This window comes from Pangasianodon hypophthalmus, chromosome 3 (assembly GCF_027358585.1).
Source record: "Pangasianodon hypophthalmus isolate fPanHyp1 chromosome 3, fPanHyp1.pri, whole genome shotgun sequence".
Classification (NCBI taxonomy): Eukaryota; Metazoa; Chordata; class Actinopteri; order Siluriformes; family Pangasiidae; genus Pangasianodon; species Pangasianodon hypophthalmus.
This window is the reverse complement of record NC_069712.1, coordinates 19758820-19830908: the sequence shown is the minus strand read 5'-3', so window position 1 is coordinate 19830908 and position 72089 is coordinate 19758820. Positions and strand designations below refer to the sequence as shown.

Here is a 72089-nt window from a genome sequence, read left to right as displayed (position 1 = left end):
ACCAGGCAGACTGTGGCGTGGTAATGAACTGGAGAGACTCACAGAGGGTATACTTCACAAGGTGAGTATGGAATGAGAGTCCTTTTATACTGTGGTCTGTAATTGTGAACAGGTATGTGTAATGAGTAAGATGGTGAACTGGATGTCGTAGTCTGTAGCTGCCATGTTTATAGCCCACGTAGTACTCTGGATAGTTTAGTTGAACGCCATTTCTGATGTTGACATGACACTTTTGTTCAGAAGCAGGAACCATTTATCGGGTAATTCTGATTTGTACAAACTTGATTTTTTTAGGTTAATTGTAAAGGGATTTGTTGTCAGTTTTTCTCTTTTTACTCCGTATGAAATTATTTCCCCTCTGAAGAACTGCTTTAAGAGTCTCCCAGAGAACTGATGGGGAAACAGGATCTCACAGGTTTGAATTTAAAAAGTTATTGATTGAAGTTATTAGCTTACAAAATGCCTTTTCTGCTAAAGTACCAGGGGTCTATACATCCCGACTGGTTCATTAACATTCTATGGCCTTTTTAGTGAGTGTGAATGATTTGAGATTAGAGCAATCTAGATCTGGGTCCATACACAAATGTGGTCCCTACTCAAAAGCAAGTGGTATGTCTTAAGATTGGGCAATGTGGGTAAACCCCACATTATGACAGTTAGGGACATAAACATTCATTAATATTATTGGTGTATATACAACAGTAATCCAGCTATTATATAGTGGCCTTGTAGATCTGCTATTTAGCTATAAACTGAATTAGTTTATGTATTCATGTAGGGTTCCTCCTGCTTTTTCATTAAATTTTGATTGAAAAATCTGTCCTACCCATGGTTTCTTTAATGTGAGGTGATCTGAATTATGTAAATGTGTTCCCTGAAGGAATGCTACATCAGTTTTCAAAATTTTAATGGTGACAGAAAATCGTAGTTTGCTTAACTGAGTAACTCTTTCCCTTTATGTTCTATGACATAAGCCTAATGGCTGGCCATCCAGCCCCCTCCCATCACCTGATCTACCAGTCAGAACTGTATTGTAGAATAAACCTTAGCAGAGTGTCCATAAAATGTGTGACATATTAAACCTCCACTGTTCTCAAGGCTCACTGAGTTTAGTATCAGCATACATAAAAAAAACATAAAATGAAGAAATACAGACATACATTACCCAAAAAAGGTGACTGCTAACATCACTGTTTCCATTTTCCTATGTTTGCCTCCCCAACGGAGGCAAGCGGCAGGACTCCATCATAACCCTCTCTGTAGTGCATCCTTCGCTAATTTTTTTTTACTCCAGAGAGTCCCCAGAAGCATGAATTATTTACACTCCACAGTGAACAAACCCAAGTATTTATATATTCGCTTTAATACTAAAAAGTGACTAAAGTATCCTTCTAATTTGGAAAAATGTTAACTAAGTAACTACACTAAAGTGTACTTAGCAAACATGGCTAACAAAAAGAATGTTTCTAGATGGATTATTAGCATCATCCATATTTTAATCAAGATGTTTAATTAATTTGTTTTTTTTAAAGACCAGCTATAACACTGTACAAAAACACAAATGGATATATTTAACATAAATTATCAATATCCAGTCCAACTTAACAAATCTTACATCTTAACTGTCCATCCTTAATAAAGGCAAGTTAGCTCACTCCTTCCATAATGTCACACTGTATAATCAATTTTGGCCAGAGGTAACAGACTTAATGCTGTCATGTTGTCTTTTAGGCATTCATGCTATTTATCCAGCAGTCTTAGCATACTTACAGAAAACTCCTCACTATTTTTATCTCCTCTTTCTAGCGTACCAGCATAGCTGATCCTGGGTTTCCTTTTTTAAAACGAATGCTCCTTTTCCCCAGTCACATAAATGCTAACTATGAAAGCTTTTACTTATATAGCCTCTCAATCAGAATTAGGACAGTGGAATTGCCTCTTAATGTAATTTCAAAGGTCAAATAAATCCATGCGTTTAATTTTCTCAGAATACCTTAATAGTGCAAACACTTTCCTTATCTTTTCAGTTGCTTCTTCTCTACTGTTCTTCGCCCCCTCACCTACTTTCCATTCCTTTCCATCCACTCATGTCTGCACATTCCCTGTCTCAAGAGCATAGTTCTATGACTGTTTATATTGCTCTAATCTAATAATTTAATATCATAACATTGTAATAAAATGATAACAACATAATAATAGGAATAGGGCTGAGACTGAAATGCATGTAAACTGTAGGGTGAGGTTGATTATTTTGACCTGTCTCTGTTTATGCACAGCTCTTGAACACTTTCCATAATTGAACATTTATCAAGTATTAGCAGGTTATATCAGTTATATCATTGCTTTCAATTAGTATTTAAAGCTTTAGTGTGTTTCAGTGTCTCCCACTATCAGTATTTCACCCTGTATTTCTGTTGTATGAATGTGTACATGTAATATACGTGACTTTCTGATATTTCTCAGACCTGTATGAATCCCTTACATTGAACCTCATCTCACACCATATTCAGACAAATAAAACAATGAGAGATGGACCAACAGAGAATTACAGCAGTTATAATGTGACTTTTTGTAGTGCCTCACCCTGCATCTGCACCCTCCTCGGTAAATGGATATTTTGATTGCTTTGGCAATAAATGGGCCTCTATGGTCCACAGTGATGCAAATCACCAGTCAGAGGTAGTAACTTGTTGTGAGATACACAGCAGCTTGGTTCATTAACTACAAAGGATTTTCAGAAGTCAGGGGTTGTTGCTTTGCAGCAAAAAAAACCCCAAGAATACCACACAATAAGATCAGTTTGGTTTTATATTATTAGACATAAACTTTGTATGATGTGTTACAATGTGAACACAGCTTTACACATCTTGTCAGGCATGAGACATCAATCATTTCAGTACAACATCAAGTATTTTAAGACACTTTACCTTTTATGTGAAATTGGAAATTTCATGGCCATGACTTTTCAAAAGTGTTGTAGGTCTTGTTGTTCTTATGTAACACTGTATGTGTAAATGGATAGTGATTGACTCAATTCTCTACACACAGACTAAGGCAAATTCTAAGATGTCAAGAGGAAACACTCCACTGAAAAAATTGTATTAGTGTAGGCTTTGGTTATTGGTCTAGGCAAAACTGAAAAAGTTCCATTACTCTTAGAAAGAATCTACATAACATTTCTAGAAATATTGTGTGTGAGGAGCTTGTGGGCCTTAATGTCATGGAAGTGCAAATTTTACAGTAATTTACTGGCAACAGTTAGTTAGTTAGTGAGCTAGTTGGGGTTGCACAGTTGTTACAGCATTGAGTTACAGATCAGAAGGTCGTGTGTTTAAATCGCAGCACCGCTAAACTGCTATGGTTGGGTCCTTCAGCAAGACCCTTAACTTTCAGCTCAGTTGTATCTTGCATCAATTCACTTCATCAAAGTCACTTTTTTAAAGCATCATTCATGTATATACTATATACTATGTTATACTATTTAACATATTGCAGTACTTTACTGTAAATATGTTGTACAGTTGTTTTTTTACAGTACTTTACTGGCAACCCAGTTATATTAAACCTGACAGTTTTAAAGATTTACAAATTATTGTGATGACATGATGTATCAAGGGGGAATAGTAAACATGTGGCCTGGGGAAATAAATTGGTAGCAATTATAATGTTATTGTAGGGATTTACAGACATGCTATTGCAATGGTATGGACAGTGCAGTTACAATCCAAGCGCATCATGCAGTATATCATAAATGCCGTGTACAATTTTAAATTCATATGAAGATTCTAACATTGGTGCTGTTTTTGGGTTTAGCTCAGTCAGATATTATTAGTTATGTTGCACCACTATTATACAGGCTACAAAAAAACAACATACAGAAAGAACATCAGTGTCTAAGACATTTAGTAGTGGCAAGGAGTGAGAGCACAGATGAGAGTGCTGTATGCTTGTGTTTGAAGTTGTCTTTCCTCAAGGCAATGTGGTATGGTTCACTAAATAATGTACATGAACACACACACACACAAATATCTCAGAATAAAAGTATTGTGGTAGCACAAACATGTTTTAAATGTGAACTATCAACTAAGACAAACTAAGAAGCAAATGATGGATGGTTGGAACCATCTGCTGATGAATTGTAAACAATGTTCTATAGTTCTGTGGTTTTCATTTTATTCTACTTCATATGCAAACAAAAGCAAATAGCCTGAGGGTGTGGTGTTTGTATGTGAGAAATAGGGTGAGCAAGAGAGAAGGAGAGAAAGTAGAGCTGGTGAGAGGAGGCATAAATAACCTTGATTATAAGAGTAATTTCTCATCAATCAGACCGTTTTCCTCCAAAGAATAAAAAAGACATACATTTGTTTGTGCATCTGATTATAGACATGGGAGAAAAGAACGGAGCCAAAAAGAGGACATTTGTGGAGGGAGAGGTGCCGAGAGAAAATGAAAGTGTAGAGGAGGAATGTTCTCTGTCATTGTCCTCTTTTTAAAATAAGATGAGTCTTAACTGAGTGCCATGTTGTCAGGCATGGTAGCCTGATGGATGTGTTATGTGTGTGTGTGTTAGTTAACCAATGCATCTTTGTAAACACCATAATCAAACTAGGAAGCTCTCTCTCTCTCTCTCTTTCTCTCTCTCTCTTTCTCTTTGGTAATATTTGTTACATTTTGGACTGAAAATTCTAAGCTTTATGGAACAAATGTTTTCCAATCTGTCAGATAGAAGCTGTATTTTTCCTTGACCAACAGATTGGGAAAAAGAGGATTCTGGGAAACAAAGTAATCTACTAAATAACAGGGCACCATACTGACATGAACAAATTCTTCACAATACACAGTGCAAATGGTTTTTACATGTAATGAGTACTTGTCTACTTCATACAATGGCTAAAATTTCAAAAGAAGCCATAAAACCTGCATAGCTGTATTGAGTGAAAAGCTCTTTATTTGAAGGATTTAATGAAATACAACCTACCCACACCCTGGCCTTTAAAAGTGCTCCAGACAGACGCACCATGTGATCAAGTTCTCTGCTCAAATCTGTTACATTTTTGTGATGCACAGTATGCTGAATGGTTTGTTTGCCTGTCAATGATATTCTGTTAATATAGAGTCACAGTTGCAAATGCGTATCAATTTGTATGGCCTAAAACAAAAAAGGAAGATTGGTGCATCATTATCATTCTATTAGTTGACCAAATTAGTTCAACAACAACAACAACAAAAAAAAAACAACTTCATACAGGTAAAAGGTCTTTAATTAACCACAGTATTAGCTTGAAATGTAATATCTTAACAGATTTGTTGGGCAAATAGTATAATTGTATACAAGCTTTTCATTTTGATTCCTCTTTCATAATGCATGTTTTCTGTCAATACACTTTGTGAAGGATATACTGTATCAGTACTGCATATCAATACCAAAATTTGTCAGCAGCAGCCTTTCTTAATCAGTGGTCAATACTTCACTGCTAATGTGGCTTCAGCCACCAATCCATATTTTAGAGGCTCCTTCAGTGACCAGTACATAGATAATATGGCTTCCATGCTCTACCAGTTGAATAATCCTCCTACTTTAAAGAAGGTCACTATCATAAAGAAATACTGTTGTATTCAATACACAGCTCTATATTGAGTTATTTGTCAATATAACACTTTATGAGGGTTAAGGACAAAGAATTCTCTAGCAGTTAACACATCTCCCTCATCTGAACAATCCCTCATCTGACATATTACGGAATGAAATGTTATGACAAGAGTTCATTTCTCATGAGATGGAAGAATGTAGCAGTTCCAAACCCATGAGAAAATAAAAGTTTATGTTACAAGCAATATATTTTTTCTGAAAAAAAAAAAAATATATGTGTGTGTGTGTGTGTGTGTACTTTTAGAGCCTGTGAAAATGGAAAAAATGGCTGTAATTCCTAAACAGTCAATGCAATATTTCTGATAAACCCCTTGAATTAAAGCTGAAAGTCTACACTTCAATCACATCTTGATTGCTTCATTATAAAAATCCAGTGTGGTGGTGTACAGAGGCAAAATTACGAAACTTATGTCACTGTCCAAATATTTATGGACCTGGCTGTATATATATACATATATACACTGCGTATATATAATGTTATGCCCTGCTATTCTTGAATGAAGTATTCTTCTGTGCAACATAAGTGAGACAGGACTAATGGTTCCTATGCAGAACTGCAATATGTGGCATGTGGAATTTCTTCTGTATGTCCTTGATCTCCTCTGGACTTTTAATTTCAGTGTTTCTTTTTTACTTCCCGTGTGCCAATAAAATATTTTAGAACTGTAAACCTGACTTTATCTCCACATTCAACAGTCTGATGGAGGGATTTAGTTTTAAAATCTCTTTAAAATATTTTAAAGTCTCAAAAGTTGACATAACTTAAAAGTAAACCATCTGTGTCTAATGTTAAATAAGAAACAAGCACACATGACCATGAAGCCTTTAAAAATCCAACATGAAACTGCATCATTTGACGCCATTAAACTACATTATATATCAGATAAAACCATCCCTTGTGTGTCCATAGACTCTCTTTGGTTCAAGTCTATATTTCACAGCAAGCATATGTTTCAGCAGGCTATAGCCACATAATCTGAGGCTCCACATCGAGAGTATGCTGTCTCTGGAGTTTCGAGTGTTATTTCAGCCCTTCCTTTTTTGGGATAATGCACCAGATTTACTAATCAAGATCATTCAATTGTTCAAAGCAGTTACTCCCAGGTGTGTCAGATTAGATCTATGGAGGATATTAGTGCCAGGTGTGTGAGATTGTCATGGACAAATTCAACCAAAGGTTTAAAAATTCAGTTTGAAAATTCCCTTTTCCAGGCAGAGAAGGACTGCTTTATGTGATACCTCTGTTTGGTTTATTACTTTGCACTTACCTATGTAGTGATACTGTCATGCCCACCATGGGCAATTCCTCCCCAGACCACCAGAGGGCACCCTCACTCATTTTTTGAGTTTCTTCTTTTGCTGTCTGCTCCATTTCCTCCCTTGATTGTGTTCACCTCTTTTGTATTTCCTCAATTAGTTTCCTATTTAAAGCCTGAGGTTTCCCTTGTTAGTTATGGAGTGCTGTGTGTTTGTGAATTGTTGATACGGTTGCCGGGATGCTACATTATATTTTCACCATGAGTGGTTTTTGTTTTCATGTTTTCTTTGCTTTGCTTTGCTTTGCCTAGCCTAGCCTTAGTCTAGTTCTTTGTTTTAGTTGTTCCAGTTTTTGGGTCATTTTCCAGTCTCCACTTGTTTTCGTTGTTTTGTTAAATAAAAGATTCTGCAATTGCATCCGACTCCCAAGATCCCATGACAGATACAGAGTGAATGGTATCTTACTCAATGCCATTCTAATTTAAAATTGCATTTGTTTTAAAATTACATGCACCTATAGGTAATATAAATAATTGAAACTCTGCTCACTCAACCGTGTGTTTTTCCTGAGCAACCTCCTCTACTGTAATTGTAGTAATTAGGCAGCATGTAGCTGATTGCATATAGATCTTTTTTTATACAGCAAAAATAACTGAGTACAAACAGATTAGATTTAAAATACACATAATTATAATCTAATAACCCTGGTTCATGTCAAAGCTGCTTTATCTGTTTTGCATGAACAATCAGGGAAGAAAATATGAAATAAATTAACATCATAAACCAAAAGAAAAATAAGTCAGAGCTAAATGTAGCATAGACAGAGATACACATGTGAGATAAAGAAAGAAAGGAAAACAAACGAGAAGGTGAGTGAGAACAGTTTGGAGGAGCTATAACTCACAGGCTGGGGTTTATTATGCTAAATGTTTGCACATGTGTAAAAATTGACCTTTGAACATAATTATTTGAAAGCGACAGCATTATATTCATATGATTTGTAATTAACAACATAACATCCCCCCCCCGGTCGAATGGTGTATGATTAAGCAATATTGCATGAGCAACAGTGCTGTTGTACTGAATATCAGCACCACTGTGATTACCTGCGGCCTTGTGCCTATGACCGAATCACAGCCGTGCTGATATTCAGTACAATGGCAAGTACACTGCGAGTGTACTTTTATACAACAGTTCTATAAACATATAATATAGAGTAACTGACATTCCAGATACAGTAAGCTCAAATATTTAGTATATTCAATTCAATTTTATTTGTATAGCGCTTTTAACAATGGACATTGTCACAAAGCAGCTTTACAGAAATAAATGGATTATATGTATATGTTATTATAAGTATATAAGTATATGTTTGCGCCATGAACAAAAAAATAGTTCCCAAAGAAGCCACAGCTGGATAGAGCATTGCATGTTGCCATGCAACACACAGACTGACTGTACTAAGTGTGGTAATGGTTTCAATTTAACAAACTATTGAAATTAGAATAATTAGAAACTAGAATTGAATTTTTATATAGTGAATAAGCGGAGTGATGCAAACAGTGAAACGTATCAGTGCTGTTATACTAAATATCAGCACTCTTGGCACTGCTTGTCCAATCAAATTAGTGGACCGTAACAAACAGTTTTAAAAATAATACAACTGTTGAAATTACAGAAGCATTTGTGTTCGCTATCAAAGATATATTCTCACGCTACTACAAATGGTCATGGTCTAAGAGTACTATCAAGCTAAATCCTATTATAGAGAAGTGAGTACAACAACAAAAACAGGACGGGTTGTTTATTTGTTTGTTTGTTTGTTTTAGTGCTCATTTAAATGCTGAGTGAAGTGACAGATCTTGGTTTAAAGACACTCAGTGGCTGTTCAGACAGCCAGAGGAAGTTCATACCACCACCTGGGTGCCAGTACAAGAAGAATCTTGATGCATGTCTCCCTTGTACGAGGAGGGATTTTGGGTCGAGTTGAGCCATGCTATAGGCCCAAAGGAGTGTGTTGCAGAGTGTGGTTTGATGAGTGCCTTCAGGCAGGTAGGGCTAATACCAGGAACTTGTTTCATCAATGTACTACATGTGACCATAAATGAATAAATATATGGCATGTTGTTCTTCAATAAATAAATTAACTTATAAAAATACAAATCATACATAATATAACTATAAATATCATAAATAGTAAATGATGGCAAAGAAAGTCACACCACACCAGAGCTTTTCTTATAACAGCAAGTTCTGCAGTATTTTATTCCTTACATACTGTGTAACTACAGGTATATTACTTTTGGATTTAATACTAAATGATCTGTTGTACAGCTGGAAACAGGATTAAATAACTGGTAAATGTCTACACTTGATGTTATCTTTCAGTATTTACAACAGAGAGTACAATGCCAAGGTGAGTGGATGAACAATATATACAGTATATGCAGTCACTGGTGCTTGCAACAGACTAAATACACATTTATTTATCTAAATACACATTTATTTTATGAATGTGAACCTGACCAGGGAAAGCAGTGGGAAATGAATTAATGAATGAACATTAGTGTTATTTTACACATATTAATATACATATTAATAATTTGAATTTGCAAATCTCATTGGTCAGAAGGTATGCATTATATTTGTATAACTGCAAGGCTCGGGCAGAAGTTCAGCTGTAATTTGAATGAATGCTCATTCTATTATATTATTATTTCTATAGTAACAGGGATAGGGACTTGTATGGTAGATGCTCTACATAATCTAAGACTAATAATAAACAGGTTTTAAAAAGTGTTGTTGTTTAACAAAAAAAAGTTTGTTGATGTAATTATTTTTGTTAAGTTAGAAAGCACAGTCACCGTGCTTTGCAAAGTTTCCCAGCACAAGAATCTTCAGGACAGAGGAGTTTATGCTTTCCAATTTCTCTGTAAAATGACAAGCTGTAGTTTTGGGGATATTTTCTTTTTTTTTTTTTTTTTTTCTTTAGAGAGAGAGGGAGGAGTGAACTAACTTGTCTTGCTAACTTTCCACAACATTAAATCTTAACCATAAACGATGTTCATTAATAAATGAATCGTTGGCAAATTGCTGTGGTGTAAGTGCAATAACACACACCAGACAGTGCGGTTATATGAAAATAATCCGCTTTGTGTATGCTGCATCACACCATCCCAGCGTGGATTAATTTTCTATAACCACCCAGTCTGTCATGTATTATTCCTTACTTTTACTTGTGACCAAAGCTGTACACCAAGGAAAGGGCTTGGAACTGGCAGGAATCAATTGGTATACTTTCTATTCCAGTATTCTTTGTCAATTTCTCAATTGTCCAAAGTCCAAACTTGCTAATGTCAAAAGAGTGTGATTTATTAGGTTCAGACCATGCATTTCAAATACTGTACTGATATCCATATATAGCTACACCCAAAGTGATGATGTATATTACTGTGGCTGCATCTACATTACATCAGCTAGTGCCACCTCCACTTCCAACTTTCACAGTTTCTCTCAACATGACAGTGAAATCTGTGTGGCTACGGGTTTAGTTTTCTCTCCAACGTTTGTATCTGAGGACAGTTTCCTTCTCTGCAGTATACACAGAGAGAACGAGAGGGAGGGAGGGCAAAACATTGTTTTTCACTCTGTGCACTATTTGAAGTGATTGATAGTGCCTTCGATGAAAATATTTATGGAGCGAACGTGACGGTGAAAGCAACTGTTTATTTGCAACAATTCACTTCTGACATACTATCTTTGCTAACAGCCACACACACACACACACACTAACTATACTGGCTCATGAAAAATATAGATATATTTCTGCAAAATAAAATAAAGGAATATTCATTACTGTATTAGTTACCACATATGTTCAGCAGCACTTGAAGTGAAGGTTACAAAATGTAGACATTAGATATCTTTTGGGAGCTGTATTCACTCGTTTAAGCACATGGAAATTGTGTTGCATAAGTGGTTGGTGATATAGGTATAAATTTGAAGTGATGTTTAGAGAATCTGAATAATTGAAAATCATCTTTCATAATGAGGGTCAGGAGATTAATTCAGACTGTGTGCTCAGACATTCCAGCACAGAACAGATACTCACATAACGGTCTAGTTTTTTTTCTTTTTACTCTTTTCAGCTCCTTCTGTTTGCGAGCTAATTGATCCTATGAGCCATATTCAGATGACTGATTTTCTAAGCTGATTTTCAGAAAACATCTTTGGAACAATTATCATATGACCTTGAGTGTATGCTTGTAGATCGTGTGCATTCATTAGGTTCATCCAAGTGCCTTTAGAAAAGCCATTGGCTTCTGCTATTCAGCTTCCTGAACTAAGTGTGCAAAACCTGCAGTGGAATTACAGAATGAAACCCTGCTCTTATGTGATCATTATTTGCTGTGATGCAGCATGAAGTACACTATGCACTCTCTGTCTGGAAATTGGAATCAACCCTGATTCCAGCCAGACTTTAGTTTTTGTTTCGTTCAGTGTTAGTGATGTTTATTGTCCACTTTATGTCTATGTACAAGTGCTTAGCACAGTAGATCACAAATGAAGAGCCTACACACACACACACACACAAATACCTCAAGAGAACCATGTAAAATTCAATTTTCGCTCCAGCAGGTTGATTTATGACATGCGAGTCGTTGGTTGCCATGGGAATGTGTTGAAATATCAGCAGTACCCAGTGTCTGACCAAAGTGCTGAAAATAATGGAGCCACTGAACCAAGAGCCTGTGCGTGTGTGTGTGTGTGTGTGAAAGCATGCCTTTGCTAAAAGTGAGCACTAGACTCTCTGTTTTATCATTCGTTCATTAACTGTTATAAAGTGTGTGAGTGTGCTATTGTGTGTAACCATGTCATTCAGCATGCAGATTTCAAATCTGTATTAAATTTTAAGTATTTACGACTCAGCCATTGTTTTTGAGAAATATTCATGAGAAAACCAATAAAAACACATAGAGACATGCATGCAACCAGAGAAAATATTACAGTTACTACAAGGATTCACAGCTTGCCCTAATGGCACAGCGCACTAGATATGTTAAGTCATAAATAATAGAACATATTTGATGTAGTGTTTTTTTTTCTGCAGGAAAAAAACTTGGTCCCCAGCATGATCAGAGATTTTTGTACCGTGGTCCTTAAGTGCAAAACATATTAGCAAACCAAAGACCCAACAGCAAATCAGAAAAAAGAAAACAACAAAACCAAAAACACAACAGCAAAATAAAAACACAACAAGAAACTCAGAAACGCAAGAATATTAACTTAAAACAGAAAAGATCGGTCCTGTTGAACATGACATGCTCATCACTGATTGGCTACTGCTCACTATAATAACATAACTTTTGCATTAAATCGTTTTGCTAGGCTAGACTGAATAAGTGCGACTCTTTTCCATTGTGAAAGTCTTATGCCATGATATAAATAATCTTCCAGTGTTCTCCTGTTGCTGTTGGAGTTACTTCCTGACTGAAATGCAGATGTGTGCATCATGCAGACACTCTTGCAGTAATGACCGTGATCTAAGAGCCAACAGGTGGGAAAGCTTTAGCACTACCTCTTAAGGCCATTTAAGCTTACATCTATTTAAAGTCATGTCCTCCTATTAGCCCAAACATTCCTGAACCCTGTGGTCATTCCCTACATCCTCTTTAATCTGCCTAATTCCTCTCATCCTCTGCCCCCACCCCCTTTCTCTCTTTCTCTCTCTTTTTCTGCCTGCAGACAGTGTGGTGTTTGGAAGTACAAATCATAGTGAGTAGATGGCAGAGAGATGACACTGAGTGAGGACTGCAGCCCAGAGCACATGGATTGACCTGTGATAGATTACTTCCTTGCCCTGCTGGTTATTACAGGACATGAAGCAAATTCATTACAAGCCCAATTTCTGATAGAAGCGATATTCAGTGATACATAGTGTGGCTATAAGACACTAAAACCTCACCATGTGCATCACTGACTGAGAGATACGGTGCTGAGGATAATAGCTTTGGGAGAAGATAGTCCATGTCCTCAACTCCCTTCTTTTTTCCTGTCTTACTTCCGTGTAGAATAGTTCCCCCAGGTCTCATTGTGTGTGAGCGTGTGTGTGTTCCTAGCTCTAGACGTCATTCAGTGATATGTTCCTGCACTGCAGAACACACCCGCTATATAAGCTCTGATTGGCTAGAGAACAGAGTGGATGCCATGACGATGAACACTTGACTGGCTGAGTGCTCTCACTCATTTCCCCTGGTTACAAGATAGGACTTCGACGAGATCACTGCTGCAAAGCCTGACAAACCTTTTCCATTAAGCAACACATACATGCACACACAAACACATGTACTCACACACAGAGAGTGAGAGAGAGAGAGAGAGAGAGAGAGAAATCAGGGTTCAAGTGCATGCACCTAATCCTTTTTTAGCAGATCTTTAACCTGTGTTAACAACTCTAAAATTGCAATAAGGCATCATTAATTGTTTGTGGAGTTCTTCTGGTGCCTAGTAAACAGCAAATATTTTGACATTAATTAGAAACTACGCTGTTAAACAGATAGTTGCGGGCACTGGAGCAAAGAAATACATGCAGTAGCATCTACCGTATTGAAGTCTGAGAAAAAAGATCACTTGAATTGCAGAAAGAAAAAAATTTTAGGTGAAAAATTACCTTTGCTACAGATGCATTGTTTTGATAACAACCTTATTCTACAAAAGAGCTACAGGCTTCAACCTTGAAACCTTTATTAGATAATTTGCAAACTTTTTTATTGTTGTAGTGACTGTGACCATAAAACAGCACAAGCACTTGGCAGTTTAAGCAGAAGAGGGCAGTTTAAGCAGAAGGCTTGTCAAATTACAAGCTCTTACCTGTTTGTCAGCCGAAACTATAAAATATGTTCATGTCCTCCTAGAAAAAAAAAAGCAAGAAAAAGGTAAACATTTTTTGACCTTAGGATTTCATGTTCACACTGTTCTTAAAGGGTACTGCCTAATTTGCCCCAAGTGCTTTTTGTAGCCTGTACCATTTCCTAATGTTTTGTTTTTCAGTTTTGGTATAAGGCAAGCATGAACCATAATTAGCACTCGAATCACTGAGCATCATCAGCATTAAAAAAACCTACCATTACACATTGAACAGCAAGGGAATACCAGGTAACATCCACATGAATGCTAGGACCCGAGGTTTCCCAGCAGAACATTGTCCAGAGCATCCCACTGCCTCCACCAGCTTGCCTTCTACCCATAGTGCATCCTAGTGCCATCTCTTCCCCAGGTAAGTGACCTTCCACTTGATGTAAAAGAAAACGTGATTCATCAGACCAGGCCTTCTTCCATTGCTCCATGGTCCAGTTCTGATGCTCATGTGCCCATTGTAGGAACTTTTGGCGGTGGACAGGGGTCAGCATGGGCACTCTGACTGGTCTGCAGCTACGCAGCCCCAAGCTGCGATGCAATGTGAGTTCTGATACCTTTCTATCATGGCCAACATTAACTTTTTCAGCAATTTGTTCTACAGTAGCTCTTTTGTGGGATCAGACCAGACGGGCTAGCCTTCGCTCCCCAAGTGCATCAATAAGCCTTGGGCGCCCATGACCCTGTTGCCGGTTCACTGGTGGTCCTTCCTTGGACCACTTTTGGTAGGTATTAACCACTGCATACTGGAAACACCCCACAAGGCCTGCCATTTTGGAGATGCTCTGACGCAGTCATATAGTTATCAGAATTTGGCCCTTGTCAAAGTCGCTCAGATCATTAAACACTTGCCCATTTTTCCTGCTTCCAACACATCAACTTTGAGAACTGACTGTTTACTTGCTGCCTAGTATATCCCACCCCTTGACAGGTGCCACTGTAACAAGATAATCAATGTTATTCACTTCACCTGTCAGTAGTTTTAATGTCATGGCTGATCGATGAGATCCTGGGAACAAGGACCATGTGTGTACTTGAAGGCACCTCAGAATTTTAAATTTGCTCTTTAAAGGTAGGCCACATGGCACATCATTATTTCTGAAGGTGACAGGTCAGAAAATCAATGAGAATATATCGTTGTAAAGGGGAATAGTTGTTTGCTATTAACATCTACCCTGGTCGTATATCTAAAAAAAGTTCAAGTTTCACACACACCATTTGATTTCTCTAAGAGAGGCCCTGCACTTTGACTCATCTCTACTTCTGATGTGTTATACAGACACTATTGCAGTTCTAATAATAAAGAGCAGGATATAATTAACTTTCTTTCCCTCTTGCATCAACATGCTATAGTATTCCATACACTGGTAGTTTTTACATGATATTCACGTATCATCCTACATCAGCAGAGAAGTTTTAGTCTTTCGCAGACTGGGGTTTGGGGATTAACTTTCTGATCTGTGTGTGCCTGTTTGTGTGTGTGTGTGTGTATCAAGGTTAGGAATGTCAGGAGCGCTCAGGGCAAGTCTCTTGTAGCTGGTCATGCATTATACATACAAATACATTTTTAGAGCTTTTACTCTCACAATGTGGTGTGTGTGTCAGAGAGAGAGAGAGAGAGAGAGAGAGAGAAAGAGAGAGAGAATGAGAGAGAATGAATGAAAACAGTTTGTTCAGATTTAAAGATTAATCCTTTTAAATAAGAAGCCTGCTCATGTGGCGCTTACTGAATCATTTCAAAAGACACCCAACCTCCATAAACAAACAGTGTACCAAGAAAGTACTTTGACCTCATAGGCATGGCTATAACACTTCTTTCTCTATTTTTAATCTTAATTGTCCACTGTGACTCTCAGACAGCACAATAATAAACTGTTCATAGTTTAATCATAACAGAGTGTAAGCAGAAGAAAAGATTGGGTCTGGTTATAGTACTATGTTATGTAATATATTGTATTTCACATGTGAAGGTGCCCTAATGCATATTCATTAGATGGCATTTGGGTATCCTGACATCTTCAGTTCTCAAATGATGCCTAGTTTAAGGACGGTGTACATGAAGGCTTCCACACTTCAGGCTGAAACAAATTTAAAGATCACAGCTGTTATTATTAATATTAATTATATCAATTTCATTCTAAATTCACTTCATGCTAAAGTCACACGGACCTGGTAGGATTCACACAGGCATGGTTTCAATAGAGCAAGCATCTCACACGGAATATTTCTTTGATGAGAGACTTTATTTTCATGAAAGCCTTACACTTTAGAAAAGCTTTCATGCCACCTCATGCTGTAAGACTAAGTGCTTTATCAATAAATGAGAGCAGATCAGATGAGATCAATCTGATGAATCGTCAGAAAAGTATGAGTACTCTTTTATTTGTTCTTGACTGGCTCCAATAACTGTGCTAAAGATAAATTGAATTAAAAGCTGCTGGATGTAAGGTTTTGGAATTTGCCTTTGCAGAAGAATATCTAATAAATTGGTTTGTGCTGTGCCCTGCTCCACTCCATCTCATGCGCCAGGTCAGTGCACATTCAGAGAGAATTCAAGGTTGCTTCCCAAATGCACATTAAGTAGTATGCTTAAATAGCCATTACCCCAATAGTGTACTGAAAAACTCTTTAGTAATGTAATATGCAGTTTGGAACATGGTCCACATATTACCATCTCTGTGGATATACAGTACTTATCTGATTCCGTTTCCTCAATATTACAGAAGAATTATGAGAGGAACTTTATTGTGCATATCCATGTGACTCACAGTTACTGAGTACCAGGTGTAAGAGCAAAACCTCTTTGTTACTCCACTGTCACCATGCTGTTGTGTAGGGTTGCATCTATCTGTATAGGTGTACAGAAGTATGGCACTTTCTCTTCCCTGATTGGCTGCTAATTCTGACCCAACATCCCTGAGACATCCTTAATATTACTATTACAGGATTGTCAGGGTGACTCCCAGCAGATCAGGAACATCATATTATAATGTTTTGTCCCCTACACTGCAACAATTGCTATATTAGCGAGTGGAAATATCTTAAATATATTAAATCTAGTATATCTTATTCTAAGACTACAATAAAACAAATATAACATTACAAAACTTTAAAAAAAATTTTTAAAGTTTTTTATTTTCTAATTTTTACTCATTTCAGGCTTGAAAAAGTCTTGTTCTATTGGCAAATTGTGCTAATTTTAGGCATTTATTTCTAGAAATAAGCAAAATTATCTTAAAACACCTGAAAAAAGGCCAACGTAAATAATATGTAAAATAATAAACTAATGTACTAGAATGGTCTGGACTCAATATATAGGCTTCTCATTTTTAAAAACTTTTATTCTCCATCAAACAGATATAAACCTTATGCCAGAGGAGAACTGAGGGAGCATGGAAATGTCTGCAAACTCTCACATTCTCAGAAGAGCCTCTGCTTTATTATATCTTCTGTCATAGCTTTAGAAGATCAGTTTCACCTCCTTGAGTTCAACTACTTTAGCATTTCTACCAACTCTAAGAGTGCAGTTTGAGACATTTCACCTGCCAACCATCACAGCATATATTAAGAAAAAACAGCATGTATAATAATAGGAATGTGTATCAAATGGTGTTTTATTGTCAACATTTTAAAGGTTCGTTCTGAGGCTCTAGACAAGAAAAGTGGAAGCACATTATTTAATTTAGATGATATTATTTAGGTTTAAACTGATGCTTACCTGGAAGCAAAATGAGTCAGTTTAATGTATAGTTCTGGTTGGATGATAGTGAGTGAGGGCTCAGTATTTCATTACAAATGTATGAAATGCTAATCATATTCTGTTGTAATACCCCTACTACACACTTGATTTACTGCTACATGGGAACTGCACTTGTGAGTTTGACTGAAAGTTTTTTCAAATGCTCAGGGAATTGCATCATATTTCAATCAATTTAAAATTCACAGTTGCTGTTTCAGAGTGCATTCCAGGGCTATTACTGCTCTTGTGAAGAGGCTACTTTATTTGGTAAAGTACAACTACCCAAAATACAAAGCACATAATTTTATATGGTAAGGGGTGTGCGTGTGTGTGAGAGACTGGGAACATGCATGGTCTCTCAGGCAGAGGACTGTGACCTGCACAAAATGGAAAAGCATCAAAAACTCAGAAAAGCCATTTAGAAGCAATCTATCTCACAGCAGGCTTCCACACTCACGTACACACACAAAGGGACATGGAAATAAACAAGTACACACCAGCGCTGTCTCTAGACCCAAACTCAAGAGGCTGTAGACTCGTTTTTTTTAATCAGAATGTGTTTTGGCCACTTAACAGATCAGCAGTAATTACAAAACAGCCATTCATTTATTGTAGCCCAAAACAAATATTTTTCTCAGTGTAAACCCTTTATAACATGTCCGCTCATAAAGTACAAATATCATAGATAGATACATTTACCTGGTGCTTTTATCCAAAGGTACTTACCATCTCTTACAAAATGGGTACTATAGTTCTAGTGGTGGCTCATCCATAGGGGTTGGTGGAGAAGAGCCCCACCATTTATATCAGCAAATGTTAATTTTCATAAAGTCCTCATTCACAACTCCATACACTGTAAATTCAGATGAAATACTAATTACCTCTTTTTAGTGACCCATCATTTAAAAAATGTCTCTATTTGACAGATGTCTGGATATTGTGCAATCATAAGTCAGTGTGTTCACTACTGCCCCCATTTAGCATCTATAGAGTTATTATTGCACCTAGTGGTCATAAATGGGAACTGCAACAAGCACTATTAGAGGTCTATTGGTACAAGAATTATGCTGCCCCCTGCTTGGGGGAGGAGCAGTGGCCAGACAGTTAATGACAGGGTTGACAAATTGGGCTATAATCATCTCTATTGTAAAAGATATTGCAAAGATTGGGAAAAAAGGGATTATGAAATGGATCATGTCCATATATCAGAAATATGTGTGAAATACATGTCTCCTTTAAAGTTTTATGCTAGTTTCAGGGTTTTTTTTTGTTTGTGTTTTTTTGATTGTTTTGTTTTTGTTTTGTTTTTTTGTATGGTTTTTGAGATGTAGTTGGGCTGGAAATTTTGTTGAAATCTGTCAACTCTGGTTAGTGATATTACCTCAAATACAGCTGAACAAAGGAACATCAAGAATTGCTCAAAACAAGCTGCTAGACTCTCTGCTGGATGACTGAATGTTGTCAACTCTGCGTGCTGTCAGCTCTGCCAAACCAAAACCAAAACTCTGCAAAACCAAAATCTATGGTCATGAGCTGTTATTGTATAATTTATTTAAATATGTTGAAATGACTGTAATTCCTGCCTGCTGTGACTATGTTTTAACAAATTAACAAAGAATATGGCCTCTCCTCTGTGAAAAATATTTTTATTTCATATTTCCCCGCTTGGTTACGAGGTGTTAACTGAATTGAAAGAAACAAGAAATTCCAATTCCTTTTTTTTTTTTTTTGGAAATAGTAGCCATCCAGCAAAGAGCAGCCATTCTTTTGCATCACTTAAATGAAACAGGCCACAGAAAGACTTGAATGAAACAGGCCACAGAAACAGGCCACAGAAAAACTTCTCATACTTTCTGGCCTCTCCCCTCCATACCAGAATTAGGTATCACCTTGTATTCAGAGCAAATACATTCTCTCTCTCTCTTTCTTTCTCTCTCTCTCGCTCTCTCTCTCTCTCACACACACACACTTACTTTATGATGAATGTTCTTTTGTAGCATTGATTTACTTATTTGTTTGTTTTGTATTGTGCATGGCAAATTTGAGTGCCTCAATCTGACAACACTCACAGTCTCAGCTCCAATACAGTCGTAATAAAAAAAGAGCCTTGAGCTCCCAGTGTGAATGTGACAGTGCAGTTAAAGTTGAAACACAATAATAGAATAAAAAGCAATCATTTCATTACAAAAAAGACAACTTTTGTCTCATTCTCTGGGGATAAGAAGATTATTTTAGTCTGATGAGGTCTTAACAATGCTGTTCATTTTTCTGTTTTTTTTTTTTTTTGGTTTTTTTTGTAACTCCTCTTTGCACTCTTACCTAGGTTAATTAGTCTAATGTCACTTTATTTTTCAACTGTAAATCAGAGATTCTATCACCACTGCAAACACAGGCTTTAAAACACTTGCCATAACAGGCATTGTGCTGTGTAACCAGTGTCTCAGAGCGGCGGACAGGGGCATGATAGATGTAGTACCTGACCTGGATGTACTCTCTTCTAGAGCACTGAGAGCAGCTGCGTGCTCACCTACTCACATCTTACAGAGCTTTGCTTTGTGTACAAACCAATCAGATTAAGCACTTTAATGCAGATGGTGCTTGCAGGTGTGACACTCTTTATGTGCAATCATAATGAGAATGAAAGATTCACCTGTTACAGCTGGCAATGTGCGTCACAAATGTTCTACATGTGGGAAAGAGTGATACTGATATGTGCAGAACTGTTTCTGCAACTGGATCTGCAGTGGGAGTTATCCTCACTCCAGTTCAGTCTCTCTGTCATGCAGGACCCCAACCTGCTTTTGTCTCGTGCTAATTTAATGCCTACATACAAAATAGGATTGCCTTTTACTGTTTGAGTACTATTTGAATCTTTATGTATATATGCAAAAAAAAAAAAAAAAAACCTCTCCAAATTCCACATTTGACTGTTTAAGATTAGTTTTTTTCTAAATCTTTTTATGATGTAGGAAAAAATTGATAACACTTCAGTATGGTGGTTTTATATATAGACATTAACTGAAAGATGATGATATGAGTGAATATAGCAGTTATTTGTCATCAACAGCTTACTTTTGCATTTTCATACACTATATGGCTAAACATTTGTGGATACCTGACCATCACACCCATATGTAGCCCTACCCCCAAACTGTTGCACAAAGTTGGAAGCACACAATTGTGTTGGATGTCTTTGTATGCTGCAGTGTTACAACTTCACTGGAACTACAGAGTCCAAACCTGTTCCAACACAACAATGTCCCTGTGTAAAAAGCGAGCTCCCTGAAGACATAGTTTGTTAAGGTTGGAGTGGAAGAACTCGAGTGGCCTGCACAGAGCCCTGACCTCAACCCCACTGAACACCTCTGGGATGAACTGGAATGCTGACTCAGCGCCAGGGCTCCTGACCTGACATCAGTGCCTGAACTCACTAATGCTCTTGTGGCTGAATGGGTAAAATTCCCCACAGCCAGACAAAATCTAGTGGAAGCCTTCCCAGAAGAGTGGAAGTTATTATAACAGTAAAGGGGGACTAAAGCTGGAATGGAATGTTCAAAAAGCCCATATGGGTGTGATGGTCAGGTGTCCACAAACTTTTGGCAATATATTTTACTTCTTTTTTTTTGTAGATGTTATCTGCTTCTCCTTAATAACAACTCTTTATGAAATTACAGGCCATATCAAGTATTTACAGTGACCCTATTATAAATTTAAAATATTAATATTTATAGTTGTTTAAGAAATACTCATATTTACACACTGTTTACACACAATTTTTTCTTTTATGGTAATGTCTTCTTGTATAGCTTAAAGTTGTCAGGTATTTTTAGTGTTTTTTTTTTTTTTTTTTTTAGTGAGTCTGACGGTTTTCATATTTCAATCATTTTACCTGAACAACCACCCAGTACTTTTCACTGTAAAAGAAAAGAAAAGAGCTTTGTACTGAACAATTAAGAGCAGTCATTTATGTGTTGATCCTGAGATCAGGCTACTGTCTGTGTGGTGTTTTGCATGTTCTCCCCATGTCTGTGTGGGATTCCACCTGGTTCTCCGGTTTCCTCCCACTGTCCAAAACCCAGATTGGTTACATTAAACTTACTGGAGTTAACTAAATTTGTAGCACACTTTTCACATTGCATTGTATAGCACTACTGCTAGTGTTAATGTACTGCTTCTGTCTGTAGCAGTATAAAATTATAGGCTGATTAATATTTGAATGTATTCAAATACTGAATATTTTAAGTAAAATAAAATTTGACCACTCTAATACCCATACTCTCTCTCTCTGCAGAGTTAATGGATTGAACCTTGAAACCTTTTTTCTCCTCTGACCTACATTATGCAATGTTTTAATCTAGATCTGGAATCTAGGTTTAACACACCTGCAGGTTGGACATACCAAAGCATAAACAACACACATACACACAGTACTGTGTTATGCATTAAGAACAGAGATAGGTTTGGTAGCTCAGAGTAAGAAATGCACCAGAAGATGAGAAAGTTTAGCTGCAGTGATTGGATTAGCTTCCCTGCCACGGTGTGTGTGTATGTGTGTGTGTCTGTGTGTATTGCAAAGTACAATGCTGTATAGACATGCAGTATATATAGGGCAAATATAATTCAGTGATGAACTGTACTGCCTCATATCTCCCTCTCTGTTACACACATCCTTAATATAGAAATGCAATAGTTTATTAGCAATGCAGAGGCATATAGCACAATTTCTGAATCATAGAAATGTAAGGGTGAGAAAACATGCACATCTTTTGCATGTCCCAAGACATCCCAACTTGAACATGACTCATAATTCCATAATTTTTTCTGGGCAAAGCTGAATTCCGTTGCAGCAACATTTTACAGTCACGATAATATCCAGTCAGCCAACACTGTGATACAACGGGTATGGAAGTATTAAGTGCACAATTCTCATTTAAGTGTCCACGGTATTTTTCATACTCAGAATCAAGACTTTCGATTGCAGAACACTGGTGGGGTCAGTGGGAATTTGGGATCTGCTGAATACAGCATTCACACTAAAATATATTGTACTAAGCTGAACATCTTACAAACAAGCAGTGTAGAGAGCGAGAGGGTTATCTTTCCAAATATCTCACATTTAATAGTTTTGTGAATTTGTTGTACCACAATTTTATGGGTCATGACTCAAGTGCACTGGACTTTTCTTCAAAGTTACAACAGCTGAAATTTCTGTTCAGGTTATCTATGTAACATTAAGTGACAGTCATGAACACTGGCACTATTATTCTTATGGTGACAAAAAAGATAAAGAAGTGCTGTAGAAGAGGAATGCATTACTATACACTGGAGTACGTGAGCCCATAAGCCTAATCATGGTTAATTTGGTTAATTGATTCATAATCATGAATGCTTTCACTCTGGAAAACCTGACATGCTCACATGTAATACTTGTACATATCAACACATATGAAAACAGAAACTCTCCCTGCTTGTATGACAATGATGAGAAAGTGTTGTGAGGTTTAATCACATGCAACTGTGACAAATATCTGTGCTTGGGGCATCGCATAAGAAATGAATTTGATGTACTGGATAATGGGATAATTTGGATGTTAAGTGCTAAAGCGTAGGCATGCTTAAGGAATATTTAGCATGATAATGAATACCTTCTAATGGTCTGCTATCAGCCACAGGAAGCACAGGGAAGAGTTTCAGACTGGAAAAAAATGGAAAAGGCATATTACCTTAAGCAGCACATCCGTGATATCTAGTTAATTGACAAAAACTAGTTTAATCAGAAAGAACAGGACGTGTGAGCCATGCTAAAGGAGTATTCCAACTGAAAAATCCTCATCTTTGCTGAGGGGGGAAAGGTGATTTGAGCACATGCAAGCTTTACAAGAAAATGCTTTAATTATACTTTGTTCATATTAGGAGAATGTTCTGCTCAGGTTATATATTACTCTTAGAAATGGACTGGGTTAGGTCACAAGCTGAGTTAAATTTTCTAACATTTTTTTGCATATCTTCCTATCACACATACAGTTTAGTGAATTTCTTCTGTAATTTCTATGACTCATGATGCAGACACACTGGAAAAAATAAGTTACAGCACCTGAAACTATTCAGTTTATTTTAAACTGTAAATTATATAAAAGAATTGAATGCTTTAGCTGTACTTGAAGTGACTGGGTTCAATTAAGATCACAGAAAAGTATGTAAAACCTAGTAGTATTAATGATAGTGAGAGTTAAGCTAGCCTTATGATCAGTGGTTAAATGTCTGCTGAAGCAGACATGGTAAGAATTGAAGATGGCCTTCAGTTTCATCTGTGTTCGAACTGAAGTATGGAATCTGAGGTGGGTGTCTTACACAAGCACTCATTTTGTGCATACGTGAGAGGCTCAGTGCTACAGACTGATTTTATTTTGGTTTTTTTTCTGAAAAAAGCAGTCCGTACCATGACCTAAACTGCTCTGTCTCACTTATATTGGATGAATCAATTCTTGGCATAATTCCAGACTCTATTTTATGTGAGTTTAATCCAAAATAATACAGTGTTAATTTATAGATCACGCAAACTTTCTAAACAATAAAGGAACTACTATGTTGTATAATCAGGAGTCCTGGGTTACAGTAAAATCCAAAAGCAGATCTTATTTTATTCCAAGGCTGACAAGCTCAGGAAATGATTTTTTTCTGACCACAAACTTATGAAATTGATTAACAAAATGGAATATTTACACAGTGTTACATATGTGACAATTTTTTGATTAGCTTGCCTCTGTGAAACCTTCTATCCAGGTTGCCCAGGTAAACTGTCAAAGCTCTGCGTAGCCTACTTTGAGTCATGCTGTGAAGTGAAATCTTCAAATGACACTGAAGAATGATGCCCATTTTTTAAAACTCCCAGTGAGCCATCATATCCTATCTGTCTGAAGATTGACTGAACCAGTAGACTGAGGGCCAAATAGAGGACAGAAGTAGGCAGGCACAAAAGCATGTTTACTAAGAAAAGACTGGTCCAAGCACAGATTAATCCAACCCATTAGATTAGACTACAAAAACAGATTTGAAATTTTGAAATAATACACTTGAAGACCACTCACATCAGGATGGAAATGTTCTCTCATATAAGTCAGAATAACTTTGTATTTGCAGTTAACCCAAGGAATAAAACACAGCAGAGTCATGTAACGTGTCCTGATGCAAATTTGTGGGCCATTACCACCCCGAAATTGACCATTTTCAAATAACAGCATGTCCTGATATGTTTTGGTTCCCATATACCACAGCAATTTGCCAGCAATTACAAGTTTTAATTTATTAATTAATGACACATCATTCTTTTTAAATGTTTATAGTTTTAGGTTTAATGTTGTGGAAAGTTGGTGAGATAAATTAGTTCCTGCTATCACTTATGCTAAAGCAGCTATAAACAGTCAATCTCTCACCAACCTTTTTTCTCTCTCTTGAATTTAAGATTTTTTTTTAAATGCAGCTTGTTTATTTACCAAAAACCAGAAAGCACAATGTTAAATAAACACTACTTACATACTTACTATGCATCACTATATCACTGACTATATGTCTTGTCTTTGCTAAATAATAAATTGTTTTTAATCCATTTACTTTTAGGCTTAGATTATGTGGAGTGTCCACCATACAAGTACCTATGAGTGAGTTATTGCTATAGAAATGATAATGTATTAGAACAAGTGCATTAAAATAAACTTGTGATTTGAATTACAGCTGGACCTACTGTCAAAACCCGACCCAGTTCTCCTGGAGACTTTGACTGTCACATTTGCTTCTGTTTCTTCAGGTAATACCATTATGTTTTCTTGTATGTTTCTCTGTAATGTTTACTTTTTTGCAAAATAAATGTTTGTAACTCTAAAATTCTACTGATACAGTACCAATACAGAAGACATAAAATCATTTGTGTAACAGAATTAGGGTATATACACTGTACTTGAAAAGTACCAACTCGGACAGTACAACTCAATTACATCACAAATGCCTGATATGATTTTGGTATTAAATGAAGTCAGTGGTGTGTAACATTATAAAAAGACGTTGCAGCTCAGCTATGTACCACTTAATCTTAAGAGAGCTTAAATCAGTGCTCTCTGCTTTATGGTGTTCAAATTGTCCACCCTGATATCTATGCAGTAATTGCACAGAAATTATTATATAAATAAAATTGTGCGGAGAAGGAGAGACATGTTTGCATGTTAACTAAGTGTCCATGTGTGAGGAAATGAGAAATTCTTATTCATTTTAATTCTCTGTGGCATGTAGTCTCCAGTGAGCACACACACTTGATGCATATTAATCACATATATAAAAGTAGCCTCTGCTAATTTCAAGTGATTTCAAGTGTGCGTGTGTTCAACAGCACAGTGGTACAAATGCACTAATGACTCACTCTAGTGTACTTGCATTGAGACAGAATGCAAAACGCATATTGACGCTTATTGACACTGCATTTTTTTTTAAACTGGTTTTTATTGTATAAGGAACATATTGTTCTCTGCTCAGTCCATCACCATGAGTGCATCTAATAATATACACTGTGTTTAAATGTATTTCTCTATATATCTCTATTTCATGACTGAACAAATCAGTGACATGTGAGGAGAATAAATTTGGTTTGAAAGCAGAGCTACCTGAGTTGTAATGTAATAAAGAAACAATAAGCCCTGATTGAGGTAATTGGATTGGGAAATGAAGCTGTGGAGAGAAGTGAGATTCTGCATGGCACCTGTTTGATAAGAGGAGTGTGATAGTGGGAAGTGAGGAAAGGAGTAGAATAGAAGCAGGTGATCAAGCAGCTGTCAAGAGCTGCTCACATTTGTATTAAAGAGCAGAGCAAAAGATCAGTTACATCACATCACTCTGCCACAGAGTCACCGATCACGACAGCAATGATGTTTGCGCGGCAATTCGTGGCAAGCTTATCCTTTTTCAGCATTCACACCTCGTTTCTGATTCACACCTCAGTTCACCACCCACCAACATGCAAACACACTCACACACACACACACACACACACACACATAATAAAAACACTCTATCACTGACACATATATCATTGCTACTTATAAATCTGATTGGAAACTAGTAAGGTATACATCCTTAACATTTATTCTGAACCTGCCTCTCTCTCTCTTTCTCTCTCTCTCTCTCGTTCTCTCAGACACCTCTCATCCAGTAACATCATGCTCTGTTGCCAGGTTTTGTTTCAAGTTTTCTTTCCACTCCTGATAGCTGTGACATGCTTTACTGAGCCCAAACCCTGCTGCAGCAAGCTAGCACTTCCTGTATGTGTGTTTACGAATCCAAGTCTATCCTGAACAAACACACTGCAGGCTTCAAAACACATCTGAGGCATTTCATTCTCATTTCATCTTCATTAGACTGGTGGCATGTAGCATAGCATAGAAAAGAAAAGGCGACTGGGCATCCAGCATGCTTTTTGTGAAGACGGAGTGGACTCTGATGTTAAAATGCAGTCGGGAAACAATCATGTGGGAATATTTGTTGCAATAGCTACAAACATAACTACAAAAATAACTACTACAAAATAATTAAATTACACTTTCTTTAAAAAAACACTTCCTTAACAGCTATAATTGCTGCGCACCCTTTCTTCATACAAAGTCAGTTTTTCCAGCTTTTTCTCAGATGTTCTGCAGTGCCTTTTGTACAATTTCCCACACGTTTGTGCAGCTGATTAGGCACCTCACTCAAAACTTTTGATCCAATTCCTCCCTGTGCAGTTCAAGTGGGTTAAGGTTGGACGACTGCCCAAGTCATTCCATTACAGACAGAACTGCCTCTTTCCTCTCCAAGTATGCCCTGTGCAGCTTTGAGGTATGTCTAGGATTGTTCAAAATCAAATATTACTCATGAAATTTAACAGAGGCAAGCTATCTCAAAACTGTTAAAATCTAATATTTGCTGTTATATATTTATATACTGTACATTCTGCTGCACTACTCTCCACATTTCATCCTTAAAGGTCTTATTAAAAAAAATAAAAAAATTTAAACAAGTCAGCATTCTGAAAGTTATCACTAAAACAGATGCTCTGAGGAGAAATCTTTCTGTAACTGTACTAGACTCTGTAATCAGCAGTAAGTTGAAAAACTACTTGAGTAATTATGTTACAAATTACTTTTTTATATGTCTAGAACTGACACAACTAATCTGAAAATGTTTTAGTTTCTATTCTGGTCTTATGTTAACTAACCAAGATATGCTGTAGTGAGCACCAGTATCAACAGTAGGCTATATACAGAAAGGTAACATCAGCTAGCTAGCTAACTTAGCCAAATGCTGTGGGGTTTCAGTAGCTTGCTTGGCTTTTAGCTAGCTAGTTTCTAGTTAGATAGTTCGCTATCTAGCAAAGTTGCCCTTTATACATTTTTCTGAGCATTACTCATAGGCTGTAGTAGCACTTACTGTAGATATATTTAACATTACAGGCAATACTGAACATCAAAGTGACATATTAAGGTTAATACAGAGTGTCCATACTAGCTAGCTTGTCTAGCTCATTTAGCTAATTAATGTACATGTTTCTGCAGGCTGAATGTTGAGCTGTGAAATGTTGTTATCTCCAGAGGTTTTGGGTCACATAATTTGCAGATCATTATCATTCAGTTTTCTTTGAAGCATTTAAAACTGAAGATACCAGATCATTTGGACCAAGGATGCTCATCTCTCTCCACTGTCTCAGACATTGCTGCAAATTAAATATTTGGCACCTGAAATGTAGAATTTTATCAGGAAACTTCTTTATTTTGATTGGGTCTTGAAATTGAATTAGTTTAAATTTGCACATACTGTCTTTTAATTGGCTTACATCTTCTGAGGTACATTTTTTCCCTCTGTAATGATGATCAAAGAAATGTAGCAAAGTTCATTTTTTTAAGTAGTGATTTAATTATGCTCAAAAAATTACCATTACAGGTAACTACATACTCAAGTACTGTTACAAGATCATGTTCTTCATTAATTTTCACCACTGGTAATCAGCAACTATAAATTCTCTGCAAGTCCTCACACCCTATCAATTATTTTGCACATACCCTGGGGCCCATACAAGAGGGCAATTTAGCATAGCCAAGGGGCAATTTAGCATAGCCAATCACCATAACTGCATGTTTTTCGACAGTGGGGGGAAAACGGTGAACCCAGAGTAAACCCAAACAAACAGAGAACATGTGACTCTCAACACAGACAGTAACCTGAGCTAGGGAGTGAACCAGGGACCCTGGAACTGAGGCCTGTGCCACTATGTCACCCAAAAGTAACTATATCAGAAAAATAAAAAATTAAAGCTGAAAAAGTTTTGCTTTGTTGGCAAAAAAAAAAAAAAGTTGCATTTGACAAGTTTTCACCAAGACCTTCACGTATATTGCAAACTACCCTTACTTTTTTTCTCTCCACCTGATGCAGATGTCAAAACCATCACAGACAGAATAGGTTATTGTGGGCCTTGCTTTGTAGTAAACTGCACATCCAACACACTACACATACTATAGCTGCTTAAAGGTATAATGTTTAGGTAGAATGTAAAGGATTCTGATATGATTCATTTAAGAGAAAATTATAAACCTTTTTTATTTACACAATTATAAATGCAGCAAAAAAAAAAACTTGGTGCAATTGGAATGAAACTGGCAATTGCATACTTTCTGTGCAGGAAATATTTGCTGTTTTTATGAAGTTTTATGAAGCAATATTAAAATGTGGGCAGTGGGCTACACTATGTAGGACTTTGTAATATTAGAGCACTGCAAAATAAAGGTAATATATTCTGTCTAAATGTTTAAGCCTAGTCTGTGCAGAGTCACCATCATCAGTATTGCCTGTATTGCCATGGAAACACTACATTTCATTTAAGCATTGCCCAGCAGTACTACTTTTTACAGCTGGTAAAGAAGCAGTTTAAATGTTTGAGTATTAACACTATTGACAGTTTTATCACTTTCAGGTAAATCCGGTCCTGAATTTATCTAAGTCATCTAGATTTGTTCCAGTTTTTCACTGTCAACAGTGACAATTATTAGGCACTGACGCCATTAATGGTTTAAAACTATTCCTAGCTAATATAGATTTTAGTTTTTACTGTTAACGTCAAGCTTTATCATTTAATTAACTGCCTGAAGTGCCTTGTGGTTATATAAATAGCAAGTTGATCAGAAAATATATACACCATATACACCGACACATTCACATACATGCACACTTATGAGTCCAACATAATTCATAGCTCTCTGTTGTTTATTTTGAGGTGGTTTCTTTTTAATAGCATGTGTCTTAAATCACAGTTTGTCATAGGAAGATATTCTTCATAAAATGTAAGATGTAAAGTAATGTGCAATGCAAGCTAACTAAATGCTGTATGCATCTTTAATTCACATTCAGCAAAATGAGTAACAATGTCTAAGTAAAATACATTCCATGTCCAAGTAAAATACACAATAGATGTGTGATAGGTTCTATTGCAGTTTTATTTATAATTTTTTACTAATAATCTTTACATAAGTAAATGCATATTATAACTGTTGCCTTGAAAAAACTGGATGAAATGGACAGGAAGAACTAACATGTGTGTGTAACTGTATCTGGTCAAAGACAATATTTTAGATCAAGTAATGTCAAAAAAGCAGGTTCTGTTGGCTGTGCTAAACAGAATTCATACAGATGCTTGAAAGTCCTAAGAATGCTCGATTTCTTAAGTTATATTTTCATGCTTGTGAAATGTGTTTCATTTTGAAGTATGGCATTGCACATTGTGTATGCATGTCTTTGCAAGTAGGGGCTTTGAGGAAAGGTTTGGATGCAGGAGTTGAAGGGAAAGTTTGGACTCTTTCTGTTGATTAGTTTTGCAGAAGTTTGTTTGAACCTCAACATTACATATAGTCGCTTTAATTTAGCCCTGTCCTGCACTCTCATGTAAGAGTCGCACCAATAGAAAGCACCCTATATGATGTATTGTTGTCAACAGATAACAGATTGCCTAAAAGATATGGGGGAAAGTGTTGCTTCTCTTACATGTTTAATGTATCACGAATGTGACCATGACAATTATCCATCTTTGAGCTATGTGTAGCACTGTTTTTTTGGGGTTTTTTTTGTGAATGACGATGTGTTTGGTAAAATAGAAAGAGAATATGTAACAGGTTTTCGGCAGACTCTGCTCTGCAGCAGTGAGCTCGGAGCTTTGATGTTGACACATAAGCTGAGTAAGGAGAGTGTGGCTGTTAAAAATAGAAGCATTACACAGCCACAATGCTTTGAGGGACAGTGGAATTCTGGGGAAGATAAGCAGGAGTTTGAGTCCTTGTTAATCATACAGCTCTGATGAATGCTTGCAATCCTGAATAATCCCAACACAGCATCACCTTACAGTGATATTGACGTGTGTGCTGGATTTCCTGTGTTGGGAGCAGACAGAGAGAGCGCAGAGTGTGAGTCTGCTACTGGGCCCAATTATGAAGGACTTGTATTATTTTCAATTAGCACCGAGTTAATGGCATTAGGCTTAATGATGATTAGCACAAATGAGAGTAGAGCATTAGAGGCTAAGTGAGCACTGGCCTGAGGAGAGTGAGTGTGACTAGCTAAGAGAGAGACAAAGAGACAAATAGATGAATTGCAATTCCGTTGACAGCAGTCTAGCTGCCTGGTGCAGCCTTCAACTTTGTAGTCCTGTGATCACTGTACTGAAGCTCTTTCAACCTTTGTGAAGAGAATGTCTGATCAGTTATTTCAGATAGTCATTTGCACTGTGTATGTGATTTGCTGTTTGATCTATAGAATCTTTAAAAACAGTTGTGAACAGTTGCTAATGGTAACTGGGACAAGAAAGTGTGACAGATGAGATACACACAAGTACCACTGCAGCCCACACGTTTCTCACTGAACCACTTTCTCCATCTGTTTGACCTTCCATATGGCCCCATCTCTCTCTGCCTGTTTCTGTGTCTGCCTCCGTCCTGTTGGTGTCTGATCATGTCCTTGACATCAGTCACCATAAGTCACAATCAAAGCATCATGCTGATGATGTGTAGCTCAGCAAAGGACCCTGGGTAAGGACCTATCCATCACTCTGTCCATCCAGCAAACAACTCGCAGCAAAAGGACACGCAGCACGCTTTCCTACTTCCTCTACCAACAGCCTTCAGGTACTTCTCATTTTAAAAAAACAAGGTGCTGTACAGACAGTAGCTGACAGATAATAATTTGTCATTTTGATCAACAACTAGTACTTGGTTTATGGAGAATAGATTATACTACTAAAGCACTAAAGCAGAATGGCACTGTGTTACTGTCTGTGAGGAGTTTCACATGTTCTCCCGATTCCATGTAGGTTTCCTCCAGGTTTTCCGCTTTCCACCCACCTCCCAAATGCCAGTACATGAACTGGCTGCTCCTTAGGTCTGAATGTGTGTGTGAATCCAGTGTGTATTCCAGCCTTGTGCCCAGTGTTCCCAGGATAGGCTGAGCAGTATAAAATGGTTACAGAAGCTGAATGAATATTATAGCAATACAATAACACTATAATTGTGTTTCTTCCCCCATCAATCCAGATATCTCTTTCACAGACACTGCTTTTATAATTAGGCAGTACAACATTAAAAAGATGGATGATTTTGTTTCAAGGATTAAATAAAAGCTCATCTCATGTACACTGCCCATGCTCATAAATTTGATCCAAGGTTTGGGAACACCAAGCTTTTCAAAATGGTTTTTAATAAATGAGCATTTTACATTTACTTAGGGTCTTATTTAAGGCCTAACAGTGACTGTCTGGTGGTCCTGGGAAATCAATAACTCAAATCAATAACTGTCTGGTTACTAGTTTAGAACCACTGATCCACTGACTATTTTCATATATTGTTCACTTTTGTAGAGATGTTAGATTAACCAGGATTATTTTAAGAGTTTTTTCAAATCACCTTTTCCAGTCATTCCTCAGTAAAGGTTTGCTGTGTCTCTTGCAGCACCTAACAGAGGTTTGTGATGCTGTTTGGACACTTTTCTATCATTTCAAATTGACTACTGCCTGTGCAGCTCAGTTTGGTTAAGAACATACTGTTCCATTACACACAGCACGGCCTCCCTCCTCTCCAAATATTTCTTCCACAGTCTGGGGTCATAAATAACCAAACATACTCAGAAAATAGCAAAAAGAAAAGGTGCCACCAAAGTTGATGGATAGATAATGTTTATGCCATTTGTTCTTTTCACACACCCAGTTTGACACAGAGTGAACAGATCAGGAGACATACAAACACTACCAAATTATAGTAGTCTTTCTCAAGGGGGTAGGATAAATTTTGACAGAAATGGAAGGGGGGATCAGTAGCAGTTATGATGGGGTACAGGGGTTCAAGGGGACGAAGGAGACCCTCCAGAATCTACCCCACCCCCGTGCAATTTTCACCTTTCACTATTTCACCATCATACCTACCCTGATGATAGCACACCATTTTAATGGTCCATTAATAATATTCACTTTAACTTCTACTGAAACACATTATTCCTTGAGGAAAGCACAGTTTTAACACATTTTCATGCAATACTCTCAGTCAGCATTCAGTTGTTTAGACAAATGCAGTTACATCAGAACAGTGCTTTCTCCTAACTAATACTGTTTGTAATTAAGTGCTGGTCTGCCAAAACACATTAACTATATACCTAGACCAAAAAAAAACTGTAGCCAAAAAAGGGGGGAGGCAAATCAATTTTTAAAAAATGAGTCTGCCAGACACATAATGGTTCCTACCTATAATCTTGCTACACTCACTCTCAGAGAGCAGTCATAGTGACTTTGCTTGAGCTACGACAAGGCTGTGCACAGAAGGCATGGTGCAGAAGCCCTTTTATAACTGCAATAACCTAATGTTTCATAATTAAACTAACACAACTCAGTGAAATCTACAGAGGCATGAATACTAACACCTGCTTTTAGACCAAATGGTATATTTGAATAATCCACCATCTGCTATGTCTCCAGCCCATTCACACTGGCTAATTAATGACCATTTAGACACAGCAACATCATTATTTTCTTCTGCTTCAGCTACTGTGTCCTCTCTGTTTCTTGGAATATGACGATGTAGAGACCTTGTGCATTTGATTTTTGACAAAGAAATTAAACATATTAATCTACAAATTAAGAAGTAAAACCTTGGTTGAAACAGATGATTTTTTTAACCAGAGGCATAAGGCATTTAGCAGAGGCATGTCCTAATGTAACCTTGGTTCCCTGAGATACGGGAACGAGTACTGCGTCACTAGACGCTATGGGGAAAACTCCTTTTTCTCCAATGACTGAAGCCTTTACAATCACGCAGTGAAACTGCACGGCCATTGGTTCGTGCAGTGCAATAAAGCGAACCAATGGCTCGGCAGCGGAACTGCACACGCCTATGGCAAGGAAGTCCGCCAGAATGGACAGAGCCATCTGGCTATATAAGCGGGCATTGCGCCATAGTATCTCAGGTCAAATCGACTGAAGTGACGACTCTGAGTTGTGCAACGTCACGGCACGACCTGCAACGCAGTACTCGTTCCCATATCTCAGGGAACCGAGGTTACGTTAGTAACTGAGTACGTTCCCTTTCGATACTACACTCGTACTGCGTCACTAGACGCTATGGGGAACCAATACAATCACGCCATGTCATGAAAGTGGAACGATTGGCATGAACCGGCCTTGAGCAATAAGGCTCAGAGGGACCAGTTTAAGAAGAGTGAAACCTGCAGGAGGCAGGAGGGCTGAACTCACAGAGGTCAGCCCGGCCTAGGATAATCGTTCCAAAATAATCCTGTGTCGTCTCAGCACTTTTTAGAAAGGGCCAAGAACACACAAGGAATATACCTGTCATACACAGGCGCGTGCCCCTCAGGCAGATAGGATCCAAGCCTGCAAGGCCGGAACGTCCAGGCTATAGAACCTGGTGAACATGGACGATGAAGCCCAGCTGGCTGCCGCACAAATGTCTGCCATGGACACCCCGCTAGACCATGCCCAAGACGAGGCCACGCCCCGAGTGGAATGGGCTCTAACTCCTATGGGGCTTTGGAGGCCCAGGGAGGAGTATGCCAGCGCAATAGCGTCAACTAGCCATCGAGAAATTCTCTGCTTTGTACCCTTTGGTGCGGCCACCAAAGTGCACAAAGTGCGGCCGCCAAAGCAAACACAGAATGTTGTTCCGACTGCCTCAATGGATCGGAACACTCAATGTAAATTCTCAGCACCCTGACAGGGCAGAGAAGGTTCAACTCCGAGTCTTCCTCCGATGGAGGAAGCGCAGAGAGAGTGATAACCTGTGCTCTAAACGGGGTGCACCTTAGGAACATAACCATGCCTCGGCTTTAGGACGACCTTGGAGTCGTTAGGCCCAAACTCAAGGCAGGCAGGGCTCACCAAGAGTGCCTGTAAGTCACCTACTCGCTTGAGTGATGCTAACGCCAGTAGCAGGGCAGTCTGCACAGACTGTAGTGGCTCGAAAGGGGACCCCTTGAGGGCCCTCAGGACCGTGGGTAGGTCCCACGCAGGGACGGTAGGGGGCCGGGGCAGATTAAGCCTCCTGGAACCCCTCAGGAAACGAACAACTAGGTTGTTCCGGCCCACAGACTGTCCTGCTATAGGAGCATGGGAAGCTGCTATAGCTGCCACATAGACCTTGAGCATGGAAGAGGAGCGGCCCTTGTCCAACAGCTCTTGTAGAAAGGACAATACCACTGATATGTCGCAGGAAATAGAGTCTTTGCCACGGGTTGCGCACCAGGCAGAGAAGACCGACCATATAAGGGCATAGAGGCATCTCGTGGACGGGGCTCTAGCCTGTGATATAGTGTTTAGGACACTTTCAGGGAGATCTACTGATTCCCGTCGAGAGCCCAAAGGTGCAACGCCTACAATTCGGGTTGGGGGTGCCAAATTGTCCTGTTCGCCTGAGAGAGGAGGTCCTGCCTCAGGGGAATGGGCCACGGGGCTGCCGTAAGCAGCTGAGATAGCTCTGAGAACCAATGTTGGTTTCTCCAGAGCGGGGCCACTAGGAGGACTGTGTGTTTGTGGTCCCTGATTCGTCTGATTACCTTAGCGATCAGAGTGGTTGGGGGGAAAGCATACAGGAGGAAGTTGGGCCAATCGTGGGCCAACACATCCTCACTCTTCAAAAAATACATCGGGCAGTGAGTGTTGTCTTTTGAGGTGAAGACGTCGACCTCTGCCTTGCCAAAGACCTCCCACACACTGTCTGCGGGTGGAGCATCCACTCCTCTGAGGGGACGTTGCTCGAGATAGCATGTCTGCTCCTTGGTTCAGCATGCCAGGGACATGTGCTGCCCTCAACGACCGCAGATTGAGATGTGCGCACTCCAAGAGGCGTTTTACCATCTCGAAAAGGATGAAAAGTACTGAAGGGGTCTCATGCGAAGCAGGCCTAACCTAAGTACTGGTGATGCGGAGGCCATGAGGCCTATCATCCTTTGAAACGTTTTGAGGGGGCAAAGGACTCCAATTTTGAAGGAATGCGGGCTGAGTCGAAACCTGCCCCCAGGAATGAAGTTCGTTGGCTGGGGGACAGTGAGCTCTCCTACGCACTCCAAGTGGCTGAGGAGGAGGGATCGTTGGGACACTAGCTCGGCCTCTGACTGGGCTAAGATGAGACAGTCATTGAGGTAATTCAGAATGCGGATTCCTTCCTGTCTCAGAGGGGAAAGAGCTGCATCTATGCACTTCATAAAAGTGCGAGGAGGCAGGACAGTGTATTGATAAGCCACTCCCTCGAAGGCGAATCTCAAGAATCGTCTGTGCTGGTGGCTACCTGGATGTGAAAGTATGCGTACTTCAGGTCCAGAGAAAAGAACCAGTCCCCTGGGCATATTTGCAAGAGGATCTGATTCAAAGTAGTCATCCTGAACGGCCGCTTCATGAGCGCGCGATTCAGGTGTCTGAGATCGAAGATGGGCCGAAAGCCGCCACCCGTTTTGGGGATGAGGAAGTAACGGCTGTAGAATCCTGACTCGCTCTGCGCTGGCGGGACCATTTCTATGGCACTCTTCGCCAGTAGGGCCATCACCTCGGAGCGTAGGACGTGAGCCTCCTTGCTCTGCACTAAGGTGGGAACCACACCACTGAATCGCGGGGTCTTCGAGCGAACTGGAGTGAGTAACCTCGTTTTATAATCCCCAAAACCCAATCTGACACTCCGGGGATGGCCTGCCAGGCCTCTGCCCGTGTGGCGAGGGGTTGGATTGGTTCGAGTGGCAGATCTTAAAAGCCGCAGAATCGGGCCATAACTTGGAGGAGTTTGGCCTGAAAGACCTGGAGCACGGCCATGGAGTGCAGAGCTGAGGCCGTCTGCCCGGCAGAGGAGTAAGCTCGTCCATCAAGGGCAGACGTTGTCCTGCACGGTTTCGAGGGGTGCGCAACCTTCGCTGTCCATCCGATGGCAGTGGGCGGGCAGAGGTGTGCGGCCACTGACTCATCCAGCAGAGGTAGCCTCTCATAGCCCTTTTCGTCTGCGCCATAGACCTTGGAGAACGCGGATGAAATGGACGTGCGAAGGCAAGCCAAGTAGGGAGCGCGCCACCACTTTGTGAGCTCGTTGTGGACCTCTGGAAAAAAAAGGCGCGGCTTGCTGACAAGGGGCCTGACGGCGCCCCGGGAGGAACCATTCGTCCAGATGGCTCAGAGTGGGCTTCTCCGGCGTGGACCACTCTAATCCCAGCTCTTCCACCGCTTTAGAGAGGACACGGAAGAGCTCAGCGTCCATCCCCGTCTTGGTGACGCTGGGATCCGTAGACGGCAGAGGGGCGGGGTCAAAGGAAGAGCCCAAAATATCCTCTGCGTCTGACGTTGCTAGAGACATGCTGTCATCTAGCAGTTTGTCCTGGATTGCGCCGAACGAAACCATGTAGCTCGCATCAGCTGAGGGATGCTGGTCCGAGCGCTCAAAGAGGACAGGAGGATCTCTCTGCACGGCGATAGTGAGGCACACGGGGTCTGAGCCAGCATGAGCTAGCTCGCAGCCGGGCGCTGAGCCTCTCTGCCCCGCTGTTTTTTCCTCGCAGGTCCCTGGGAAGAAGAAAACGGGGGGGCGCGAGGGGCGGAGCAAGAAGAGAGGAGATACTCATGCTCACTCAGTGTGAACATTCCATCTCCGTCAGAGCGGCTTCTGCATGGGGTCTGCCAAGGCAGGAAACGCACTCTGAGTGGCCATCGTCAGCGTGCAGGGCTGCTCTTTTAGCTCGCCGGATGGCAGCAGGGGACGAGCTGGTATCTGTGCCGGACACTGAAGGCGGCTCGAAGCTCGGTGGGAACAGCAGGACAGCGCAGGCGAGTAGCTCTTGTCCGCAGCGAGGCATGTCAACGGCGAGCGGCTTCAAGTCTCATAGCTCAGCGGAGAGAAGATCTTCGTTGCTGAAGGAGAATTGACCTGAGATCCTATGGCGCAATGCCCGCTTATATAGCCAGATGGCTCCGCCCATTCTGGCGGGCTTCCTTGCCATAGGCGCGTGCAGTTCCACTGCCGTGCCATTGGTTCGCTTTATTGCACTGCATGAAAGGAGTTTTCCCCATAGCGTCTAGCGACGCAGTACGAGTGTAGTATCGAAAGGGAAATTTATTTTATCACTATCAATTTATTCATTTGTTCATTCATTTAGTAACTGCTTTAATCTAGTCAGGGTCATGATGGAAAATCCATACACCTTGCATGTATGTGACTCAAGTCCATTGCAGAGTACAATGCACACCCTCATTCACACCTTTGTGGCATTTTTAGCATAGCCATGTAAACATGTAAGCTCAAGTAAACATGTAAATGATGTAAATGTAGCTCTATTAATAACTCTAACGCCTATGTTATAGTTATGAAAGGAAAGATGAGGTATTACATACTGAGGTACTACACACTTGAGTGGTAATGTGTGGTCAAGTCTGAAATTAAAATGTGCTTGAAGCTAATGAAGAGCTCTCCAGACAGCAGCTGTATTTTATTGCCCTCCCTTAGCACAGACTATCTGCTATGTCTAATGCATCTTCGGAGCAACAGTTATACAACTATAAATCAATTAGCAACCTTTGACATTAATTATAGTTCGCAAAGGAAAAGATGTGTGAATTCTGTAGGTATTTATTAATGCCACCAGCAATCTATCTAAATAAACTGTCACTTAGAGGCATATTTTAATGGTCTTTAAATCCATTCTCTTAATACAGCATCTGTAGAGTGTGATTTTTATTGACAAGAACTGTCACATTTCCCTGTTTCTGAGAAAAGAACAGAAATCGTGTTTACTAGAACCATACTTATAAAAGAAGTGCAATGGCAGTTGGATGACATCAAGAAACGTTTAAAAATATACCATGAATTCTAAAATAAAACCATTATAATCAGTAATACAATAAAAAGCAATTACAATTATTTAAGCTTTCCCATCAACATTGTTGTATTCGTACAACAATCCAAAACATGCAAACTGAGGAAACACATGCATATGCATGTTTGTGTGTCTGTATTTGTAATGCATAACCACAAATTCTTCCCTCTGGAAAAGTAGTCCTATCTCTGACAAGTGAAATTGCCTGTGGTAAATACACACATGCTACAGATGTGGTAGATAGAGATTAGACTGAAAAGTGCTGGAGTATTACTTGAAAAGAATCTAAAAGCCTGATATCCAGCAAACATGCTCTATTGCATTCCATGAGTGCATTTGTGTCCTCTGTTGGCATTCCAAATATAAAAAGACACAATAATACAAATATAGGACGGAAAACCCCAATTCAAACTCCTTTCATACTTACACCTCACACAGCAACCAAATACCATATTTATGTTCACACTATCTAATATAGTAAAGTGAAGAGCAAAGCTTGTCTAAATGCTGCAGTCTGTAGCTCTGAGAGACTGCATTCAGCTCAGACTTCTCCACATAAGAGACCTGGCCACTATGTAGAGCAAATGAGTGCAGTTGCAGCTCTTTTTATCCAAATAATGAGTCCTCTCTGTCTTCCTGGTTGAGGTGAGAGAAAGAGAGAGAGAGGCAGAAACAGAATTCTTATTATTTTTGAGGAGTGTATAGATTTCTGATTATAGAAGAGCACACATTATATGAACTACAGGCTACTGATGAAAATAATCAGAAAGTAATGCCATATATAATCTTTCTTGCTTCCTCCCCCTTTTCTTTCCTGTACAGATACCAGGACTCCACAGATGGCCTTGTGTCACCCGTCAACAGCAAAATCAATCAGAATAATGTGACATTACTCACACACAAACACACATCCAATTCATTGCTGCAGTGAACCATCTGTGATCCAGAGTCTAATGTATTCAGAGATAAGCATCTCTCTCTTTCTCTCATCACACACACACATGCACAGTGTTCTCTCTCCACCTTACTGAGCCGTAAATGGGCTGGGAGGAAGAGCTGGGTCCTCTATCTTCATCTGAACAAAATTCTCAGTCCATTGACCAACATTTCTCTCTCTCTCCCTCTGTCTCTCTGGATGGAAGAAGACAGAGTGATGAATAACCAGTATGTCTATCTTCTCTTCTGAAGTCATTTGGAGCTAGAAAAATAAAGGTTATGAGACAAGAACATAACTCAGAGCATGCCCGTACTGGAGCAGAGATCTCCATGACCCCTGACCTCACAATGAAAACAAGCCTAGCACTCTTAAGAGCTTTACAGAATACCAATCAGACCACATTTCAATACTTTATGATCATTGTAGATATCTAGAGAAGGCAAAATGATTAAGTATTACACAGATTACATAATAAAAAAATAAACAGTTATACCATATTTGCAGTATCATCCCTGATTTAAGGGAGTTATGCAAGGGAGGCAAGGGAAATCTTCTGTTATGTAAGTACAACCAAATAATGCAATGTGAACTAAATAAGAGAGTTTTTAATCCACTGTCCACAGTTAGAGCCCTGTAGCATTGGTCTTATGTCAGAGTTTATTGGTTTGTGCTCTGCTAAATTTCTGGGGGATGTACCCACTGCCTACATAGATCTGTATATGTCTCAAATTCTCAAAGGACAAACAGTTTGTCCTACATGAAAGAAATGTCTTGTCACTTGTGTGTGGGTATTTCTTGACAGTATATCTTGGTGAGGACCAAATTTCCCCACACAGATAGTAATATCTGACAGTTCTGATCATGTGGGGACAGTTCTGATCAAGTTTGGCTTTTTTCAAAACTGCAGTTTTCAATTTGAAAACCTTCAAGAGGTTTATGTGTAGGCACAGCATTAAATAGCTGCATTAATATTTATGTCAGTAGAAGGTCCTCACAAAAAGTAAGACAAATATATATTTACTGTATGTATGTATGTACCTTCCACTTTATTAGGAACACCTGTACATGGTGATGGACTTTATGCAGTTATCCACTTAGCCAATCATGTGGCAGCATCACAATGCATAAATTTATGCAGATACAGGTCAAGAGCTTCAATTAATGTTCACATCAAACTCACGTAAACTGGACTGTTGAAGACTGGAAAAACGACCAGGTGATTTTTTTTCTGATCTTCAGCTGTCTAGTTTTGGTGAGCCTGTGCCCATGATAGCCTCAGACTCCTGTTCTTGGCTGACAGGAGTAGAACCAATGTGGTCTTCTGCTGTTGTAGCCCATCCACCTCAAGGTTTGATGCGTTGTGCATTCTGAGATGCTTTTCAGCTAACCACGGTTGTAAAGAGTGTTTATATGAGTTACTATATCCTTCCTGGCATCTTGTACCAATCTGGCCATTTCCTTTGATCTTTGATATCAACAAGGCATTTGCACCCACAGAACTGTTGATCACTCAGTGTTTTTTGTTTTTTGCACCATTCTGTGTAAATTCTAAAGACTGTTGTGTGTGAAATTATCAGGAGATCAACAGTTTCTGACATACTCAAACCAGCCCATCTGGCACCAACAACCATGCCACGGTTAAAGTCACAGAGATCACACTTTTTCTTCATTCTGATGTTTGATGTGAATGTTAACTGAAGCTCTTGACCTGTATCTGCATGATTTGCACGCACACACACACCCCCCATACCCATGCTGAGGAGCGTGAACTTGACAGAGCGAATGCCGCGGGTCTGAGACGGACCCTTTTTCTGTTGAGTTGTTCTGTTTTGTTGAGTTTTTCAAAGTGGAAAGCACGGACTGAATAAATGCAAGCCCGGAGCTTGGGTTCTACAGAGATGTAACAAGAATCAATCATTTTACAGCACACATATCTGGGGCAATTTGTACAAGTTTTAATACCAAAGTGATGTCAGTCTTGCATTGTCAGGTGCAGCACGTAGCTACAGACTACATTCCTAGTGGGGCGAGTCTAATTGTCACACTGACTGACTGAGGAGATGAGCCGAGTTTCAGCCCATCAGCAGTAGCCCACACTCACACAAACACACACAGAAACACATGTATGCATGCACACAAATTGGGAAATAAACTACACAGGGGAAAAAAGGCAAGAGGTTGCAAGAGAGGAGTAGGATATTACCATAACCCTGAAAATGTCTTAAAACACTGTTATTGCTCACATTCCAGTATCCATAGATCTATGCATCCATAGGCATGAAAATATCTGCTAAAGTCCCCATTACTCCAGCCCTCAGATACATAATCAAAGCAAAACTGAAACTGCTAAACTGTTAACACATTACAACAGTTTACTCACACACCTCTATGTTATTCATATTATATTTTTCTTTCTAACTCTACACCTTTATAGCTGTGCGCTCATTTGCAAATCAGTACAACAGGAAGTGTGAACATCTGCCAGCATAAGGGAAAAAAAATACAAAAGCACACATACACAATCAAATCGAACATCTTTGTTAGAGTAAAACCTGTGTTACTGACCTGATATGTTTTCTACCTTGATGTTTTCATTTACTTCACAGTGGTTTAAACAGAGCATGTGTAAACACTCATCTGAAACAAAAATGTAATAACGTTATGGGATGGATGCATTTGCCTGAAATTGAGCTATGCTGAGTCATCAGTAAGGTAATACTGATTTAGATTTTTAATAACTAATTATATGTATTGTTAACCATAAAAACCTGGTTTTCAACTACATATATATATATCTAGTTGAAAACCAGGTTTTTAGAATCCATCCATACATTTTCTGTACTGCTCATCATACACAGGGTCACAGGGAGCCTATCCCAGGGAACCTGGAGCACAAGGTAGTGCCAATGCATCACAGGTCACACACCAGACAATTTAGAGATGCCAATCAGCCTGCAACCCATCTTCAGACCAGGGGAGGAAACTCCCAAAGCACAGGGAGAACATGCAAGCTCCACACACAAGGCAGAGGCAGGAATCAAACCCCCAACCCTGGAGGTGAGAGGCAAACATGCTAGCCACTAAGCCACCATACATTTTTGAGAGACCATTTGTAATTTGGAGAAAAATAACTGATATAAACTCCCCTAGCAATATACAAAACTTAGTGCAATATACTTAATTAAATTGGAGTCTATTGCTGCCATAACTCTGGAATTACTCTGTCCTTGATTTAATGTTTGTCCTACAATAATTGTTACACCTGATTAAATATGAACATGGAAGCTTGTGTTAAATAAATGTTTTCAAACTAGAAAAAGAAACTACTATTTTTAATACTTATGCATCTGTAGGAGGCATTCACAGTATTAAATCATGACAAATTGCATGGCAGATTAAAGAGCAAATTAGTCATCAAGCCATCTACATTACTAATTTGCAAAAATAAACAAATAAAATACACAGGTAGTCAGCTAGCTTCCAGAAACAATACTAACAGTCTTCTTCAGAACTATTTCATGAAAATTAAGGTATATGTGTGTGTGTGTGTATGTATATATATATATACACACACACTATATGGCCAAAAGTTTGTGGACACCTGACCAACACATTCATATGTGTTTTTTTGAACATCCCATTTCAGATTTAGTCCCCCTTTGCTGTTGTGATAACCTCCACTCTTCTGGGAAGGCTTTCCACTAGATTTTGGAGCATGGCTGTGGGAATTTGTCCATTCAGCCACAGCCACAAGAGCATTAGTGAGGTCAGGCACTGATGTCAGACAAGAAGACCTGGGGCACAGTCAGAATTCCAATTCATCACAAGGGTGTTCAGTGGGGATGAGGTAAGGGCTCTGTGCAGGCCACTCGACTTCCTCCACACCAGCCTTGGCAAGCCATGTCTTCATGGAGCTCAGTTTGTGCACAGGGGCATTGTCATGCTGGAACATGTTTGGACCTTTTAGTTCCAGTGAAGGTAAAACTGTAATGCTACAACATACAGAGACATCCTATGTAATTGCGTGTGGCAACAGTTTGGGGAAGACCCACATATGGGTGTGATGGTCAGGTGTCCACAAACTTTTGGCCATATATATATATATATATATATATATATATATATATATATATATATATATATATATATATATATATATATATATATATATGTGTGTGTGTGTGTGTGTGTGTGTGTGTTCTGAGATGCTTTTCTGCTCACCATGGTTGTAAAGAGTGGTGTCAACACAAATCTGGCCATTCTCCTCTGACTGCTCTCATCAACAAGAACTGCTGTTCACTGGATGTTGTTTTGTTTTTCTCACCATTCAGTGTAAACTCTAATGTCAGTTATGTGGGAAAATCAGGAAGATCAGCAGTTTCTTGAATACTCCATACCAGCCCATCCAGCACCAACAATTAGAGATCACATTTTTCCCCATTCTGATGTTTAACTGAAGCTCTTGACCTGTATCTGAAGTATTTAATGCATTATACAGCTGCTAAATGATTGATAAGCAAGTGTACAGTTCCTAATAAAGTGGCCAGTGAGTATGTATAGTTCTACATTAAACACAATATAAATATTAACATTCTTCTGAATCACAAGAGCCTAGGACACTGAATAAGGTTTACTGACCTGTTTTTGTTTTCCATGATGGCATGGTGGTGTCAATTGTTAAACTAATTCAGCCTGAGAAAAGACTATGAGAAAATTACAGTGTTTTTCAATGCTACTTGCCTTGCAACACATTGGAAGCATCCTGGACACTCAGGCCTTTATGCAGCTGCTGAATATGATTATCTGCGGCCTTGTGCCTACGGCCGAATCACAGCCATGCCAACATTCATTATAACCACACTCTTGCTTGTGCGATATTGCTTAATTATACATTGGGTGTTTGTATTATAATTACATAAAGTCCATTTTAAAAGGTATTCGAGTAGTGATTACAGCATGTCATGATATTGTTTCAATACAGCCATCAGTGCCGGGACTGTTTAGAAACTGCCATGTGTACTTACAATAATAAACTGCACAATGAAATTAGATTTTTAGCATTGGGGGGCCTTAATAATAGATGATTTTATTGTTGAACTTTCATCCAGTCTCAAATAAAAATTAGTTTGAGCACACTCACCAACATGCAGTTTAATTCAGTTTGAACCCAAGAAAACAGATCTCATGTTGCTGAGCTAGGCTGATCTAGAGTAGAGAGCAAGAGGAAGATCAGAAAGCAAAGGTATTTTATTTCCTTTTCTTCTGCCTGGTCCATGGGGGTTGCAGAAAGCTACATTGGTTTAGCTGTCCTGTGAAGCCCTCAGTGCTTCTCACTGATAAATACTGAAAGAGAAAGCATTCAAAGCCACCCACAGTCACCATGAAGACACTAAAGGAGACAAATGCAATTTAATTTAAACTCAAATTAATTTCAATATTTGATGTCCAGCTTTAGACCTGACAGTTCAAACCTCAAACCCATACCAACTCCAATTTTTGATGTTCCATTTGTTCTGAGGTTTATAGTGTCTTTCATTAGAAAGGACGTCGAGGTAAAACAAAAAAAAAGTGTTTAAATGGTTTCAGAAGGAAGAGGAGACAAATTTCAATGGTCATTTATGAATTCATTTTCAGAGAAGCTGGAAGGTGTTAAAGACTGTTTGTGTTATCTTAGACAAATGAGAAAAAGGAAAGCAGGAGGACAAATGGAGGCTACAACAGAAAGCCCAGTAAATATTCAGATTTGTACCAATGAAATACATTTATTGTATATGTGTAGTTACTGTATTTACTGAGACAGTAAATAGTGTAGGCATTTTATTATTTAGGCAAAATATAAAACAACATACTGGAGTAGAAAATAAGAACCCATTAAAAAACAATATAAATGTGATTACTCTGGGCATTTATTAGAGTCTGGAGGAAAAATATTCCCAATTTAGTACAGCATCATTAGACGGATGAATAACAGATTTCACAGTTGACACAGATGTAAATATGCCAAGAAATTTTCTATGATTTCTGAAATAATTGTGTTTGTGGTGTACTACCCAGCAGCATTCTGAAATTATTTTCTCTACAGTAAAGGACTGTATATTAATGGTGCCCTCAATCTAGTGGATTGATACATTTTGCCCAGGAGCTTTGAAAAGAAACTACCTGGAACATTAAAGAATGATAATATGACCTTGATCATGTTTTGAACACATTTATGCATATTTCTGTGCATGTGAGGGAAACACAGTGCTACAGAGACATATATAATCATCATGCTGAAAAGGACAAAGAGGTTGATGGTGGACATTCAGCGGCAGCAGCAGTTTCACAAACAGCTCTTAGTCAATGTTCATAGCATGTGGATCTGCCGAGACCCAAAATTAAAGCTACAGGATGGAAGATTTTGGAATTTTGCCCTCTCTGGTAGAAAAATACTATCACAATGCAATTTCATGAAGTGGGCTATGCTGCACTCTTCTTCTGTTAATCTCACGGCTACACGTGCACACGTTCAGATAGAAGGCTGGGTCCCAAACAGCATAATACACACTTCGTAATATGCCTAAATAGTAATCATGTAATGATATTCTATTTAGTATGGTAGTACACAGTTTGAAGCATGGTCCTTTTAACTGCTCAGTATTACAGAAGTATTATGAGAATAAAATAATTTATTGTGCTCATCAGTGTGGCGGTCACAGTTACTGAGTAGCAGATGAAAGAGCAAAACCAAAAAAGTTTGGTATGAACCGGATAGCGTTAGTACACAAGCTAAAACCCTCATTAATCACTCACTATCACCAGATATAACCACGGGTGAAATACAAAAATACAGAGAAACTCACAGGCACCTCACATTAGGCACTAGCTGACTATCATGAGTTCTCTAGCTATACAACCTGTCAACCGGGTAATGATACAAACTACACAATAAGGATAAACCAGCTGACTATCATTCATTATCATAACTTTCAACCAAATTAAAGAACAAATAAATGCTTTACCTTTTTTAGCCAAAAAAAAAAACAAAAAAAAAAACAGATGCAAGTCCATCGGTCTTAAATCTTTTTCATTATAGTATTATATTTGACTCACATTCACTCTCCCTTCTGATTGGCTGCCTGTCACCATGTAGTTGAACTTCTTTCGTGGTTAAAACTGAGGCATGATGACATATGATGCATATAATGACCAGAAATTTGTGGATCCCTGACCATCACACCCATATGTGCTTTTTGGACATCCTATTCCAAATTTAGTCCCCTTTTGCTGTTATAATATCCTCCACTCTTCTAGGAAAGCTTTCCACTAGATTTTGGAGCATGACTGTGGGGATTTGTACCCATTCAACCACAAGAGCATTAGTGAGGTCAGGCACTGATATTGGGTGAGGAGGCTTGGGGCTCAGTCAGCGTTCCAGTTCATCCCAAAGGTGTTCATCGGGGTTGAGGACAGGTTTGGACCCAACAGGTTTGTGCCGCTTAGTTCCAGTGAAGTGAAGGGAAATTGTAATGCTACAGAATACAATGACATTCTACACAATTGTGTGCTTCCAATTTTGTATCAACAGTTTGGGGAAGGCCCACATATGGGTGTGATGGTCAGGTGTCCACAAACTTTTGGCCATGTAGTGTATGATGTATGGGTACAAATTTCACACCAGTTCCCACCTGACACAAGATTGTCAGGGTGAGTCACAACAGCCCTGGAATAGCTGATTATAAATGATCACTAATGACAATAATCAAATTATTTACAGTTTTTACAAAAGAACCTATGCACTGTAGCTTTAACTAACCCCACATGAAAAGTTGTGAGCACAAATAGAAAACAAATTTCACATCTAAGTTGTGCTGCCATTTTTGGAGCCTACAAATGTGTTGCTAAAAGTTTGAAGGTACAGTATATGACAAAACAAATAAGCTCAGGCTAGTTAAATGCCAAAGCATTGCAAAGACCTGCCCTGTTTCACACATATTTAAAGAAAGATTTTGCAATCACTAGTTATTCTAATTAAGTCATGCACTAGTAGCTTGTCATTTAAATATTTGCAATAAACTTCACAGAGCCAAAATTAAAACTTGATTCCACCATGTCATCCCAGATCATGCCAATTAGCATTCTGTTCACACATCACTGTTTTCTGTTTTAGCATTTCAGATGAGAAAGTGACAGTGAAGAATGTCAGGTTGTCAATCATTATCAAGAATTTCATAGACATCCTCAATACAACACTGAGCCAACACTGCCCCCTAATGGAACCTGAGACTCAGAGGTGAGGGGATTTACCTGTGTGTGTGACTGATGCACGCAGAAACATCATTCATTATCACATTTATTATATTGTGAACTAACATACCCTCATTTTTTGATATGAGGTGTCACAGGTGTGCTTTATGGGAATATAGAAGATTATAACAGTTCCAACATGTAACTCCCACAGCATTCTTACACACACACACACACACACACACTTCCATTTGCCTCAGATATGAATTTGCCACACTCAGTAACACTCTCTCCTTGACATGGCCGATATTGCTGTCTTAAAGGTATAGAAATAAGCACATAAATAACACCACTGGCAACCAGTTAGGCATGTGTGGTTCCATGAGATGTAAAACTTTCAGTCAATTTCTTTCTGGCTTTAAACTGAACTGAAGAGCTTCTCTGAAAACTTGCAGCACATATCCAGATGTTTTATTTGCCCATGTAGCTGGATAGCTCTTTGTCCATTGTATGTGTAAAGCGATGGTTATGGAAGAGGAGCTGCCCATGGGGAAGAAGCCTCTGAAGCATTGCATCCACGCGGTCACTTTTTAACAGCACCTGAGAATGATGCCAATAGAGAAAGAGCGTTTGACCAACAAAGACAGATAGCTTCATTTACATAATAATAATAAGAATACTCATTTATATAGCACCGTATACACCTCATTATATTAGACGGATGAATAACAGATAGATTTATGTAGCACTTTATACATGTATAATGCTCTTGTGCAACAAGATATAATGGAGATAAGAGTAGCTGAATAAAGGTACGTTGAGATGTCAAAAAACCGAAAGAGATAGTGTATAGAAGGAGAAGAACTGCCTGGTTACCGATGAAAGACTGATAGCACTGAGGAAAAAGGTTTAGAGCTCTGGCTTGAATTAGGAGAGTGACGAGATTTCACTGAGGCTCTGTGGAAGTGAAATCCAAAGCTTGGGTGCTATTCCACTGAAAAACCTGATGCCTGTGGAAGAAAGTCTATTTCTAGGCATCACAAGAAAACTGGACCTAGAGGAGGGGAGTGTATGGGCATAGTACTTCAACAAGGTAACAAATGGCACAGCTGTTTAAGGCTTTGTATGTGGGAAGCAGGATTTTGTTTTGAATACAGTAGGAATGGGGACCCAGTGTAATCTAAAGGGAGTGTGTGAGTAGCTGAATTTTGGATGGACAGGTCTATTAATATTTGGACATTGACAAATTTTCTTTTATTTTAGCTGTCTACCACAGTATATTTGATTTGAATTAAATAATGAATATTCAAAGTGCAGAATTTCAACTTTAATTTCAGGGTATGTACATCCAAATCAGGTGACTAGTGTAGAAATTACAGCACTTATGTGGTCCCCCCATTTTTTTAGGAACCAAAAGTAATTGGACAATTGGCCAGAAGTGTGCTATTCCTTCATTGTTTCACTTACAAGTAAGCAGCTTAAAGGTCGAGAGTTGATTTCAAGTGTGGCACTTGCATGTGGAATCTGTTGCTGTTAACTCTCAATATGAAGTCCAAAGAGCTGTCACTGCCAGTGAACCAAACCATCATTAGGTTGACATATTAAAACAAATCCATGAGAGAAATAGCTAAAACATTAGGCATGGCCAAATCAACCACATGGTACGTTCTTAAAAAGAAAGAATGCACTCTTGAGCTCAGGAACACCAAATGGCCTGAAAGACCACGGAAAACAACTGTGGTAGTTGACAGAATGGTGAGGGAAAACCCCTTCACAACAGTTGGTCAGATCAAGAACACCCTTGAGGAGGTAGGCGCTTCCATGTCAACAATCAAGAGAAGGCTTCACCAGAGTAAATACAAAGGGTTTACCCCAAGATGTAAACCATTGGTAAGCCTCAAAACAGGAAGACCAGATTAGAGTTTGCCAAAAAAAAATACATCTAAAAAACAGCTTGTACAGTTCTGGAACGACATCCTATGGAGACACGAGACAAAGTTCAGCTTGTACCAGAATGATGCGAAGAGAAGAATACGGACTCATTGGATGGTGCTTCACAGTGCAGATAGACAATGACGTTACACATACTTTGAAAGCATCCCAAGACTTTTTGAAGGTGAAAAAGTGCAATGGCCAAGTCGTCATCAGACCTGAATCCAACCGAGTATGCATTTCACTTGCTGAAGGCAAAACTGAAGGCAAAATGCCACAAGAACCGGCATTAACTGAAGATTGCTGCAGTAAAGGCCTGGCAGTGAATCACCACGGAAGAAACCCATCATCTGGTGATGTCTATTTATTCCAGACTTCAGGCAGTCATCGAATGCAAAGGATTTGCAATGAAGTATTAAAAATGGCAGTTTAATTTATGATTATGTTAGTTTTTCCAATTACTTTTGGTCTCTTAAAAAGGGGGGCTTGCATATAAAAAGTACTGTACCTCCTACACTGTAATTTCAAATCCAGTATACTGTGGTAGACAGGTAAAATAACAATAACTTTGTCAGTGTCCAAATATTTATGGACCTGACTGTATCAGAGTCTGGTGAGTGGTCTGGCAGGAAGAGCATTGTGATAATTGATATGGTAGGTTATGAAGGCATAAACTTGAGCTCAGCTAACCTGATTAACCTGGCAAAACTCCCCATTGAAATCAATACAGTGTGGTGCAGCAAACATGGAAGTGCACCGTTAGCCTCAATTTTCATACAGCAAGTTTTAAATAAGTCTCAAATCTAACAGGCATCGAGCTCATGTCTATATATAATTTAGCTTCAGTTTGTTCAACATTGCATCAAGTGTTAAATTAAAAGTCATGTATCTCAGAATGGAACAGCATTGGAGATTATGGTCATATGAATATGTGTGTCAGTTTCAATCTTATTTGTGTAGCACATTTTTTCAAGGGAGTATTTTTTTTACCTAGGCAACTTCAGCATTTTTAAGAGTCACACTCCATCACACTCAACCACACACCTCACTTCCAGGTCCAAGCAGACGCAATTCCTCCAAGCAGTGGCGTGTCAGGTTCCGCAGAGTTCCCTCGGCAAGCAGCAGGTTCTCATGTGGCTGACACACCAGAGTGAAGGCCAGAGCCTGAACCCCAAGCCACAGAACAACACAGCGCCCTGCAAATGGCTCCCCGTGAGCCAAAGACAACACACCATATTCAGCCTCACTCAAAGCCGTGGCCTCTTCTCCGAGCCCAGCCTCCACAAGCACTCTGCCTGACGCCTCCCGGCTTGCAGACACAGCTCTGCGCACCTGCCTGAAAGAAAGAGAGCGAGACAGAGAGAGAGAGAGAGAGAGAGAGAACTGTCACTGGATTCCAGTACAGTTTTCAGTGCACTATTATCAAAACCTCCCCTTATGGCACAGAAGAGTGCAACAACTACATAAAATAGTAGTCCCTTGCAGCTCAAGGAAGAAAAGATTTTAGATAAAATGCACTTGCCCTTTACAACTATAACAGTGTACTTTTCTTGGAGATTTGTAAGGTTTTGTGAGATTTATTTTCTCTTATGTTTTTAAACATGATTTGATTTGAATATGAAATTTAAAATGAAAAGCCTTCTGGGTGAGTTCTGCTCCTGAAGTCTTTCTACAACTGTGCACTTGATCCTCAGCCAAATTAATGGCCCTTAAAGCCTCGTTCAACATGGTTTCAAATGCACATAAAGGCAGGAAAGAATAATATTAACCAGTGATGTCATGTTGCACCTCTCCCTCCCTTTTCCATCACAGAGCGAATGTGTCTGTGCATGATTGCTACTGTTCCACAATTAGCTGGTTTTAATGAGCTTACACTGACTAAAAGGCTGACAACCAACCATTTGTTCATTCATTGGTCTTCAGTAACTACTTCATCCTGGTCAGGGTCACAGTGAACCTGGAGGCAATCCCAGCAACACTGGACCCAAGGTAGGAGATGGGTCACCGGTCCATCACAAGGCACCCTTCACACACGTACACATTCTCATTAATACTTGGGGCAATTGAATGCAGCCAATCCACCTACATGCATGGTTTTGGATAGAGAGTGGAAACCAGAGAACCCAGAGGAAACCCATGAAGAGAACATATGGAACTCCTTGCAGACAGTAATACGATCTCAGGATTGAACACAGGGTCCTAGAACTGTGTGGGGGCAATGATATCCATATCATGCTGCCCTGACAGCAAATCAGTTTGAATTTTTAAGAAATTAAGAATAATATGATTCAGCAATTTGAGGTTCTATAAAAATATGATAATGAATTAAAATTACTTCTAAAAGACTTTTAAAATTTCTGTGATACTGATATCAGTCTCCATCAGAGTATCATTAACTTTAGCAAATCCATTGACAGTAGCTTTGCCATTATTCATGCTTGAATTGCTTGAGCACTTTGTATGAACTATTCCACATAAGGCCACATAGCATGGCCCTAACTACCACAACATTTGTTCAGTGCTGTTTACTTAACCGTCCTTTTGAGGCACTGCAATTAGCATATGCACAAGGCAAAATTTAGGATGTAAAATCAGCAGTTAATTTATACCAGCCATAATCATGTTTCTAGCATTGTTACATGGCCTGTATTCTTGTCTAAAAGAATTTTAAACAAGCACCTCCCACGTGCTTGATTAATAACTCTTGATTGTTGACCTTGTAATTGTTAGGGCAACCCAGACAGCTATTGTGGTATAGTGATATATAGACAGGAATGCATAGACTTCTAGAGCAACACTGTGATAACATAGTGCAGCTGTGCCATAGTACAGTGCAGCTTTTCAAAAATGTATTATTCACCATGACCACACAAACTACTGTGATAATATTATACTCTATCTTGGGGTTGGCTATCAAAGTCATTATACCTTGCAAACTTTGAAAGCATGCAAAAACAACAATGTAGAAGACATTAATCAAAAGAATTTTGCTTGAATAGAAAGTGAGAAAGAATTACCTGACTAAAGTCAAAGCAACTTTTCAACACTGTATCAAAAACAAAGGCTTAATTTATGAATAATGTAGGTAATTTAGCAAAACTGAAACTTTTGTTGTTTTTACTTTGTCATTGTTGGTTATTTTGTGCAGACTGATGGCCAAAAACAGTAACTTTATATTAAATCTATAATGTAAAAAAACTGAAGGGGTTAGGATCTGAATACTGAATCCAAATCCACTGTAAATCTGTGTATCGTCTGTGCAACTATGGTAAGTGACTTTGTTGTCTTGTAAAATTTGGCCTAATGGGAGCATATAGAGATTGAAGAGTAGGGGCCCAAGAAGTAAGCCCTGAGGGATTCCAATGACCATAGTGGTGCTCTCAGATTCAGAATTTCTAAGTGTGACAAAGTAGTCATGGCTAGGTTATGCACATGTGCACTTTTATTTTTCATCAAAATCTAATATCTATCAATCCTCCAATTACCAAATATGGTAAACAGAAAAGTTGCAACCCTTTTGTTCAAACCAAAAGGCACTAAACTTTTGGTTAGGTCACTTTTGGTTAGGTCAATGCATTTTGATAAAAGGATGTTAGAGTAAATAATCTGGCACATTTGTGTTTATTATATCTGCGACTGTATTTCATATGTACCTTTTAAATCAATGCTGACAATGAGTTACGGATGTGTTAGTGACAAGGGCTGAAAAATATCAATCCCAGTGCACTCAAAATCTAGAGCATGGTTCACTCGGAGTAATTAGGTGACAAGAATGTCACTGATAGGCTGAATGAACCTACTGTCTGTGCTAGCAAGAAATTGCCTCATTCAAGCTGCTACATACCATTCTGAGTATTTTTCTCACAACCTTTGGTGGTGCTGTTCCACAAAAATCCAAAATAATCCACTTTTAACCCCAACATTTGCTAATAGCAAATATTCTGATGTGGATGCCAAAAATTAAACCTTATCCTGATGTCCTTTTATCTTTGAAAGACAAGGGCACTTAGCTCCCATTTATACCAGCCGCCCCAGGTGACAACCGACCCCCCGTTCTGCCCTACAAAGAGACTGAGCAGGAAATATCTCACCTGGATTTCTGTGGTTAGGGTTAAAAGGGGCAGCTGATGTGAGCATACTCCTGTTTCTGAATGATTATAGACCACAATAAAGTTGGTTTATATTGGACATTCGCTGCACATTCGAGATTCTCTCTTCTATTTCTCAAGAAATGAACACACAAAAAATATTTTCTTATACTGGAGGAGACAGAGAACCAAGTACAATGGAATATATTTTTAAATTTTCTCCCATTAAAACTCACTGAAGCTAATCTTTCAGAATCACAGGTCATCAGCACTTTATAGTAAAGGAGTCAGTAAGGGACCATCTACAAAATGACATGGGAATTATGTAAGATTCTACCAAGACTATAGTCGTCTACTTTGCCAGATATTTAACATATTGCAGTGTTAGGATACAGTATTTGTTTATTTTTTTTCATAGTATATATTTTATTAATGATCATTAATGACATACATTTTTAAATGAATGACTACACATATAAACTTACTGTGCCACATAAAACCCAGGGTTAATCTTAGCAACTACACCAAACTGCTGTTTTAAAAAAATTAATAAACAAATAAATAAGCAAGTGTTTTTAATGATAATTAAAAAGCTAATGTTAACTTTTTTCTGCAAACATACAGAAATGAAACTCAACAAATTTTATGATTCGCACTATATTATACTCCATTCTTCCTATCAAACTCAATTCTAAAAATAATGAGGATCTTTTGTTAAAAAAAAATCAAACAATTTTTGATTGTAGGAGTTACACATATAAAACAAAATACACTATGATACAGTCTTATTCATATCAACTACAACAAATAGATTTTTAAAAAATTAATTTTTCATTTTTTTATTTAATTTATTTTGCAGAAAAGAAAAATAATCAAAATTCAATATTCAACCAAAGTTTTTGCTTGTAGGTGTTACACATGTAAAACCAAATCCACCATGATAGACTCTATTATTCCTATAACTGCAGCAAATAGTTTTAATAACTCAGTTTTATTATTAAAAAGTTTTTTTTATTTTGCAAAAAGGGAAAATAATTAAAATTCAATAACTTTGATTGTAGGAGTTCCACATTAAATTAAATGAGCTCTTATATAGTCTATTGCTCTTATCAAGTACAGCAACTGCAAGTGGTGTCTAATTTTACTGATTTCCTTTATTTTAGCAAAATATATTAAAAAAAAATCAATAAGGTTTTGATTGCAAGCATTACACAAATGTACTACATTGCACTCTATTATTCCTATCATCTCAATTTATTGTATTTTTTTCAAAATGTATTTATTTTAATGATTTATTTTATTTTGTCCAACATTTTAATTGAAATTTAAAGTTACCTTTTTTCCCCTGTCTCATCTATGCCAAAAAATATACAGACTACAGCTGCTGTATGTAAGTATTTTGTGTAATCGTGATGAAATAAAATAATTTTATTCACACTTTCGCATGTAAAACCAAATGCATCACTGCATTTCTTACTGCTTTTGTTATTGCAGCTTACTCCAATACCTATTTTTTTAAACTCTTTATAAAAAATAAATAAATAAAAATGAATTATGTTTTTATTATTATTAAAGTTTGATAGTATGTAACCACAGAGCCTACAGATGAAAGACCATCTGCAGTAAGGCTTTCCTATATTAGAAGTTACTCTATGATTTAGAATTACAAAAACATTGATGTGTTGCATTTTTCCCAGTACAATGACTCATTAATTCCAAACCCTTAGAGCACACAAAAATCACATTCGACATGTCATCATTTTAATACTACATGCAGCAGAAGCTACACTGTGAAAAATCCCATTGCATATCATTTGGTATTTGGTTGAATACCCTGGCATTTTTAAACTGCAATTCAACAAGACAAACAAATTGGCAAAGAATATAAAAGTTATCATTTGGTATTATTTTACTACATATAATCTGAAAAGACAAAAGTATGTATTTTCCAGTTAATTTTTACCAGTATTATTTTCTTGTTTAGTAATGTGCATACTGTAGTATACTCATATTAAGTTTTCCATTTACAAGCAGACTTTCCAGGGCCACCTAGTGGCCTGGGCCTTCAGCTGCAGCCATTTGCTTTAATAGCAAATTTAACAGCAAACTTTAGTAGTAGTTACATGATCTTAGCATTTCAAGCTAAAGCCTTCTTGTTTAATTTGAGGTGTTTTTCAGATTAATTGTGGATTAAGGCTTTGAAAGATCCTTAAATTAGTTGGCACAGTTCATGGATTTTTGCAATTATCCTTCCAGTAGGTATGAGTATATTCAGTCTGAAGTCTTCTATGCAGAAGGCTTGATGTCTAATCTTAATTCAATTCAATCACAAAAACAACACTGATATAATAAAGGGTGCGGTCAAGCCAATGCCTTGCTGCTTACAGTTTTATATTTTATATTATATAGTTTGATGCAAGTTGCTTAAAACACTCCATAATAGCTCCATCCAGCTCTCCACAAGCTGAGTTAAGTAGCCTTGCCAATACACCAACCAAAGTAGGCAAGCTGGCACCTTCCTATGTAGAATAACGAGATGTCTCAACCTCCTTAAAGTAATATGCGATTAAATTGAATTTTAAAGTATTTTAATGTACAAGCCCCTAGGATTGTTACTATATTTTGCTTAGCGCACATCTTAATGACACTAACCACTGCATTTTAATGAAAAACTAGCCAGAACTGAGACAATGGGAAGATTTAAGAAAGGAACAAAAATGAGACAAGATTTATGGACACAATGTGGAGGTGAAGAAGTCGTTATTAGGGAATTTCAGAAAGAGTACAAATATTCGAGTACCATTGTGCTCAAACATGTGGTCATCACTTTTTAAAATCTTTGGAGAGGATACAGAAAGAAACAGACACTGGTTCTGGGTTGTGGGTTGTGTGGAATGAAAATTGAGGAAGAGGAAGAGAAATTGTAGTTGAAGCCAAAGTAAGAAGGCAGTCACCCAGGGGGGAAAAGCAGTTACAAGCCTGTTATCTCAGTAGAGAGTTTATCTGCAGCCCAGAGTGAGACAGGACAGCCATCTATCATAGTTCAGCAGAGCCCTAGGTGTGAGAATATCCATTGCCTGAATGCAGGCCATTCAATTGTAGGACGTGAAACACCGGAGTCTGCAGACCGCAAGTGCTCAAAGACTGATAAAGGCAGTCTTTCAAATGACAGATCAACTGTCACTGGATGGCGAGACAGAGGCTCAACCAAGCTTTGAATACCAGCGTCCCATTCCACAAAAGACCACTACAACAGAGAGGTGTCAATTTTATGATGATATAGGAGAGGCACCGCTGACTGTTGAGTATTCTGTGCTTAACACAGTGGGGGCAAATGCAATAGATAAAATTTACTCTGAAAGTAAGACAGAAAGGTGTCCAAAAGACAGAGAATCACCCTCAAGTGGGACAGGAAGGACCTTTCACAATTACACAATACTATTTCCTTCAGAATAAAACTAAAATGACCTAGGAAATCCACCATATAAGCACTTAAACTATAACATAGTTGACTTGTGCTCTGAAAGTGAGATAGAAAAGTCTCCCAAGAAGACTTCAAATGGATCAAAAGTTGGAGAATCTACTGTCATACAGTATCAGTCCCTTGAGCGTGAGACAGCAAATTCAAGTGAATGCTCTGAAATTGAAACACTAGTTCACCCATTATAGTTAGTTCATGCTCTGACATTGAAAATGAAGTGTCTCAAAATGGGAGAAAGAGAAATCATTTACAAGAGACAAAAGGAGTAGAGATAGAGGAGTCCTACTTGAATCAGAGTCAACCCCAAACAACCGAGATGGAAAATGAAACAACAAAGATAAAAAAACAGAAATGCGTTACCAAGAAAATTTCAGATTATTATGACAGAGAAAAGTGGAAGCAAGAAATCAAGCCATTAAAAGGACTGAGCAGGCTTAGGAAGCCATGGACACATGTGATTGATAATGAATTCAGAAAAAATCCCATGTTGCCCGCTGTCATTTATGTATCAGCATACAAAAAAGACCATAGTAGGACGCTAATGTGTGCTTAGCGGCTATTTGCATGTTTACATCTTGCCGGGCCAAATACATATTCAGATTGCAAAAGAAAACTACAATTCTTGGTTCCATCAAATTGAGAGTAATCTCAGGAACAGTTTCTCAAGGTGTGAGCAACACTTATTATACAAAACTAAGTGGCCCTCCTCTTGCTGAGATTATGGCTAGAAACATCACCAGAGGTTTAACTAAAAATGTTATTAAAATGATCTCTTCTGAGATTAAGAAATGTGGGTTAGGGTTAACCTAACCTAACCCTAACCCTAACGCCTACACAATGACATCTTAAATACATCTTTCCAAAGAGATCATAAAGAAATGTGACACTAATTCCAGCCATTTTCCTGGATATATTCAGAATTTTCAAGTTGATCCATTCAACAAAAAGACACCACTTACACAACTGGTAGCCTTTGTCTAAAATACCTGGACAAAATAAAAGTGTGTTTTATTACTCACTCTCACTGTCTGGCAACGGTCCCAACTCTCCCCCACTACCTATGGCCGAAATGTTTTACCACCCTTAAATTTCTGGTTGATGCAGTTTCTTTGTAAAGTCTCAAAATTCTCAAGTTTGAGAGTGAAGCAAGTCAAGACAGACTTTAGTTGGGCCTTAATACACAGTGTGATGCTAGCATTCAACAAAGAATCCATCCACACATATCTTGAAAGAGCTTACAAACTCTGCAACAGAAAAGCAGCATTGACTGAGATGTCTAATTTTACTGTGTTGCACCTGTGTGCAGCACATATAATAAAAGCTGTTGCCCAAGTTATCCACAAGCAAACAAGTGACTAGGGTCTTGAAGGTTTCACAACATTTGTATTTGCCTTACTATTAAACTATTACTCTGCAAACATTTAGACAGTTAAGCATTGTGTTGACTGCAGAATACTGCACCCAAACAGTCCAAGCCAGTATTACATTGCTTGAGGACATCACTGCCAAAATGATAGTACCTGAAGTACCTGAAGAGGGGTCTTGTTTCAACGAGAAAACCTTGGATGATGAAGATCCCAGTTATCAAGTGAAAACCAGGTCAGTTTATCATGAGACACTGAGTATTACATGTGCAGAGGCTAATCAAACACTTAAGAACAATGCTTACCACTATCCTGCGATTGTAAAAGCTTTCACTGGGAAGTACATGAGCAAATTCCCTTTATGGAGTGGGGTCCTCTTGGGGATTTGAGTAGATATGCTCAGGAAGATGAGGAACCTAACCAAAGGAAGGCTAGTGATGTACCTCATAGCACAAATTTTCATGTGAAGACATGGTCTGGCATAGTAAAATCATCCATTCTTCAGAAAAAAAAAAAAAACTGTGACCAGGGGTCTTCCTGAGGAAGATTTATTCATCCCTGGCTGGAAGACACAGAGAACATACAGATTCTAACCAGCTCCCTTCAAAACTTCTTATGAAGCCATTACAGTGGCTCAGTGCAGAAGAAAGGAAGATGCTGACCAAGCTGAGGAAACATGGGCAAAGAAAGAAGAGAAAAGTAACGAAGCTTCAAAATCAAAGTACTTCACAGATCCTCTAAATGTTCCAAGGCCAAAACCTAAAACAAGATGCACAAAAAGTCTAACAACAGCTGAAGTGATTGAAGTAAAACTTGTGCATTAAAAGGAGTTTCTGTACAAACAAATAAAATAAAGACAGAAAAAGACTCAATAATGGCAAAGGAGACTGAACTTGAAGAATGCAAATCTACAGATGACGGTAACTTGGATTCAGCTGGTCAAAGTCCTAGCATTAATGAAAAGGTGGAGTTTTTAAAATCTGTTTGCTGTAATTGATAGCAATAATAGACTATCATAGTGCAGTTGGTTTTACATGTGTAACTCCTACAAGCAAAAAGTTTTTGAATTTAAATTATTTTTCTTTTTTTCTGCAAAATAAAAATTAAAAATGAGTTTTTAAACTCTCTTTGCTGTAGTTGATAGCAATAACAGACTGTATTTCATTTTTCTTTTTAAAGAAAAAAACATTTAAATTAAATTTTTTTTTTATTATTTTCTTTTATTTTTAAATCTATTTTCTGTAGTTGATAGCAGTAATAGACTGTATCACAGTGCATTCTGTTTTACATGTGTTAATCCTACAACCAGTTATTGAATATGAATTTTTCATTTTCTTTTTTTTTCCAACTATTTTACTTATTTAATTTTATTAAATGGAGTTGTGTCATTCATAGAAAGAATGGATAATAGTGCAAATCAAAAAAAATGTTCAGTTTCATTTCAATTTGTTAGCTGAAAAATAAATTAGCAATTAAAAACACTTGATTTCAAAATCATTTTGCTGTAGTTGCTAAGATTAACGCTGGGTTTTATGTGGCTCGGTTTTATTATATGAGTTTATGTGTAATCACTCATTTAAAAAAATTATGTTATTAATAATCATTAATAAAAATATATACTGTAAAAAATAAATAAATAACATTTACTACTGCACTCATACAGTAATATAATGTAATATAATGTAATATTGCACTTCCAGGAAGTCTTACCCCACTACTGCAACCTTCAAAATGTGGAAATCCCAGTTTCTGGATTTTTAGTGAGTCTTTTTTTTTTTTTTTTTTTTTTTTTTTTTTATATATATATTATAATTTTATTAGTGTACTTCTTCTTTAGTGAGTTTTACTTCCCACTGTACTGAATCCATACTGTATCCTAACACTGCAACACGTTAAATACCCTGCGAAGTAGACGAATATAACCTTGGTACAATTTTACACAGTTGCCCATGTCATGCACTTTATAGACGGTCCCTTACTGACTCCTTTACTATAAAACGCTGGTGACCTGAAAGATTAGCTTCAGTGGGCTTTAACGGGAGAAAATATATTCAATTGTACTTGGTTCTCTGTCTACTCTCGAGTAAGAAAATACTTTCTGTGTGTTTATTTCTTGAGAAATAGAAGAGAGAATCTCGAATGGCAGCGAATATCCAATATAAAACCAACTTTACCGCGGTGCATTATGGTTATATAGGTTCCTCTGAATATACACAATAAGGGGAGGTGAATGAAGTTACACTGAAATACAGCACGTGAAGTCGCAGGTAACAGCACAGAGTGTGAGAGGGTAAGGTTGGTAACTTGTGGGCTAGAGGATATTACCTGGCCACAAGCCCGAGAGTCTCCTTGTGGGCCAGTCGCTGCTGCTCGGCGGTTCGGTGCAGCAGTGTGGGTTCCTCCGGGCCGAACAGGCGAGAGTACAGAACCCGGCTCTCACCGGCACAGAGCGCGCTCACCGGACACACGGTGTGGATGAGAAAGCACACCACCATGACTGCTTTAAAACTAGAACAGGACAGGAACTACAACAGGATTTACAGAGTTACTAAATTAAGAGTAAGTGTAATTGTATGTCTAACGTGTAATGATAGCGTTAACATGTATTTTAAACAATATTAAAGTTACACAGTTGAATATGAACTCCAGTGAAATGGATATATATTTAGCAACAGAAAAAGACATTTAACTAGCATAACATATCGTAGCCCTTGTTACTTACCACTTTTCCTACATTTCTATTCCAGCACACTTTTGGAACTGTCAGAAAATCACGTCTTATTGTAAAAAAAATCTATTAAATGAAGGCTGTCTGATCACTCCACCGTTAAACACAAAAACATTTCCGGGTTTAGTCATGTGACCTGGGACAAGCGTCGAACTATACAACATGTTAACACTAGGTGGCGACACTAAATCAGAGTTCAGCGCTCAATGCGCTTATTATACAAAATAAGAGACAGATGTTAAGGCCAAAGGCTGTTTCCTCGTTAATTGTTCTCAATTTCGAGAATCAGTAAACATTCCAACTCTAAATAAATTAATTAAATCTGACACTAAGTCGGATGAATGGTGCAGTTCAGCAGCAGCTGGTCTGTGGGGAGTTTGCTGAAAGAGCTGTAACAAAAACATTCATCTCTGATTTACTCAGCTAAAACATAAAAAAAACTGGTTATAATACTGTATAATATCTGAAACTTCGTCTGCACCTAAAATTAAAAATATATATATAATTTTACTACAGTAATGCAGTGTAGTAAACAGTGAAATCATTCTATATGTAATATCTCATTTGCTATCAATAAACAGGTCTTTAGTTTAAAAAAGAATGCAAAATGGATAAGAATTACAGCAAATCATAAAATGCTGTCACGCATTTTCTATAGAAAGATTACTTTCTTGGTTTTGGGCGGTGACACGACCATCTCAACTGCAGCAGTTGAAATGTGTGTGCAAACACACAGAGCAGCTGTTACTTAACAACTGCTAGACATGCTCACTTAACCCTGCAGGGAAGAAACCCCCAGTTCACATTTATGTTAACCAGCCAGCAGAAGCACATACCAGTCAAATCCCCCACAGTAAGCCAGGGAAAAGAGAGTGAGAGAAACTGACAGAATTATGAAAGGCTTCTACTTAACCATGATTTGCTAAAAAAAAAAAAAAAACTTTTTCAAAGGTTACAAGGTTAAAGTAACTAAATCACTAGTTTCACTGATGGCATTCAGTCCACATCCCACTTTTTCCCAGAAGTAGGTAATTTATTAGTGACCTGATTGAAAGCAAATTCAATTCAAACATGTAGTTCCACTAAAAAATAAACTTCTTCCTGTCACCTTTCCAAAGGGTTTTGTTCAGTCAAAAAAAGTGCATTTAGTTTGGTAAATATATCTGTGCAATTTGTGACAGCAGGCCTCTCAACTCCCAGCTGCAGACAGATCAAACCTGTAATTTGTGTTATAGCTCTGTTAGATCCCCCATATGTAGATTTTACACAATGGTACAACAGTGCACCTCTCCAGATTCTGAGAAAAAACATCCCCTACAAGTCATTAAAAGAAGAAACTGGTTGCGTGTTACTTCTGTTGCCACCAGCTGAGACGCAAGTGGAAAGAAATTAGATGAGGTGAGAAGAAGGATTAAGCTAAGCACTCAGACACTGTTTAGGCTGACAAACTCATCATCTCTGACAATGGGTTAAATTTCCGAAAAACTCAGTTGCAGTAATAACAGGATGTGGCCGTCATAGCAGTTCCAGCCCAAAACTGCCAATGACAGTAAAGGATATGCTTTTAAATTTAGAAGCACTCTGACCCAGTTATTCACTGAATGGAAACTCACAATGTGTATGATCCTATTTTACTCAATTCTTATGTGGCTATTAAGCCCTTGGGGTTTTGTACCAAACCACAAGAATAAAATTGCTTAAAGTACATGAATTTTTGTTACCATTTTGCATACATGCATTATTATTTATTTTTTTTTTTAAGATAAGTTCTCAGCTTGTGACTTGACTATCTGCATATACACACAAAATGTATATGTCTTAGTAAAACTACTATTTCTGGCAAATCAAGATAGCTTTTAACTAATTGAAATCATTAAGTGTCTAATAGTCATCTAATAAAGCACAAACTATAAAATCTTTGGCCTTAAATTAACAAGACTGATTTAAATTTAGATTACATTCATACTTAGGTTTAATTTGATACATCACATGGTTAAAACAGCCAAATGCTTCCTCAGTCATCCAGAGCCATTTTAGAAGTTCTACTTATGTTTCCTACAAGACTTGGATGGAAGCCAAGCTCTAATCATGCACTGCATTGCAGACTCTTCACTTAATTCATGTGGCACCTACACACACCCTATTGTGTGTACCCAGTTTGTAGCCTGCATTTGCCAGAGAAAATATTGAAACAATTAAAATTAAAAAACAACTTACAGAAAACAAATAAACCACTCATTTTCATAGCATGACAGAAGTGCACAAATGCCATGAGTGACTTTTACCTCAGATGAAACCCAAAAAAAACCCACAAACAGCCATGTGGATGATGGCAGTAATCAAAGTGATAAATAATTTTCCATCATAAACTTAAGTAGATTATGTGGAATGGAATCTTTAAGTGCAATTTCCCTCTTCTCACTTTTGGAGGGTAAAGAGACTTTGCTAGAACTTTATGACTGATATGTGCAAATAGGAAACTTATTGCAGTACAGTAGAGCCTGTAGATCTGTTTATACAATATCCAAATTTGACTGTATGAAGGGTTTGAATTGACAAACAGAAAAATCTGTTTAAATTGGCATTTAACACAAACAGATGACTTTTTTTTTTTTTTTAAGAAAAAACAAACACCCACAACCCACAGACAGCAAAAGAACTTGGAGAGGCATATAACCCCACAAGGGGGAAGAAGTCACATTTGCACAATTAGATTAAAGTAGTTTATTCCCCCGACATCACATCGTTATTGCAGTTAACACAGATCTCACACTCACACACACACAGGCCCAGACATGGCCAAAAGCACAGAGACTCAATACATCAGCGTACACACAGAACATTAGCATTTAGGGAAAGGGGAATCATTACACCACAATTTGTTATTTAAAAAATATTTAAATAAAATAAAAAAAAAAAAAAACTGAAGTTACATGCAGGTTTATTGCTGGGCATTTTGGTGAACATTAAGGTCATCTCACGCTGACCAGCAGCAATCAGCCAAGCCTGACCCCTGAGTGAGTGCAGTCATAGACAGGTTCCATGACAGATAGTTGCTCCCACCCCCTAAAAAATTATGCTTCCAAATCAAATCTCAAAATACTGGGATCAGCATTAGAAATATAATCTTCTCAAATGGGAAAATAAAACAAAACAAAAAAAAAAATGGCAGTGCAAAATGGCTAAGTAACCCACACACTGCATTCACTATTACTCTAAAATTCAGGCCTTCTCACACAATTGAACAGCACTAGTCACATTCATACTCAACTGTTAAAAATCTATCAAAACAGTTAGATACCTTCTTTAAAATAACCACTGATATTGACCTATATTATTGGAATGTACATAATTGAGTAAGGACATTTAAACACTGGCTGGTTCTGATATAACTGTAATTACAATAACTGTATAAATGGCTCAGACCCAGATTGGCAGGGACAAAGACTGCATTTGCATCAGAAAATAAAGGAGCACTCTCCACCATAAACACTAGAAATGTAAGTGCTTTGAGGTCTTCAACTGGAATGGGGAGAAAATTGGAGTGACAAAACAAACCCACCAGCAGTAATCCACTGAAACAGGTAAAATTGTGTGTGTGTGATTGAGTTAAGGCAGTAAGTGTGCTTTTTGACCATGGGCAGATGACCTGAACAATATCCAATATAATTCATTAGGTCACTGCCACATACTGATCATGTGAACACAGTGTGTGAGTGAGTTTAGGCAGTAAACCTGAGCGCATGTTTATGTGCCTCAGAAATTTTTAAGACGGCTGTACATGTCTCTTTTGCTGCGCTCTCCAGCCCATGTCCGGCTCTTAAGGCGAAACTTCCTAAGATCATCCTTAAAGTCCTCATGATGCATCGGCCTGTACTCCTGGGGCTCACATTCCATCTGCACATAAACACACAAAAATCAGTAGAGATCTAAATTATAAAAACACACCCACCATGGAATGCTAAAATCACTTAGAACAAAAAGAAAGACATCACACACCTTATGTAGGGGAAAGAAGTCCTTGTAGCCTCCCTTTAGTATGTAGAGTTCAGGGTAATGGAGATTGGGATATTCATTGAGAACCCGGTCTCTCTCGCGAACAAAGCGACACATTCGTGGGCCACGTTCAGACGAAAACTCACAATGGAACACCAGCAGCACGCGCTTTTCAGGGCATTCTGAAAGGATGGGCTGTTTGAAAAAGTGCTCCTCAACCTGGTCCTCTTGATGCAGGTTTAGAGCACCCTGACAAAACAATTCAAATCAACAAATGAACAACAACAAGTGTAACACAGCATTCAAGAACTCAGATGTAGAGTACTGCTCACAATACATGACTTTTGTGTATATTGCTTATGTAGTGTGCACACTGCTATCACAGACACTAAACAATCTTTCACCTGGAGAGATCACTGCCACAGGGTTCCTAAACTCCAAATCCCACTTTCTCATAAAAATAAATGACTGTCTAGCTGTGCCATTTAGTATTTAAACAAAAATAAATATGCTAAACATGTGAAGGAAGGATTGGTTGGGGAAATGCGGGCAGTTTGTTTTTATTTTTGTTGTTCTTAACCATTTGGGTATGACATGCCAAATTTCTTACATTTTGCTCTCACATAAATAGACATAGCATATACAACTGGATTCTGGAATCTGCTGCACAAGACAGCAGATGAATCCTCTCAGACTCTCAGTGGCTGTTTCACAGCACGGTGTCACAGATCCCCAAAACTAGTCTGTAACAGGTAAATTGGGCCTAAAATCGTGCAGCATTTATTCAGCATTAACAGCTTCAAAAGTTAAACACTTGAGGCACTGCCTACAGATCAACACAAAGAACAGAACCATCCTCACCTTGATATGCCCTCCTTCATACTCGTATGGATAGCGACAGTCAATGATAAACAGCCTCTCCACCACATCACTGTACCGTCCATTCATTGCGTTACACATCTGATACCACAAATGGAGGAAGAAAGAAATTTGAAGATAAACCGATAATATAGAACTCAGTGAGTCTAGTGCTAAGAATAAAGTTCTGATTACATCGAGTGAGGAGTGTCTACTTACAACTTCTGGGGTGATGTATTTCAAGTCTTGGTGTTTTCCATCCACCGTGGGCAAAGCAGGAGGCTTAAATAAATAACAAATAAAAGGGAGATAAGCATATCAAATCTACCCCGGAACTGGAAAATTTCAGCCAAAGTGTGGACATTCAGACAAACTCACCTTGGTAAAATCTCCTATCACATTACTGGGGTCAGTGTCCAGTAGTCTCTCTATCTCTGCATGATTAAAAGATTTTGAGCGCTGAACCTGTAACAGAGGGAGGTCAGAGTCAGGAGCACGATGTTTGCAGAGATGTCACTCATTTGGTGTAGTCACACAGGTGATGGGTCTAACCTGTTGAGGAATAGCATCCTCCTGCTCCGTGGCTGTGACATGTGACCCAGCGACGCTCCTCCTCCTCTTCACACGCACAGGCGTGTTCTCATCTCTGGGCCTATCTGGCCTTTTAAGTGGAGCACGGCCACCTGTTGGCATGGAAGGTGAGCGAAACAGCCCTCGTGGCCGACATCGAACCGGCTGCAAACCACAAAACAAGACAACAGTCAGCTATGGGCATAATCAGTGTGGCATCTGTTCATCAAATCTGTAAGAAGCATACAAAGTTATGAAGTTGAAACATACCGAGTCTGCAGCATCCATGCATTGGTCAGCAACCAGAGGAGCAGTGAGCAAACTGGCCATTCCCATAGGTACCTCAGAGTCCGTCTAGCAGTGTCAGGGAAAGGAAAATGCATACACATTAACATTTACCTGGTTTATTTACATTTTTAAATGCTGCACAATCCCAGCCCTTCCACTTTACATTTACTATTCTCTTCTCCTAACACACATCTCACCTCTACATCATCGAGTACATCTAAAAAGCCATCGTCGTCGTCGTTAGGAAAGCTGGAGAATGATGTGCGTCGCAGTGTGAAGGGACTGTCACTATCTGGTGAGGCTAGCTGATTAGATGAGGTAGGAGAAAGCTGTGGGAATGAGAGAGGGATTTAAGTCACCATGTTTTCCATCATCAAAATGCCAACGACAATGAAAAACTGAAGAACGGAGGTTCAAATCACCGTTACCATAAGAGCAGGAGCAGAGTTGGGCCGGCTAGCAAAAGCCTCCTTTGCCTCCCCAGTTGAACGCAGTCGACAGCGAGAAACAGGCTTGCTGGGCTTCTTAAACTCAAAACTTGTCTACATAAGAAGGTAAAAAAGATAGGTAAAGCTAAACAAACGCTCACTGGAGAGTTTCACAAATGTGACTCGCACCAAAGACTTACATCATGCAGGTTCTCCTTGTTGTCCAAGCTGAGTGTGCAGCTCTGACTAAAGACGCCATATCGAGGCAGATCAGAATCTTTACTCTTCAGATTAGGACTGTGACCAAGCAACTGCAGCTAGAGACGACAAAAAAATGTAAAAAATTTTAAAAAAGGAAAAGAATGAACAACTGTCTAGTTTTCACATTATAGATAAAGCAAGGCTCAAACATCTGACCTTTGCCTTAACACCATCAATCCACCTTGAGCAGTACCACTGGCCATACTTACCGGTAATGAGTTTATCCTGCGAATAGGCATTCTTCTGCAAAGACAAAACCATGACAATTTAAATCATTTTAAAAATAAATATACAGGTTTCAATTTGGCTTTGGCTCAAAAAAGTATCCACTTACTCATTTATCACTCTAGTAGCATTCTGTATGGCCTGCTCAAACCTGAAAGACGGAGCAAAGACAGTTGGATGCATGCCTGACAAGAGTCTGTCAAATAACAGAACACACAAAATTAGGACACAAAAGAACTTAACAACTTATTTACGTTCCAAGACTGGGACCCTCACCACACACTGGGGGTTAAACACATTGTGATCCCCACCTGTATGCTAAAGAGTTCCTATAAGGAGAAAGAGGATTGGGTCTTCTAATCAACCATATGCCCACACGACGCTAACCCCTAATGCAAGCCTCCTTTGTCAGAGCACAGAATGAATGGTGCTTTGAAGGGGGAGGAGGAAAAGAGTGTGTCTTTTAGAGCAGAGGAAAAGGGAGAATTAGCGAGCCGAGTGCTGCCAGGTTGGTAGGGGGGCCTCCTTTCATTACCCCGGCCCAGACAACCACACGCTATCCACACTACTCTATTCAAAAAGATTGCGAAGTGTGCCGGTCCATAAGCCCAACCCCCTTGTGCTTTGTGCAAAAAGGCACCCAGCACTACCGCATGAGTAACAAACAGCTGCTAGTCGAAAGGGGGCTGTAGATGAATGGGATCTTCACAAATAGCAATTGGTCAAAAAGGCAGCACACCTCTGAGTAGAACGGCAGATGTCCAGGCATGCATGCCTACAGAAAGATAGGCTGCTGCAATTACAATAACGCAGAATAAGCGGTCACATGCAGTCACACATTTTCAGCTGGCACATGTTATGCTACTTAAGTGAAATGTAATGGCTCCATAAAGTCCTTCTTTACAGCACATCTGTTACCTAAACAAGTGATGTAGTGACCCCATTTCTATAAACTAACAGACACAATAAGTTATAATGAGTGCAGCTGCCACAACGCAACCCAGTCCCTAGAAGATATCTAAGCCTGCCATATGCACTGATCACAAACAGCAGGAATTAGATTTATAATCCTCAAGCTTAACACTCACACATGAAGCCACAATAAGACACCACCAGACGAGTGTTTATTGTCTGTGTATGTCGCGGTAAAACATTCACCATCCATAGCTTGGTAACGAGCATAAAAAGCTGAATCCCATCTGTAATTTTAATCACAAATTACAAGCCTGATGCAGTCTACAGTTAGTATTCACAAACAAAGAAATAGCTTCCTGTGTTTCTGGCCTTACTGTGAACATGCCATCAATGGTCAGTTTTGGATTTGGTACAATTGTTGTTCTTTTGTCTACTCCCATTATGGATAGCCATAGTGGATCCGCTTATGGTCCGCATATTTGATTTGGCACAGTTTTTAATCTGGATGCCCTTCTGAACATGTCCCTCCCCAATTTTATCTGGGCTTGGGACTGGCACTGGGAGTTCACGGTCGTTTGCAACCCCAGTGCCTGGGGTCGGTTCCCTGGCCAGGAATCGAAACCCGGCTGCAGCAGTGAGAGCGCCGTGGCCCAACTATAAATTAGAATAAACATTAAAATGTGATCGGTTAAAATAAATATACAAAATAAGTATAGTATATAACTATTCAGTAGAGTTTGATGCTGAATGTAATTTCTTTTCATCAATAGCTGAACAGTACCCAGAAAGGCCAACAGGAAATGGGGAGAATGTTGGCCCTGGGAGGACACCGTGTGGATGCTGAAAGCTTGGTTGGAGAATGCTTAACGCAACTGTAAGTGTGGCTTTCTCCAAATAATGTGTGCCGTTAGATTCTACCACCAAGTTAGTAAAAGAACAAAATTAACAACATAGAGAACATCCCAGTGCAACTATGCAGCACATATTGAGAGGTTCAGCAGGATTACCGACATCACTTTTTGGTGATGAGAATCTGAACTGGGTGGCAAAATTAGCATAGTAAACAGTTTGCAGAGCTTTAGCACAGTCAGTATAACAATAACTCACTTTTTTTCTGCATCCACTGGGTCCACAGGGCTGGGAGAGTCCAGGCCCAGTCCTGAAACACACGAGATGGAGGGAGCAAATTAGCCCACGCATTCCATACTACATTCCAGCGACATGAGCATACTACAAAACAAGTAAAATGCACAAAACACTACCAATGTATATTCACACTTAATAATGACCCCGTCATTATTACCATTGAAATGTTTTATATGAGAGCGAAGAGGGCGGCGGATTTCACCTGCATCTGAGGAAGTGTCGGAAGCGAATGATGGAATCTTCAGCAAGGGCACATTTTTCTCCATTTTCTTTCTTTTGGGGGTCTCACATTGCCTAACAAGGGAAAAAACAGTTATAAAATCACTCATTAAGGCATTAAATTACTAATAAGCACACAAAATATTTCCTTCATACACAACTAAACGTTTTAGAGCGCTACAAAACAGCTCCTGAAATAGGAAGTAAGATGCACTAACCGGCTAATGTGTTAGCAAGCTAACCAGACCTGCTAGCTGGGACCAACATTCAGAGCTGAATAAAGTGGCAGCGACTAAAAAGGAGAACTGTTGTTAGTCAGTAATGCTCACCCTTCCAGAACAGCGAGATTGTCCATGTTGAGTGTCAGGTTAGTCACAGGAGACAGCACGGCGGTAGTTCCGGGGGAGAAGAGGTTTTTGATGCAGGGGGAGCCCTTTAGCCCAATCTCAGGCAGAGCTGGTCTGGAAACTCTGAGGACTGAGTCAGGGCCCGCGCACAGCTCCAGGCTCACAGGGCTGAAATCGCCTGCAACTTCACAGAGCTCCATTTCTACACTCTGGCAGTGCTAGAGGGCGATTCAAACCAAAACTTCAGCCAGTCTTCGGAGTGGAAGCGGCAGATAGTCTTACCACACAAAAAGTTTAACCAAGGGTTAGCTCGGTGGCTAGCTTCTTAGCAACCAGTTTCATAAAATATTTTGTTTAGGGTGAAGAAAAACACACCGCAGAACCGCACATGACGTCGACGCCTAAAATAAATAGTCCGGATTGAACGAATCGTATATTTTAAAAGGTCATCTCCTTTGTTCCTTCTTGTCAGAGAGCTACCGCGTCAAGCGCACTCTCTCCGACCCTTTCCACACTCTGCTATGAGAAAAGAAATGCTGAGCTTAGCCCTTATTTATGTTCAAAATAGGCAGCACACGAGCGGCAATCGGTGTAACCAATCAGCGAGCTCGATACATCTGATCTGTCCAATCAGAGTAGTTTGCTTTTTTCCTCCGCGCTGTTCTTTAAAAAAGTGGGCATGACAGGCACACCCTGTGGCCAATCAGCGATTAGCGCACGTGTCACGACATCCAATGACGTTCTGTCTTTGACGTTTGCGGGCGGCAGTAAGTAAAAAAATATCCGTGTAGAAAGAAGATGATTTTTCTTTTCCCGCGGAACGATTCAAGCCCAGCTTGGATACGCCCTCAACAAGAGCTCAGCCAATAGTAAAGCAGGAGCCACGCTCGGAGTGTACCACAATCTCCAAGATAAAGGTTTAAATTTTAGTACTTGAATTGATAGGAAATGCTACCAGTCTAGAAATATATACAGGATAATTTAACTGAACGCCATTGAAGTAGTAAAGAATTAAAGATTTAGTAAACTTTCACTGTTGCGTTTCAATACATCTGTATTTAACCAAACTTTTAAAAACTACATACCTGATTGGCTTTGTGATTGTTACAGGTATTTAAAC

The 72089-nt window shown here is 38.7% G+C and overlaps 2 protein-coding genes across 6 annotated transcripts; both read right to left on the bottom strand.

The window, feature by feature from the left end:
- Positions 1-45781: 45781 nt before the first annotated feature.
- On the bottom strand, positions 45782-62023 carry ap5s1 (adaptor related protein complex 5 subunit sigma 1). Of its 2 annotated transcripts, none has more exons than XM_053232829.1 (4): positions 61711-62023; positions 61314-61496; positions 51100-51391; positions 45782-48723 (listed from the first exon to the last, which is right to left on the bottom strand). In XM_053232829.1, the coding sequence occupies exons 2-4, from the start codon at positions 61481-61483 to the stop codon at positions 48595-48597; spliced, it is 591 nt and encodes a 196-aa protein (XP_053088804.1). In that variant the 5' UTR covers positions 61484-61496; positions 61711-62023; the 3' UTR covers positions 45782-48594. The 2 variants fall into 2 exon arrangements, with proteins under 2 accessions (XP_053088804.1, XP_026789697.2); XM_026933896.3 differs by having other exon boundaries at positions 61314-61513; positions 61711-62003.
- Positions 62024-64425: 2402 nt separating this feature from the next.
- cdc25b (cell division cycle 25B) lies at positions 64426-71580 on the bottom strand. Of its 4 annotated transcripts, none has more exons than XM_053232827.1 (15): positions 70952-71580; positions 70561-70697; positions 70365-70416; positions 68452-68538; positions 68327-68360; positions 68057-68173; positions 67857-67970; positions 67626-67757; positions 67411-67494; positions 67123-67305; positions 66949-67035; positions 66790-66852; positions 66574-66672; positions 65716-65961; positions 64426-65613 (listed from the first exon to the last, which is right to left on the bottom strand). In XM_053232827.1, exons 1-15 carry the CDS (start codon positions 71167-71169, stop codon positions 65473-65475), a joined length of 1794 nt encoding a protein of 597 aa, XP_053088802.1. In that variant the 5' UTR covers positions 71170-71580; the 3' UTR covers positions 64426-65472. The 4 variants fall into 4 exon arrangements, with proteins under 4 accessions (XP_053088802.1, XP_053088803.1, XP_026801564.1 ...); XM_053232828.1 differs by having other exon boundaries at positions 68452-68493; positions 70952-71578; XM_026945763.3 differs by having other exon boundaries at positions 70606-70697; positions 70952-71578.
- Between the last annotated feature and the right edge of the window lie 509 nt (positions 71581-72089).

Excerpts from the sequence above, each read along its gene's own strand:
- cdc25b (XM_053232827.1), bottom strand. The coding sequence starts at position 71,169 with ATGGAGCTCTGTGAAGTTGCAGGCGATTTCAGCCCTGTGAGCCTGGAG. Across the intron at positions 70,417-70,560 it reads TCATATAAAACATTTCAATG|GACTGGGCCTGGACTCTCCC; the intron begins GTAATAATGACG and ends CGTGTGTTTCAG. Across the intron at positions 66,853-66,948 it reads TGATAGGAGATTTTACCAAG|CCTCCTGCTTTGCCCACGGT; the intron begins GTGAGTTTGTCT and ends TATTTATTTAAG.
- ap5s1 (XM_053232829.1), bottom strand. The coding sequence starts at position 61,483 with ATGGTGGTGTGCTTTCTCATCCACACCGTGTGTCCGGTGAGCGCGCTC. Across the intron at positions 51,392-61,313 it reads ACTCTCGGGCTTGTGGCCAG|GCAGGTGCGCAGAGCTGTGT; the intron begins GTAATATCCTCT and ends TCTTTCTTTCAG. Across the intron at positions 48,724-51,099 it reads TGCTTGGACCTGGAAGTGAG|GTGCTGTTAAAAAGTGACCG; the intron begins GTGTGTGGTTGA and ends CATCATTCTCAG.